Consider the following 72,089-nt stretch of genomic DNA (forward strand, 5'->3'; position numbering starts at 1 on the left):
CGTCATGTATGAGCATTTTTGTAGTAGTGAAGGATTTTTAAGTGGTTCGAAAACAACTTTCCTACTTCCACGACCAGATGATTAGTCTGTGGGCTTATGCTTAAAGGTGCACAACAAACCTACCAATCCACTCTGAATTGGGTTTAACACTTAGCACGCCCTGACACTATCAGCAAATGCTAAGGTCTTTGGAGATAGAGCCTTTAATCTGAACTTCCTCTTGGCTTAACTAGTGCTAAGGTAACCGTCTTGTTTAGTTTTCTGGTACTAAACAACAACCACTCGGCTTACCAGGTGCCAAAGGACTGAACTGTTTAGTTTTCTAGTACCAAACAACAACCACTTGACTTAACTGGTGCCAAGGAACCGAACAGTTTAGTTTTCTGGTACCAAACAACAACCACTTGACTTAACTGGTGCCAAGGAACCATCTATATAGTTTCTTGGTACTAAACAACCACTGAGTTTAGTATTAGTCTTGAACTCTATTACAAACACTCTTTTCTCAGAAAGAAAAAGGTTATGTAATAACCAACTAGGATTACTGAGAACATGCGCAAGTAATCATCAACCAGGCTACGAATATATCTATTGATTGCCTAGTAATTCTAAGAGAATTCTTGTAATCATTCATTCTGATTGTATGATCTTTATTTGCTCTCTTCTTCGATTCAGTGGTTGTGGAGATTAAGCTCGAACTGATCTTTCGATGTAGACATTGATGATTGAATCGGATTTTCTCTCTCTATTTCTCCTTCCCCCCCGCCTTTTCTTGGGGTATCCTCTTGAGCTATTTATAGACAACTCTAAAGAATAGATCTGTTGGTGGAGATCTCTTCTTCGAATCCTGCCGTTGTGAGATAACATCTTAATCTGCTCAGGTTCTCTGTCTTCATTTCTCTTTGATGGATGGAGAAATGGTCTTCTTGTCATTCGGTACGAATGCTGCAGGCTTTTACACAAGAGAGGAAATTCCATCCCTTAAAGTCACCGATTCTGACTTCTTCATTAGTTGCAGCATGTCTTGGAGGTTATCCACGTGGTCTTCCTTTCTTCAGTTGAGGCGAATGTCATGACTCGTAAATTCCTCAATTGATTCTGATGCAGTTTCCTTCAATTGGGAGCTCTCAGTTGAGTCTGCATCTCTTAGTGTGTTCTGGACTTGTGCATAGCCTTCAGTCGAGCAAGCCTTCAGTCATCATTGCATTCGATGTCCCATCAACTGTTCAAGAGACTTAAACAATTTAAGAGCGTTAACACAGCTTCTAACAAGAGTGTTCCTTTCAATAGTTTTGATATCATCGGACGGCGCAGTGTGACGAGGAGGTTGCTGGCACCGTGGAACGGTACAACAAAGCGGAGGCGGACGTGGCCGAGTTGCAGGCCAAACTTGCTCAGGCAGAGGTGGAGAAGGCCTCCTTGGCCTCTGAACTGGCGAGAGCCAAGAAGGAGGGCCATGGGAACCTCGCCAAATTCAAGGCGAGGTATGATGAGGAGTACAGGGAAGCCAAGCATGGCTGGAGAAAGGCCTGTGTTGGTGCCCAGAACCGTGGCTACGCTCTGGAAGCCCGGGACCAGCGCCTGGAGTTTTTCTTGTCTCCTCAGGGCCAGCATTTCCTGGGTATGATGCTGGAGGGTACATTGGCAGCCTTCCAGCGGACTCCGGATTACTTGGAGGGCCTTGGCTCCATCTTCGCCTACGTAATAAAGCAATCCGCGATAAAGGCGTTGGAGATGGCGGGTGCGTCTGCAGAGCAGATCGCGGCTCTAGACATGGCGGCCTTGATGGACAACATCAAGGATGAGGATCTAAATCGATTGCTGGGGATCACTGCCGAGTCTCAAAAGATGCCGGAGTGGTGGTATCCGGTTTTGGAGAAGGCCCTTCCCTATTTTGCTTTTGGGGTTGGCTCTGAATCGGTGCCTGCTGCTCCGGTATATAAGCCTCACTTCTGCGCCTCCCTGGTGAACTTTGTGAACCAGCTGCGGGGTCCGGCTGGTGACAGTTCCCTGGGGTTCTCTCAGTTCAGCATGGAGCCTCCCCTGCCCTCCGGTTTCCAGGCCTCAGCTTTTGAGGATCCTGCATCTTCCTCTATCGCGGTGGATCAACTCCTTGCCCTGTATAAAGATGAGACAAAATATGTGCAAGAGGCATTGCAGTTGCTAGATGTGGAAGCGCGTCTTTCCGTGGTGAAGGACTCCGGCGCGTTGCCCGTGCTTGAGGTAGGAGGGCCCTCTGGCCAGGCCCCTGAAGCTGTTGTCCCTGCTCCGGTCTCCTATGCCCCTGCCCCGGACTCCGCTGTGCCTGCTCCGGATTCTGCTGTCCCTGCGCCTCCCTCTTGACTGCTCTGCTATCCCCTCATTTGGCCTAAACGAAAATTTTTGTAATTTTGGACTTGTAAATATTTAGTATCTATTTTGATCTTGATGTACAATTATGCCATTTTGGCATTATAAATGGAATTTTCTCATGACTTGTCTCTTCTTTTAATTTCTGTGCTGGCTCTGCCTTCATTCATGTTTTTGTGTTGTCTTCTTATTTGTTGTGGTTGATGTGAGCTTTCATTCCAGGACCTCGAGTTGTGATGTATGTTTTTGTTGAAGTGCTTGTGGTTCCTCTGAATGGTTCCTCTGCCTCTGGCCAGGCTAGTAGTTTTGTTTTGCCGGAATGTTTATGACTTTTCTGACTTTCTCCTTGAGTGTTTTTCTAACTTCTCATTTGGAGATTTCTCTGATTTCTCCTTCGGGGTTTTCTCTGGTTTTTCCCTCGGAGTTTTTTATCTGATTTCCGCTTCGAAGATTTCTCTGGCTCCTACTTCGAGGATTTCTCTGACTCCTGCTTTGAGGATTTCTCTTACTCCTGCTTTGAGGATTTGAGGATTTCTCTGACTCTTCCCTCTGGATCATCCCTTCGCTGCTCCCTTTTGTTGCTTCCCTTTGTTGCTTCCCTTCGCTGCTTCCCCCCGCTGCTTCCCTTTAGAACACTCTGCGCGGAGCATGGAAGACCCGGAGGGTGCAACCAACTTTCGCGGCTTACGATTAGATAGTAACCCTCTGCGCGGAGCATGGAGGACCCAGGGGGTGCAACCAACTTTCGTGGCTTACGATTCAACAGTAACACCCTGCACGGAGCATGGAAGACCCGGGGGGTGCAACCAACTTTCGTGGCTTACGGTTTAATAGTAACCCCCTGCACGGAGCATGGAAGACCCTGGGGGTGCAACCAACTTTCGTGGCTTATGGTTCAATAGTAACCCCCTGCACGGAGCATGGGAGACCCTGGGGGTGCAACCAACTTTCGTGGCTTACGGTTAAAATGATTCCTCTGATCTGCCCTTGATGTTTGCTTTTCCCTTGACTTGCTAAGAAGCAATTTTGCCTTTGTTTTCCCTTGACTTGCTAAGCAGCAATTTTGAATTTGTAAATTGTGGACTATGGGTATACACCCTACTCCCCCCTCTGGTGACATGTGCAATGCTCTGCATGAACATGTTAAGTAGAATATGCAATTTGAAAAGCGATAATTAAAATAAATGAGTCAACACCAGGGAATTCCCTAAAACCACGTATCCGATTTTATTGATATCATGGCCCCGAACCTCATTAAAACCCCTGTGGGGAAAAAGAGTATTCGGTCTACAATTTATCGTGTCATTCTAAGCAACATTACACATAGAACTTTTTCAAAGTATTGATGTTCCACGGTCTGGGGAGAGCTCTGCCGTCTGGATCCGACAAAGTGTACGCTCCGCCGCCCAGGACCTCTGTGATGATGAAGGGACCCTCCCAATTGGGTTTGAATTTGCCCACTGGCTTCAGTGCGTCGGCTCTCTTGAGGACTAGGTCGTCCTTGGCTAACTTCCTTGCTCTGACCCTCTTGTCGTATCCCGCCTTGATGATGCTCTTGTACTTCGCTGCTCTGACTTGAGCTTCGTCCCTCTGCGCTTCAACGAGATCGAGCTCTGTTCTTTGGAGTTCCGAATTGTGCTCTGTGTCGTAGGTAGTGATACGATGTGATTCCAATCTGGCCTCTGCTGGTATGACTGCATTGGATCCATATACCAGAGTGAAAGGCGCCTCTCCGGTTGCTGTCTTTGGGCTAGTTCGGTAGGCCCAAAGGACGGTGTCCAACTCCTCGACCCATTTTTCTCTGCTCTGATTCAGCCGCTTTTTGATTCCCTCACAGATTGATCTGTTTGCTAGCTCCACTTGCCCATTTGCTTGAGGATGAGCCACGGACACAAAACGTTGAGTGATGTCCATTCGGTCACAGAAGTCAGCAATTCTCTGCCCGGTGAACTGGGTTCCGTTGTCTGAGACGATGATTCTGGGGACTCCGTATCGGCAACAGATGTTTCGCCAAATGAACCGTTTCACTGTGACCTCGTCGATTTTTGCAACAGCCTCAGCTTCCACCCACTTGGAGAAGTAGTCCACCGCTACAATGAGAGAGCACTTGCCCCCTAGTGCCGTGGGCAGTTTCCCGACTATGTCGATGCCCCATTTGTCGAATGGGCATGCAGCGTACATGACCCCCATGGTTTCCCCCGGGACATTGATTCTCCCAGCGTGTCTCTGGCAAGCCTCACATTTGCGAACGAATTCCCTGGCATCTTTGTTGATGTTAGGCCAATAGAACCCTGCCCGAATGATTTTTCGTACAAGGTCCCTGAATCTCGTATGTGCACCACAGCAACCTGCATGAATTTCTTTTAGAGCAAAGTCAGCTTCATCAGGAGATAAGCATTTTAATAAAGGGTGGGTAAAAGACCGCTTGTAGAGTTGATCATTGATCAAGCAATAATTCTCGTAGCGAGTCCTCTGATTGGATTCTTTGCCCAACCGTTCCCCTGTCTTGAGAAAATGCATAATTGGGGCCCGCCAGTCATCCCTGATTTCTACTGAAAAGACTTGTGAAGTCCCCATTTCTCTGGTATCGCAGAGCAGCGTTGACTCAACCTAGCACACCTCTAGTTTGACTTGCAATAGAACAAGGACATCCTAGTAGTGATAAGTTAACCCAGTGTCATCTCTCAAGGAAAGTCTTAAAGGGCTTCTAATTGTATCGCAGGAAAACAGTAAAGAAAGCAGTAAAGAGATTGATTATTAAACTAAAACTTTGGAATTAAAAACTTAATCAAAAACCGAATTGTAAAACTAAGCTAGGCGAATTGAACTATTAAACCCTAGACAAGATTTTAAAGAACTTAAATTAAACCTACTTATGAAAGTAAATACTTGTAAAAGTAAAGACTTCTAATCTAGGCGTGAAACTAAAATGCATAATTTAAATTGCATAATTGAAAAGAAAGCATAAACATAAATGAAAAACGTAAACATGATTAAACAGAAATAAATTGAATTGAATTACGAAATATCGTAAACGTCTTGAACGTGCAATTGTGTCACTCAATCACAATCCAAGAAACTAAACTAAAAACTGAATTGAAATCTAACTTAGAACAATAAAAGCTTGAAACTATGAAAAACTATGAAAGCAAGTAAATTCCTAAGCTTCGGATGCCAAAAGATTGCAAAGATGGCGTCTAAAACTAGGGCAAAAGATTGATTGGTACAATGGAAAGTATGGCCCTATTTATAGACTTCAATTCCCTAAGGATCACCATGGAAGTTGCCATGCAAAGTAGAACTCGAAAAGGCAATAGAATCGTGCATGATAAGGCAACTTTGCAACTGTGACGCGCGCTCTGGGAACACTCTAACTTTGGCCGAATTCGGGGCTCTCGCCAACGGAATGGCTTTCGCTCTGGCATTCGCCAGAGGAACGGTGAATTCTCTGCTATCGCCAGAGGAACTGCGATTTCTCTTGCTAGCGACTTCTCTGACTGGTGATTCCTCTGACTAGCGACTTCTCTGACGTGTGATTCCGCTGGCGCCTTCGATTTCTCTGGTATTTCCGCACTCGCCGTGATTCCTCTGGCGCCTTGATTCCTCTGGCGCCTTGACTCCTCTGGCGCGGGCCTTCTCGGCTCTGGCACGGGGTTTCGCTTCTCTGACGTGCCAGAGTGGACACAAACATACGATTTTTAGCCCAAACTCTCCAAGATTTGCACTCTTCATCTCGAAAACCTAAATCTCCTGCAAAGCATAAAATAGACCATAAAACGCACCAATTTCCAGAAGATTAATCTTAAAATAAGCACATGCAAACCCCTAAAATTAGAACAATTAAGCATAAATCAACCCCCCCCACACTTAGCCTTTTGCTTGTCCTCAAGCAAAATCCATATGAATCCTAGGAAGATAATGATTTCAACAATGCTAATTTCCATCCAAACATTCTCAAAGTCAATTCAAAATTTTACAATCAATACACATCTCTCGATCATGCAAGTAACTCAAAGTTTAAGAAGCAACAAAAGAGTAATGTAAGCAATTCGATCAGACCCAATTCTCCACTAGAAGTGAATTCCCTAATGTGATCACCTTTATAATCAATATCACCATTTTTCACACTTTGTGTGCTTAAGATTTTCGACAGTTGAGCCATAATTCGTGAAATAAAAACCATTTGAATGTAATCCAAAGTCTTTTCACGTGGTTTCCCATGCTCATAGTTAGACTAGAGGAGCAGAGACTCAGAGCTATCACATTTTAGAACAGGCAATTTTAAAGTTGGCAATTCGTCCAACATTTTTCACATTTCACAGATAAGATACGATCGTAGGCAATCACAATGACAACACTCCTTCTAGCATCTACCGGACAAATAACGTTTTACTAACTTACAATAGTGTTGCAACAAAACTCATAATTCTTTGCATAATCAAGAGACGCATATTAAAAATAAAACAAGAATAACCACCATTCATTCACATACCCGAAATGCACATCGAAAACCATCTTCTCTTCCACAAATTCATAAAAATTCGCATGAGACAAAGACCAAAAACTAAGCATAGAAAGACTAATCTCGCCCAATTGAAAATATAAGCACAATAAAACACCCCCCACACTTAAAGCATGCCATGTCCTCAGGGCACAAAAGAAATAAGAATAGAGAATACGTCCCTGATTATCGGCATGGAGACATTGAAGCAACGTGCGAGGTGATGACGAGGGGAATTCGCTGGCTGTGGCAGAGTAGAGAAGGGCAGCGCGGAGAAGTGCAGCGGTAGTGGCAGCAGCGCTGGTGGTAGTATGAGAATTGCAGCGCTGAAAATAAGATATGCTCACCAAGCATCATAGTATCCGCAAAGCATCCAAAACTTAGGAAAGACACGAGACACACAACTAAAAGCAAAGAAAAATAGAAACTAAAACAAACCAACGGTGGGTTGCCTCCCACCCAGCGCTAGATTTAGAGTCTCCAGCCCGACTTCAGAGCTGAACTTCAGCTAGGGTTGTGCAGAGCTTGAGACTCCACCTCCAACGGCGAGCTCTGGTGCTCGTAGTACGGCTTCACTCGATGGCCATTCACTCGAAAACTCTCCTTTGTGTGCTCGTTCAATAGCTCGACCGCACCATGCTCGAACACTTCTTTGAGTAAAAATGGACCACTCCACCTAGATTTCAGCTTTCCCGGAAATAACTTAAGTCGAGAGTTGAACAAGAGCACCTTCATTCCAGGGCAAAGCTTCTTGTGACAAATGCGGCGATCGTGGAGTCGCTTCACTTTGTCCTTGTAAATTCTTGCATTCTCATACGCCTCATTGCGTAGCTCATCTAACTCCTCCATTTGCAATATGCGCTGCTTCACGGCAGAGCCCAAGTCATAGTTGGTAGCCTTGATTGCCCAATAAGCTTTGTGCTCAATCTCCACCGGCAGATGGCAAGCCTTGCCGTATACTAGACGGTATGGACTCATCCCAAGCACGCCCTTGAAGGCAGTTCGGTACGCCCAGAGAGCATCATTCAACTTTGCGGACCAGTCCTTGCGCGAGGGCTGTACCGTTTTCTCCAAAATTCCTTTGATTTGCCGATTGCTCGTCTCGGCTTGTCCAGAGGTCTGTGGATGGTATGGTGTTGCAACCTTGTGCGTGATCCCATTCTTCTTCATGAGCTTTGCAAACAACTTATTGCAGAAGTGCTTGCCTCCATCGCTAATGATAGTCCTAGGAAATCCGAATCTAGAAAGAATGTTCTCTTGCACAAACTTAAGCACCACATTAGCATCACATGTCCGCGTGGGGATAGCCTCAACCCACTTGGACACGTAATCTACATCAAGTAAAATATATTGAAACCCATGCGAAGTAGGAAATGGCCCCATGAAATCAATGCCCCATACATCAAAAATTTCAACAATTAAAATGCTTTGGAGGGGCATCTCATTCCTGCGGCCGATGTTTCCTACTCTCTGACATCTATCGCAAGCAAGAGTGAAAATGTGTGCATCTTTGAAAATGGAAGGCCAAAACAAACCTGATTGAAGAATTTTATGTGCTGTTTTCTGCCCCCCAAAGTGTCCACCACAATGATCTTCATGGCACATTTTCAACACTTGTTGTTGCTCCTCTGCCGGCATACATCGTCGAATGACATCATCCTTTCCAAGCTTGAAAAGGTGAGGAATCTCCCAATAATAGTGCCTGCATTGAGCTAAAAATCTCTTTCTTTCCTGCGATGTTAGCTCAGGCCGTAGAATACCACAAACTAAGTAATTGATAATATCTGCATACCAGGGCTCGGCGCTAGCAGGGCTGCTCTGAGCAGCGCTGAGTTCGGCAAGGCTGGTAGAGGTGATCTCGGCAGAACTGGCCAGAGCGGAGCTGGCTTTGATTCTATGCTGGAGATGTCTACTCCTCTGCTCTGGTACCGACTCCCATGCTCTGGTATTCGACTCCTCTGCTTTGGTACCGTAGTTGGTTTCGGCAGAGCGGAATTCGGCAGCTCTGGCTTGGGCAGAGTGGATCTCGGCAGTGCTGCTCTTATCAAAGGTTAATGCATATGTATGCTCAAAAGAAAAAGATTCAGGGATGCAATTGAGACTCGACTCTAGCAGATTTTTATCCAAGCGGGAAAGGTGGTCAGCTACGTGATTCTCACTCCCTTTCCTATCCCTGATTTCTACATCAAACTCTTGCAACAGTAAGACCCAACGGATTAGACGAGCTTTAGCATGAGGTTTAGTCATCAAATATCGAAGTGCAGCATGGTCACTATGGACAATGACCTTAGACCCAATTATGTATGCTCGAAATTTATCTAAGGCAAAGACTACAACAAGCATCTCTTTTTCAGTAGTGGTGTAATTTACTTGTGCGCTATTCAGAGTTAAACTAGCATAGTAAATCACATGTAACATCCTATCCACACGCTGACCTAGCACCGCTCCTACAGCAGCGTTAGACGCATCACACATGATCTCAAAGGGAATCAGGTGCAATCACAACCGGGGCAGAGCTCAACTTAAGTTTTAATGTTTCAAAGGCATTCATACAAGAGTCATCAAAATTGAAAGGAACGTCTTGAGCTAGCAGTTTGCATAGAGGTTGGCTAATTTTAGAGAAATCTTTAATGAAACGTCGATAAAAACCGGCGTGACCTAAGAAACTCCTAATCCCTTTGATATCAATAGGGGGTGGCAACTTTTGGATTACCTCCACCTTGGCTCTGTCAACCTCTAGTCCATGCTTAGACACCACATGACCCAAGACAATCCCGCGAGTAACCATGAAATGACTCTTTTCCCAACTTAAGGTTAGGCCACTTTCAATACACCTTTTCAACACTACATCAATCTTAGTCAAACAATCATGAAAGGACTGCCCAAAAACTGAAAAATCATCCATAAAAACCTCCACGAATTTACCAATCATATCAGAGAATATGGACATCATGCATCGTTGAAACGTCCCGGGTGCATTACACAATCCGAACGGCATCCTCTTCCATGCAAATGTCCCAAAAGGCGTGGTGAAGGCAGTCTTGACTTGATCTTCCGGTGCGATTGCGATTTGGTAGTATCCTGACAAACCATCTAGAAAACAATAAAAATCATGTCCTGCTAAACGGTCTAACATTTGATCAACAAAAGGAAGGGGAAAGTGATCCTTTTTGGTGACGGCATTGAGTTTCCTGTAGTCGACGCACATCCGCCATCCCGTGGTAGGACGCGTCGGTACTAACTCCATCTTGTCATTGCGCATAACCGTCATTCCTCCTTTCTTTGGCACGACATGCACCGGGCTCACCCACTCGCTATCGGCGACTGAATAGATAATCCCTTCGGCAAGAAGCTTAAGGATTTCCTTGCGCACAACCTCCATCAGCATAGGGTTCAAGCGTCGTTGGGCATCTCGCTTGGGTGTAGTTCCTTCCTCTAGGTTGATCCTGTGCATGCATGTGGCTGGACTAATGCCACGTATGTCACCTATGCTCCATCCCAGCGCTGCTTTGTTTCTCTTCAACACCTCGAGCAGTGCCGCTTCTTGCTCTAGAGTCAGAGTCGACGAGATGATGACTGGCTTCTCATTTCCGTCTTCTAAAAAGGCGTACTTGAGATTGGTTGGGAGCTCCTTCAATTCGAGTGCTGGTTTCTTTGCCCCCACCCGTTCCTCCTCTAAGCTGGGCAATGCAGGGCTGCTGGGCAGGTCAGTGCTGCCAGGGCCGAAGTCAGAGCAGCGAAGCCCCCGTGTCAGAGCAGCGCCGAACTCTTCAGCTTCCCGAGCTAGTTCTTCCATGTCTGCTGATCCAGCGCAAACTTCCTCGCATTCCTGCTCCTGTAAAAATACCTTCTCAACCAAGCCATTAATAGCATCTATATATGAGCACTCATTCATAAGGTTAGCCGAAGGCATAGCCCGATTTTCATGCACTGAGAAAGACACCGACTCCCCCAACACTGACATTTTAATAGTTCCATTTTTGACATCAATCAACGTGTTAGTGGTCGCCATAAAGGGCCTTCCTAATAGCAAAGTGTGATCTCGACCATTCTCGTGCACATCCCCAATCTCTAGTACGACAAAATCAACGGGTACTATCAAACCCCCGACTCTAACTAGGATATCTTCTACTATACCACGAGGATATCTGACGGACCTATCAGCAAGTTGGAGGCACATGCGAGTAGATTTTAAATTACCTAACTCTAATTGTTGAAAAATAGAGTAAGGCATCAAGTTAATCCCAGCCCCCAGATCCAACATACCCGTGGCTTCCTTACCATTTTCCAAAGCAATATTAATCACAAAACTACATGGATCACGTTGCTTGGGTGGCAAAGATTGCTGCATGATTGCGTTTGCAACTTCGGAGACCAACACCTTCTCATTGTCACCGAACCTTCTTTTGTTGGATGCCAATTCCTTGAAGAATTTCACGTATGCAGGCACATTTCGGATCACATCAAGTAGAGGCAAATTCACATTTACCTTGGCCAACATATTGTAGAATTCTTCAAACTGCCGGTCCTACTTCTCATTTCTCAGTCTGTTTGGAAAAGGAACCGGTGGTCGATAAGGTGTAGTAGCTTTGTGGAGCTTGACCTCCGTCGCCTTTTCTCCTTCATGTTGCTGGTCTACCTTCTCTCCATCAGTTGGGCTGGCCAGAGCAGAACTCGGCAGCTCTGGTCTGGACTGGGTCAAGCTCGGCATCTCTGGCGAAGTGATTCCGCTGGCGAAGTGATTCTTCTGCTCTGGAGATTGACTTCGCTGCACTGGAGATTGACTTCGCTGGTCTGACTTGGCTCCGCTGGCCTGGCTTGGCTGCTCTGGCGAAGTAAAGGTGGAGCTTGGCTGTTCTGCTCTGGTCAAATTAGGAACCTCCACTTTGTTATCCACCATCTTACCATTGCGAAGAACAGTAACAGCTAGAGCTTGATGCGTCTGAGCAGGTTGACCATGAAACTTCCCGGGTTGCTGTTGTTGTTGGATTTGATTCAAGGCACCGGAAAGTTGTCCAACCGTAGTTTCGAGCCTTTTGATCGTAGAAGCTTGGGACTCCATACTTTGTTTGCTCATTTCCATAAAGGCTTGCAGTGTTTCTTCGAGCGTGGATTTTTGTGGTGGAATCGGCGGTGCATTCTGTTGTGGAATGGATTGCTGCTGTTGGTATTGTGGTCTGTATGGTTGAGAAGACCCCTGCGGTGGTGGGAAATACTGTTGTTGTTGATAGCCCATCTGGGGTGGTCGACGGAATTGATTTCCCCATCCTCCATTCGGCTGACTCCTCCATCCTCCAACGATATTCTGATTGTAGGTTTGGAATCCTTATGCTGCATAGACCTCAGCTTGTCCTTCCGGGGTGAACTCTCCTATTCTATGGCACTCATTAGCTCCATGGCTGAAATCTCCACAGATGCCACACGGCTCAACATATTGCATGACTGGATTTGGCGGGGCTGGCATTGGCGAAGCAGGATTTGGCTGAGTTGGCATCGGTGGTGCTGAACTCTGAATTGGATGATTTTCCATTTTTTCCATCTTCAACTGTTGTACCTCCCGAATGATCGAGGCTAACTGCTGCTGCATCTCGAATTGATTTGTCACCGCGCTGGCTTCAACTCTTCTTCCACGGACGGACTTCTGTTGGGAGCTTTCGGCCAAGGTCTTGAAAATCTCTTTCAGATCTGCCGCAGTCTTCCGAGCTATGTTTCCTCCCGCCGTGCTGTCCACCATAAATTGGGCAGTTTGCACTAACCCATCATAGAAGAACTGCATCAACATCACATTGGTGAATTGATGTTGTGGGCATTGACGGAGGAGTTCTTCATATCTCTCCCAAGCTTCGTGCAAAGGCTCGTCCGCTCCTTGGGTGAACTCCATTATTTTTGTTCTCAGCTCCCGTGTCTTGTGACTTGGGTAGTATTTCAGCATGAACTTTTCACAAGCATCTCCCCACGTAGTGATAGAGTTGGGCGGCAGAGATAGCATCCACGTCCTCGCCCGGTCTTTAAGTGCATAGGGGAAGCACTTGAGCTTGAGTTGGTCCTCCGTGAGAGTAAGTAGAGGAATCGTTTGCACTTGTGTGCAAAAATCTCGGATGAATTGCAGCGCATCCTCGCTTGGCATCCCGTGGAACACGGGCATCAGATTCGAATCATTTGGTTTGAGATTGTAGTTTCTCACAGCAGTGGGGAGCACAATTGCCGACGTGTTGGTATCTCCAATTACCGGCCTGGTGAAGTCTTCCATGTATTCCATATGCTGGGCCATCTCCTTCTTTTCCTTGTTTAATTTCTGCCTAGGGCTGAAATTGGCGGAGCTGGCCTCTTCCTCCTTAGCTTGTTTTGCCGTTTCTGTCGTGTGCTCTGTATCGGCAGAGCTGGCGTCCCCTTTTGTTGGCTGCTCTGAAGGTTCCGAGTCAGAGCTGGCTGGCGAATCTAGTTCCTCCTCTCCTGCGCTCTGCTCTAGCAGTTCAGAATCAGAGTAGGAATCGTCAGTTCTATCACGTGTTTCTCCGTCAGAGTTGGAGTTAGAACTGTCTGTTCCGTCGTCACCGAACACTCCCTTGCATCTATTCTTCCTGAAAATCCCTTCACTCGTACTATGCAAAGGAGACACCAGTTTGGCTTTAAGACTACGGCGTCCCTGCATGCACAACACCGAACAAACGGATTAAACGCACCGAGTGGAAGAAACGTAAAAACAAAAATTAAATAAAGCAAGTAAAAACGACACAACTAAAACGCCTAAGACTTTCCCCGGCAACGGCGCCAAAATTTGACTCAACCTAGCACACCTCTAGTTTGACTTGCAATAGAACAAGGACATCTTAGTAGTGATAAGTTCACCCAGTGTCATCTCTCAAGGAAAGTCTTAAAGGGCTTCTAATTGTATCGCAGGAAAACAGTAAAGAAAGCAATAAAGAGATTGATTATTAAACTAAAACTTTGGAATTAAAAACTTAATCAAAAACCGAATTGTAAAACTAAGCTAGGCGAATTGAACTATTAAACCCTAGACAAGATTTTAAAGAACTTAAATTAAACCTACTTATGAAAGTAAATACTTGTAAAAGTAAAGACTTCTAATCTAGGCGTGAAACTAAAATGTATAATTTAAATTGCATAATTGAAAAGAAAGCATAAACATAAATGAAAAACGTAAACATGATTAAACAGAAATAAATTGAATTGAATTACGAAATATCGTAAACGTCTTGAACGTGCAATTGTGTCACTCAATCATAATCCAAGAAACTAAACTAAAAACTGAATTGAAATCTAACTTAGAACAATAAAAGCTTGAAACTATGAAAAACTATGAAAGCAAGTAAATTCCTAAGCTTCGGATGCCAACAGATTGCAAAGATGGCGTCTAAAACTAGGGCAAAAGATTGATTGGTACAATGAAAAGTATGGCCCTATTTATAGACTTCAATTCCCTAAGGATCACCATGGAAGTTGCCATGCAAAGTAGAACTCGAAAAGGCAATAGAATCGTGCATGATAAGGCAACTTTCCAACTGTGACGCGCGCTCTGGGAACACTCTAACTTTGGCCGAATTCGGGGCTCTCGCCAACGGAATGGCTTCCGCTCTGGCATTCGCCAGAGGAACGGTGAATTCTCTGCTATCGCCAGAGGAACTGCGATTTCTCTTGCTAGCGACTTCTCTGACTGGTGATTCCTCTGACTAGCGACTTCTCTGACGTGTGATTCCGCTGGCGCCTTCGATTTCTCTGGCATTTCCGCACTCGCCGCGATTCCTCTGGCGCCTTGATTCCTCTGGCGCCTTGACTCCTCTGGCGCGGGCCTTCTCGGCTCTGGCACGGGGTTTCGCTTCTCTGACGTGCCAGAGTGGACACAAACATACGATTTTTAGCCCAAACTCTCCAAGATTTGCACTCTTCATCTCGAAAACCTAAATCTCCTGCAAAGCATAAAATAGACCATAAAACGCACCAATTTCCAGAAGATTAATCTTAAAATAATCACATGCAAACCCCTAAAATTAGAACAATTAAACATAAATCAAGCGTAATCTCATCACTCTACGTTTGCTCCACTGCGCTGGCAACTCGAGCCAATAAATCTGCTTTGGTATTCTCGTCCCGAGAAATCTGCTTGATTTTGAATTCCATGAACTTTGCTTTCATTTCGTTGATCTTATTGTAATATGCCCGCATCCGATCTTCTTTGATATGGTATTCTCCTGAGAATTGTTGAGCCACCAACTGGGAGTCGGTTCTGATGATAACACACTCGGCCCGCAACTCTGACAAAATATGTGCTCCTCTGACCACGGCCTCATACTCGGCCTCATTGTTGGACATCCTGCAAGTGAACTTGATAGCAAACTGATATATTCCTGAGCTTGGAAAGATGATGTGTACCCCAATTCCGCACCCTTCTTTGGTGACTTATCCATCCACAAAAGTAATCCAGAACTCCTGCACAGGGCGGTGAGTAGTCTCCTGGATAAAATCTGCCAGAGCTTGTACCTTGATAGCCGTTCTTGGCTCATACTCCACGTCATATTCTCCCAATTCCACGGCCCACTTGACCATCATCCCCGACAAATTCGGTCGCCCTAGTACTTGCCTGAAGGGTAAAGCAGTTCGCACTACTACCCGATGTGATAAGAAGTAAGGCCTTAGTTTCCGAGCCGTGACCATGACCGCCAGAGCAGCCTTTTCGATCTCTGAATAATTCAATTCGGGGCCCTGAATGATCTTGCTGATAAAGTAGATTGGCCTCTGATGATTTCCCTCTTCTCTGATGAGCACCGGGCTGACTGGTTCTTCCCCCACCGCTATGTACAAGTATAACACCTCCCCCTGGACTGGCTTGGTCAGGGTTGGGAGTTCTGCTAGGTAGGTCTTGAGGTCTTCAAATGTCATTCGGCATTCCGCCGTCCACTGAAATTTGGTCCCTATTCTCAGAATTTTGAAGAATGGCATGCTGCGTTTCGCCGATCGGGAGATGAACCTGCTCAGAGCAGTGATACGTCCGTTCAGAGTCTGCACTTCTTTGATTCCTCTGGGTGGGGTCATATCCATAATGGCCTTGACCTTATCTGTATTAACCTCGATTCCTGCTGGAGTAACTTTGTAGCCCAAGAATTTTCCCGTGGTGACCTCAAAGGTGCATTTCGCTGGGTTGAGCATAAGTCGGTGGTTTCTTATGACTGTAAAAATTTCCTCCAGGTCAGAGACGTGATCCTCTGCTCTGACATTGCGTACCAACATGTCGTCAACATAAACCGATATGTTCTTTGAAAGTTGTTCTTTAAAGATTTTTTCCATCATCCTTTGGTATGTAGCCCCAGCATTCTTCAACCCAAATGGCATACTCCTCCAGCCATACACCCCACAACCGACGGCGAAGGCCGTTTTAGCGATGTCCCCTTTATTCATTTTGACTTGATGATACCCCTGGTATGCGTCCATCATAAATAACAACGCACAACCCGATGTAGAGTCCACGAGTTGATCGATCCTCTGCAGAGGATAATGGTCCTTGGGGCAAGCAGCATTTAAATCCCTGTAGTCCACACACATACGCCAGGTGTTTGTTTTCTTTGCCACCATCACGGCGTTCGATATCCCCTCTGGGTATTGTACTTCTTCAATATGGCCCGCATCCAGCAGCCCCTGGACTTGTTCCCTGATCGTGGCATCCTTCTCAGCGCCGAAATGCCTTGTTCTTTGCTTCACTGGTTTGATCTTGGGATCCACATTAAGGCAATGCTCTGCCAATTCTCTGTCTATCCCTTTTAAGTCGGCTGTGCTGAAGGCGAACACATCCGCATTTCTCTGAAGGCAGCTGATTAACTCCTTTCTGACCTGTTCACTCATTGAGGACCCGATCTTGGTCTGAAAACTCTCCTTCCGTGGAAACAATTCAATCATATTACACACATCATTAGTGGATATTAAAGCGGATTTTTTTGTACTATCCTGGTCTTTCAGCAACTTTGTCAGTTCCTGTCGTTCCTCTGCCAGAGCGGCAACATCGCCCACTTTCCCCCTCTTGTGGGTATCTGATCCCTCTGCTGCCCTTTCTCTCTTCTGTCCTGACGAATGCGTGAGCATCCGCACATGGCATTCCTTAGACATTGTCTGATCACCCCATTCTTCTCCCACCCTTCCCCCCTCGACGGGGAATTTCATCTTGAGATGGAACATTGAAATGACTGCTCTGAATGCGGTCAGAGCTGGGCGTCCCAGTATTACATTATAAGATGGCTTTGGCATATCCACCACCAAGAACCGGATCATCCTGGTTTTGCACGCGTCTGACTTGCCCAACGTTATTGGCAATTCTACATACCCTACCGGCATAACCATTTCCCCTCCAAACCTGAACAAAGGAGCATTCGTAGGCTCTATATTGACCCCGATGCCCATATTCTGAAGACATTCTAGATATAAAATGTTCACTGCACTGCCCGAGTCCACAAACACGCGATGTACCATGCAACTGGCTATGTCAGCCTTAATTACTAACGCATCATCATGTGGATACATAAGCGTTCTCAAATCCTCTGACCCGAAAGTGATGGACGGCTCTTCTATCGTGTCCGTGATCCCCATGACTTGTTTAAGATAGTATCCTGATTTCACTGCCCGCAAAACTTGTTTCTTAGCTCTGTTAGATGTCAGTGTTCCATTTTCCCCTAAAATCATATGGACTTCCCTTCTGGGTGGGTCAGGAAGGGCCTGGTCCTCTACCGCGCCTCTGCGATTATCGCGATTGTCCTCTCGCCTGCGATCCCGGTTATTCCCCTGGTCCTGCCTTCGCTCACCTCTATGCTCCGGCCTCTCACCCTGACCCTCGTTGCCTCGGGCTATGAACTGGTCCAGATTGCCCTGTCGTACTAAAAGCTCCAATTGGTACTTAAGGTGTCCACAATGCTTGGTGTAATGCCCGTAAGAATTATGGTATTCACATAGCTTATTGTTGGGGCCCTGTTGAGGCAGCCCGTCCCTGTAACTCCCGGGCGCCCTGAAGAACGGCTGATTTTTTACTAAATGGAAAATTTCCTCTTGGGGTTTGTTCAGTGGAGTGTACTCGTCAAAACGAGTGACCTCATTCACGGTGCGCTGTTGGCGAGGTGGGACCTCTGCTTGGGGAGGAGGAACCCTCGGGGGGCAACCCTCTGAAAGGTGCCCGATCTTGATGTCTATTGTTTCTTTCTGATGCGTCCTCAGCTTTCTTAGCTTTATTCTTGTCATTTTCGGCTTTCCGCGCCATCCTGGCGTTCTCCAACTGTAAATAACCTGGCAGTCTGGCCATGATGTCATCAAAGTCCTTGGCCGGTCTGATTTGTAACTCATCAAAGAAGATCCCCGGCTTCAATCCCCTGACGTACGCGCAGTTCTTAATATGCGACTCTGCCTCTGGCACCTCAAGAGCGGCGAGGTTAAATCTGGCAGTGTATTGCCGGAGTGTTTCGTTCTGGTCTTGCTTGACGTCCATCAATGAAAGGGCCGACTTCCCAACCCTCCGCGAACTTGCAAACTGTCTCAAGAATCGTGTTCGTAAATCATCAAATGAATGAATAGAATTTGGGGCGAGCGTCCCAAACCACAACTGGGCAGGTCCAGTTAGCGTGGTAGAGAAAATTCAGCACTTGATGCCTTCGGTGTACATATGGAGTGTGACTAGTCCTTCAAACCGATTGAGGTGTATCTCCGGATCGGTGGTGCCATCGTAATCCAAAGAAATGGGCTTGTAGCTTCGCGGGAAAGTGTCTGCCAGGATATCATCGGAGAAAGGACTGCGGTTGTTGATGGGGTGGAACCTTGTCGTCTTGGCCCTCTTGTCCTCCTTGTATCTCCCATGTTTCCTTCTTTCCTTCGGCGCGTCACGGGCATGATGACGCTTGTGGGCTCTGTGTTCCAGCCTTCCAGAGGAGTACTCCTGGTCTCGTCCCTCTGACCCTCAAACCTGATGCGACTTCTCTGACTGGTGCGATTTCTCTGCCCGGTATGACTTCCCTGATCTATGAGATCTCTCTCACCTCTGCACCCGCTCATCCCTCTGAGATTTTTCCCTCAGGCTGTCTTCCAGATCTCTGAGTTGATGTTTTAGCTGTGATACTTGATTCTTCAGTTTAGCGGTCTCCCTTGGTCTTTCTTCTTCAAATATAGGGGTGATAGAGTGGCTATCAGATTCGTCCACCCCCTCCCTTCTGACAATGCTCCCTAGACGGGCGCGGCTCCCTTCTGGGCGTCTCTCCAGTTCCCTCTCAGCAGGGAGTCTTGGTATCTCCTTAAGCAGCGGGGCCTGCTTAATTGTGAGTTGATTGTTCACCTCCAGAGCAGCGGGAGGCGGGGCTTCAGTGCCCTGTTGGTTGAGCCCTCCTAGCAGGGGAGCCGTGGCGGGGACGGTGGACAACAGAGGAGTCCCCAAGGCCTGGCGCACACTAGCGTAGTTGAACAGAGCCATCATTTGCTCTGCCAGTCCAAAGTTTAGCGATCCACCACCAGATGTGGGGACCAAGCTTGGCATGTCGGAACCCGATGTCACCAGAGCAGATCTCTGGATGTTAACATTTTGCCCTGTCAGTGGGGTAGCTGAGATAGCGTGGAAGCCTGGCGGCGTGGTGAAGACGGTGCTAGCCTGCACACCGTTGAACAGCGAAGTAGGAACCTCCGTAGTGTGAGCAGCGGAGTTAAGCCCTGCGTTGTCAAACTCCTTCTCAAGAGTACGGCGAGCATCGGAAGAGTCCATAGTACCTAGATAGGGAAAATGTAAGAAACTATTTCAAGTAAAAAAAATAGATTAGACCGTCCGTTATCAGAGAAATACGCAACGTAGAGCGTCCCGAACAGTGGCACGAAGGCCATTAAGAGATCCCCAGAGAAACACCCCCGTGCCCTAGGAAATAAACCCAGGACACAGTTTAAAATATGAGCCGAGAGGACAATGGATATTTCCCATAGATTCAGAGTTAAACTCACGAGAGAGAACGTATAATCCGGCGAAATAATCATGAAAACCCCAAAAAACACAAAGACAGAACACCAATCAACAGATCGTTAGTGAAATACGTTAGATCCGTAAGAAAAATGTAGATTAGACCAGAAAACATTATAACCACACACAACTATCAAAATTACGTAAACATAAACACAGATTAAGGCCCGATCCTCCGCGCCCATTCCCTTCCCGACATGCACATGCAGGGGAAAACATGAAAATCACAGATCTCAGAGGCTCGTAGCTAGATCAGCAAAAACAACATGAATATCAGTGTAAATTCGCTTGGATAATCGGATCGACGGCTCAATCGGTGCCTGCGCACGCAAATCCGACCGTAATTACGGATCTGCATGCGTCGGCGACTAAAACTCACGTCCTAGCCCAGATTTTCCCACAGACGGCGCCAGCTGGTAAAGCATAAATGAACGGTGACCGTTTGTTTGGTGAATTATCGGTGAATCATGGATTTCACCTAGAGATTGATCGTAAAAGTGAGAGAAGATTGCTAGATTGCTGATAGCACGAGGAAAGATTGTTGCAGTAATAAAAGTATTGAAAGCGTCCCATTACAAAGTGTGTATGTGCGACTATTTATAGATTACACGTTGAGGGTAGAATAGTAAATTCAGTGCTTGAAACATGCGCCTCGCGTGGTCAAGGGCATAATAGTAAATTTGTCCTTAGGCGGGAGATTTTCCCGCTCCTCTGGTGATTTCCCGGGCGAAGGTCATTTCTCTGGCGAGAATGGCTTCTCTGGTGCAGACCGTTCCTCTGGTAAGGCCCATTTCTCTGACTTTTCTACGAGACTCTATTTCTTTGATGAATCCCGCTCCTCTGACGAGCCCATTCCTCTGGCTAAGACCACTTCTCTGCTCTGCACGTATTACTCCTCATCACCAAGTCCTTGAGTTCGATAATCGCCTTCAAATGTTCCTCGTGAATTTTCGACTTCCCAACTATCGCACCATCTAGCCACTCGTGTTCCTCGGGATTGGGTATGAATTTTCCACCCGCGGCTTCAAATGGATTGATATTGCGCCGCATCCATTACCAGATTCTTCCCCGTTTCTTTATCAGCCTGGGTAGTAGGACGGTTCGCCAAAATACTTTTCTTCGTTATTTCTGCATAACTAATATTTTCCATAACGAGAGCTGATCTGGTTATGTTCTGTACCCTTTTATGAAGTTTTCTCTATACCCTTCTCTTTGTTTTCCAATCACTTGTATTTCGATACATTTGCTCGGATTTTTTGTAGCTTCCTATCCAGGTACTGTCGAGCTTCCTTTCAATCTACAACACATCATTGCATTATTTAAAATGCACAAATGCAAATCTCCATCCCAACTTATTTCTTTTGTTTGGAATCATCACATCCAACACTTTGCCATACCTCTTGAATATCTCAACAAAGTCGTTTACCTTCCAATTTTCAGGAAAGTTGGTGATATAAAAATTGCAGATATCGTTGTTCTTTAGACTCTTCGATTTAGAGATCTCTTCTAAATGTTGATTGCCTCTGGAAAATTTCGGATACTCTATCTCTTTTTGGTGTGATAATATTATCCCTCATTGGAGTGAAAATGAAGAACGAGTAAAGGTCAAATTCTATTTTGTAAGAAATGAGGAAAAATAAATGAGGAATTTAAAGACTGAAATTTTTATTATCCCTCATTTTCTCTTGATAAATTTATAACTAAAGAAAACACACCACAAAAAATAATTATGTATGTTTAATGTTTATAACTTACAAGTGAATAGTTCTAATTAATTAATTAAAGAGTGGATTATAAAATGGCCACTTTCATATTGTAAAATAAAAAATTGTCCACTAAGATAAAAATATTAAAAACTGGCCAGTGTTACCAAAATACCCTTCACATTAAAAATTAAAAAATGTCCACTTCATTTTACCCTTTAAACATCACCCCTTTAAAAAATCCCGCAATTCACAACCAGTGTGAATTCACAATTCACAACCAGTCGAATTCACAACCAAATTTTTTTGTTTGTGAATTCACAATCAGTCGAATTCACAGTCAAAATTTAATTTACAACCAAAAATTTTTGGTTGTGAATTCACAATTAGTCGAATTCACAGTCAAAATTTAATTTACAACCAAAAATTTTTGGTTGTGTATTCACAACCAGTCGAATTCACAACCAGAATTTTTTGGTTGTGAATTCACAACCAGTCGAATTCACAACCATAATTTATTTTGGTTGTGAAATCAAGTAGTTGTGAATTTAAGTTTTTAAAGCTTGAATTCACAATTAAAACTATAATTTATTTTGGTTGTGAATTTATAAATTTGGTTGTAAATTCAAAAATATTAAGTTGTGAATTCATCGAGCTAGTTGTGAATTCAAGAACATTAAGTTGTGAATTCATCGAACTGATTGTGAATTTAAAAACAATAAGTTGTGAATTCATTAATCTAGTTGTGATTTCAAGAAAATTACGTTGTGAATTCATAAATCTAATTGTGAATTCAAGAAAATTACGTTGTGAATTCAAGAAAATTACGTTGTGAATTCATAAATCTAATTGTGAATTCAAGAAAATTACGTTGTGAATTCAAGAACATTAAATCTTCAGCGAAGCTCCTAATAGCCAATTCAAGATCTTCTAGCATCACAACTGAATATTAACAAATCTCTCTAGTGGCACTCAATATTCTCATTATATATCATACTGCTACAAACCAAGAAATGATTTTACCGACATGAAAGCCATTTTTCTTCATCAATTTATACTCCCATCTACCTACTAAAATTAACCTCTGCAATTGCTAAAATAAACAGCCAACTCTGAACATTAACAATAGAAGCAAATTCTGTAGTAGCACTAAATTTTCTCATTACATATCACACTGCAACAAACCAATAAATTATTTCATTGGCATGAAAACCATTTTCCATCAACATATACTCCCATCTACATACCAAATTTACCTCTGCAATTGCAAAAACACACAGCCATTATATTCATTCTCTCAAGATAACCAGCATCGTCTAGCTCTGTCGTTTCGACTTCTCCGCCACTCAGCCCTAAATCGAAAATTGTCGCCTCCAATTTTGATTCCCGACGTCGGCAGTCACAGACCGCCACCGCCGTTGCTCCCCCTCACCTCTGAACCCCAGCGGTGGCACGGCCACAAGCCGACCTGTCGAATTTGAACCAGCGACACTGGAGGGGAGGTCGAAGGTGATGTTGACGTTGCTGGAGTTGGCGGCGGCACTGCCGGTGGTCTGGAAGAGAGTGGTGACGAGCTTGCCGGAGGGAGGAATGCGGCGGAGGTCGGAGAGGGAGAGGAACTCGAGGATTCATTATCCGAAGAGGTTGGTGATTCATTATCCATTCTCCCCTATGGACTGCTCGGCCTCAAGCGACAGGGCGGCAGAAAGCTGAGAGAGTGGAGAGAGAGAGAGAGAGAGAGAGAGAGAGAGAGAGAGAATTCGCAGATTTAGAGAGAGATGGAGAAGAAAAGAGAGAGAGCAGCGGATAGATTGAGAGAAATTTTTATTTTTAAGGGAAGGGTATTTCCGTCTTTTTGTTCAAAAACTGGCCACTTATTATTATTTTTTATCTTAGTGGACAATTTTTAATTTTACAATATGAAAGTGGATAGTTTATATATTAGCTCTTAATTAAATACTCCCTCCGTCCCAATAATGAAGTCCCCTTTCTTTTGGGCACGGGTATTTAGGAGAGTTAAAGTAGATGTAAAAACAGTAGGGACCACATAATTAGTGTTTTAATTAGTATTATTTTATTTCTTAATTAACACCCACACACATACACTCAATCGCTAAATCGCTAAGGAGAGAGCCGCCTCCTCCGGCAACTCCGCCGCCAGCCTCCCTCTGAAATTCGGCAGCCGCAGCGGTTAGCAAGGCCAACACAACAAGCTTCGATTTCCGGCAGCCGCAGCGGTTAGCAAAGCCGCCAATCGCCTCCCCCTTTCTCCTAACCTTCATCTCTCTAAATCACACTGAAACTCTAGATCTCTAAATCTGCCCCTCAAGCTTCGATTTCCGGCGTCCGCACTGACGCTCCTCAAGCTTCGATTCACCTCTCTCCCGAAGCTTCGATTCACGCTCCTCCGCACCTCAAGCTTCGATTCACCTCTCTCCCCCGACTGACGCTCACACATCAACACCAACTGCACAAGCCAACACAACAACACCTCTCTCCGCGAACCGCCGCTGCTGTGCTCGATTTCCGGCGAGGCAGCAGGAGCTCCACCTTCGTCGCTCCATCTGGAATTCGCCGCCGCCGCTGCTGAGGGGCCGGCGAGTCGCCGCCGTTATTCCTGCTGAGAGGCGGTGGAGGCAGTGGAGCCGTCGCCAGGAGAGGGCAGAGCCCTGGTCACCGAAAAATGGGCGGCGAGGCAGGGGAGGAAGAGGGCGGAGAGAAATCTAGGGTTTGCAGTGGTGGCGTTGGAGGCGGTGCAAGAGGATGGCGGCAGAGGCGCGAGGCGGTGGAAGGTGGAGGCGGTGGAAGGTGGAAGGTGGTGGAGGCGGTGGAAGGTGGAGGTGGTGAAAGAAGAAGATGAGAGAGGGGAGAGATGATAGACGATTTGAGAGAGAAGTGAGAAGTGAGGAGAGAGAGAGAGAGGGGCAGGTGGGTTTGGTTTGTGAGAGGAGAGAGAGAGACCTAATTAAATCTATTAATTGTATTCTAATTAATGCTAAAAAAGGAAATGAGACTTGAATATTGGGACGGCCCAAAAAGGAATACGGGAGTTGAATATTGGGACGGAGGGAGTATGTATTGATATAGAACAAATTTTTGTATATGAAAAAATTATTTCTTTAAAGAAAAATGGGTTTTGGCAAATTAAATTACGAAATATTTCAGAATTGTAATTTTAACGTGACTCTTGAAGTGTAGCGAATTAAATCACCATCTTCCAATTTTTGTAATTTCATCCCCCCAATTTTTTTTTCTCGTCGCGTCGAAGTGTTGAATTAGAGCTTATATGAATTAGTAAACACGATGTCGTTTTTATGAACCATAAACAACGTCATTTCGTACAATTTCAATTAAAAAGATTTTTTTATAGTAGATAATATTTTTATTATTAATTAATTTGACTCCTAAGTCCTAAATGATACCAACATTATAAATTTTTGTATAATTTAAAAATTACTATTAAAAAGGTCATGTGGTTCGATGTACGGAAAGACGTAACAATTAACGATAGGAAAATTAAGTTTTGCCAAATTGGGCAAATTTCAGTTACAAAACCCACTATTAAATACTTGAACGATCTGGGAAATGGGAAATCAGCATGGGCGTCACTCAATCTCGGGCCACCGCAAGAACAATCATCCTCCGCCGCTTAATTACGGCCCAAATCCCGCAAATTCTGCCCCGTCAACATTCGGGAATCCGAATATGGGTCTGCGTTTGCCGTACGGCCACGTCGATTCCAGTCTGCGGGCGGTGGCTGGACAGGCCGAGGGCTTCGGCCGTTTCGCCGTCGGCGGCCTAAACGGAGCCGTTTACCGCGTCACCACCCTCGCTGGTAAGAAATGATCACAAGTTTGGTTTTTTCTTTTCCCCTAGTATTTAGTTTCGATGAAAATGGTTTATGAGGGATGAGTTGATCAGGAAATTTGAGTGCCGCAGTTTGCTCTTTGCTGCTTTTCATCGTGTTTTCAAGTCCTCTTTTTATCCATTGAACTGGGATTCTTTCAACTAGTAGTTTTGTGGCGAATTTCCAATGCTTAGTTTCAAATTTGAATGTTGCGAACTACTATATGATTGGTATCATAACATTGATAAATCTGTCGCTTTTTTGTCTGTAAAGCATTTGTTGATGCCATTGTTGTTGAAAGTTTGAGGATAGTAAATATTAGGTGAAGGATCAAATTCAAACAGTCTTTTTTATTCTGTTAAGTAGAAACCAATCTATTCCATGGTCAAGATTGATTTATCAAACAGGATTGTGCTTTTTTAGGCATAAAATAAGTTGATAAAAGTGTCACGTATCACCCAGACTTCCACTTTGTGTGTTAGAAACTTAGAAGCATTGTTTGTCTACATATCCTTGTTTTCCAGTGAGCTAAAATAATATCTACTCTTATAAACCTTAGCTTTTGTACATAAAGACAGACATGGATACGGCTAAGGAAGTCAGAGAAGAGCATGATTTTGATGAAACAAAAGTAAACTACCTTCCTGGAAATCACCTAAATATCAATGAACGGGATAGTTTCTGCTTTAGTTCCCGATGGATTCGTTGAGTCCATTGCGCCTTATTCTCACCATTAGCTGGTAATAACTCGGTGCCTTGTCGTATAGTTTCATTTTCTATGGATTTCTTCTTTGGAGAATTGATGTTATGTCCTCGTTGAGAATTAATACTGGTACTTGCACTTGCACGGAAAGCATTACTATTGTACCATTATCATAGTTATGTTATACGCTGAAAAGTGAGCAAGCTAAAAACTGATTCATTTTTCATTATCTGCTGGTATGCATTTTATCAATCCTCTTTGATGCATGTTGCAGATGATGGGCCAGGCTCACTACGTGATGGATGCCGTAAAAAAGAGCCTTTATGGATCATCTTTGAAGTTTCGGGAACCATTGAACTCTCGTCTTATTGTAATGTGTCCTCGTATAAAACTGTTGATGGGCGTGGTCAAAGAGTTAAACTCACTGGGAAAGGCTTGAGGTTGAAGGACTGTGAACATGTAATCATTTGCAATCTCCTATTTGAAGGGGGTAGAGGGCATGATGTTGATGGGATTCAGATAAAACCTAATTCAAAGCATATCTGGATAGATCGTTGCAGTCTCAGTGATTATGATGATGGACTGATTGATATCACTCGACAAAGCACAGATATTACTGTTTCTAGGTCTGCTATGGCTTTCAAATAAATGTTTTTGGTTATCTCTTGTGTCTGGATATCCTTGACCTTCTTAAAATTATGTGCAGGTGTTACTTTGCAAATCATGACAAAACCATGCTCATTGGTGCCGATCCATCCCACACGGACGACAGATGCATACGAGTTACCATTCATCATTGCTTCTTCGATGGGACACGACAGCGGCAGCCGCGTGTCAGATTTGGGAAAGTACATTTGTATAATAATTATACCAGAAACTGGGGCATTTATGCTGTGTGTGCCAGTGTAGAGTCACAGGTAATATGTCGGGGCTTTTGGTTGTGTGGAATGTGCATTGCTCCAAAGATAGATTTGTTTTCTATGCACTTGTCTCAGATGGTCTCTTTCTCCACACATAGGTCTATTCCCAATGCAACTTTTATGAAGCTGGCCAACAGAAGAAGGTGGCCTTTAAATATTACACGGAGAAGGTATAATGTGTTTTCTATTTACTCACACTTGATTTTTGCATTGTTTGCTTTTTGTTACGGTGCAACAATTTATGATACATCACCTAAATTCACAATATTATATACTATTATACTGGCAATCCTGAGTTCCATGTGTTTGTGGGATAAATGAGTTAAACCTTGCCCATTTTTGTGGTTTATTCAAAAATATGTGGGAGAATGACTTATAGCTGTGAGATGATCATTTTGTTATTGTTATTTTCCTTTACTTCCTCTCATCTACGTCGATCTTATAGTAATTTCCGAAGATTTTTGTGCTTATTTTTTAAGCTAATGCAAGGAAATTCTAAAATTTTATTTTTCCTTTGTTAATCATCTTACTAAATCAAATAGCTTTGTTATTATGATTTTTGACAAAGTTGTTTCTGTTTCGGCTTTTCCTACTTCTTAGCTATCACACATTATGAAACAAACCACAAATATGAATCTTAAACCTTCTAAATAATGTCATTTGGAACAAACCAGACTATCAGAGTTTACCTTCTTCCAGACCATATAACGGCATGCCTTTTGCCTTCAATTCTTTATTTGCGTAGATATTGTATTCCATCTTACTGGTGATTTGGAAAATATACATTGTTCTATTGTAAACGGATGAACTTTACATGATTAATTTGGCAAAAGTAGCTCTCGCAGATGATGACAAAGGCCGGGTTTCAACATTTTCACTATCTTGTTTGTGCAACTTAGGTTTACTAAACTTGCTATATCTTTTTTTGGCTATGGCTACAAGATTGGGGTGCCGACTTTAACCCTTTTTTTGTCTTGGATACTGGTTTAATTTAATTCTGCAATAGCTATCTTTCTCTAAATTCCGCTTTTCTATTAGATGAAATGCATTGGGATCAATATAATATGGCTTGTTTCAGTATTATTTTGGCAGAAAAAATACTTCATTTGTTAGTGCAATTGGAACGCTACCTATATCTGGTATGAAATAAACTAATGAGTATACTTCTTGGATAGATGTGACTCCATATCTCATCACTACGCTTGAGAGCTTTCTAAATGTGGAATATGACTGATGAATGATGATGATAAGTTTTGGGGTAATTACGACTTGATAGCCCAAAGTATGCACCTCTTTTAGAAATGTCCTACACTTGCAAGAATGACACATTAGTACCCGATAAGTTGTCTTTGTTTTCAAATCTATGACGGACCCACTTTTCCTGTACCAAAAGGTCGTGCAGAAATGTGCAAAACAATTTCCACACAGCTTTCTGGTTTCCGACATGACTTTTTGGTACCGAAAAAATGGGCTCATCCTAGATTTGTAACCGAAGCTAATTTATTGGGTACTGATCTGTCATTATAAAGTATGGGATATTTTTGAAGTGCTGTGCATGCTTTGGGTTAGAAAGTGACATTTACGCTTGAAAATTACACAACATAAGTATTGCTTGTTGTCAATTAACTTAATAGAACTCTTGGACACTGTAGGCAGCTGACAAGAGCGAGGAATGCAGTGGCTGCATCAGATCCGATGGTGATATATTCCTTGGCGGAACTAAGTCGGGTTTGACGCCCCTCCCAAGTGAAACATGCGTTTTTCATCCTTCCGGGTTCTATGATGCATGGACAGTGGAACCACCAACAGATGAACTGAAACATTTTCTTCAACACTGCACGGGATGGCAAGGTATCCCCCGCCCTGCTGATCTTCCGATTTCTTGATTCCACTTACTACTTGTTTGTTGCACTTTCTCGTGGCGTGCCATCATCTACTAGACGGCCCTACTCATTACTAGACTCAATCTGCCATGTCGAGACTTCTTTTCGTGCGCACCTTGAATATCTCCTTCTCATTAAGGCAGTACTAATGTGAACACGGATCTCACTATCTCATTGTTGCTTTCTTGGTTATTATTGACTTGTGAGGTAAACTGAGTAGCTGGATTATATAAATAATGTATTCTGACTGGAAAATGACTTCTCCAGAAATAAATTTAATGAAGCAATTATTTCTGACTTAGAAAATTCAATTTTGATGGACTTTCCAAGATAATTATAGTTAGTAGTGCAGGGAGTAACTGAGGGAGATTTAGTAATGCCAATTTTGTTGAAATATTCACAAACGGTCACTTCTGTTCATTCAGATTTAGATTTGCTGATTAATTCTTTCAGATTGTGAATTGCAAGTTGATATGACCATGCATTTAAAACTCATGTCTTTGATTGACCCTCTTTCTCAAATTAGACTAAATGAAAAAAGTGATTCAGCTGTATGGAAATGGATGGTATTTTGATTTATTTGGAAAGACGAATTTAGAGGGGGAAAAATTGTCGTTTAGATAGAGAATTGTCATTTAAATTGTGATCATTGATGTAATTTGCAGTATCAATTTGATTTTTAAAACGTAGAAAACAAGTACCTAACTTGACCCAAACCTTAAAAAATTTTGTCGTTCGAGCCTTGATATGAGAAATTAAAGACAAGTTTTTTTGTTTTGTTCGGGTATTGGACATTAACCTCCTACCGTTAGGTCAACACAGTTCGTGAATGAATGAAGGGTAAACTAGGGCCCTCATATTTGAAGGGTTCCAAATTTACTCTCATGAATGAATGAAGGGGCAAACTAGGGCCCTCCCTCAGATTTGAAGGGTTCCAAATTTAAAAATTAGTTTCATTTTTAGAACATAATATTTATTAATTTTATTTTTTTTAGAAAAAATGTTATTTGACACATTTTGAAGATTTATTTTTTGGATTGCAAGTGTTACAAATGTGTTACCATAAGAATAATCGACTGAGAATAAAGTCGATTGGTGAAGTTTTTGAGTTTGTTAAAACTTCGTATTGTTTTTATTACATGTATGATATTGTTAATTATACTAGTTATTATAGTTTCAAAAAAATAATTTTATTTATTGAAATTTTGTATTCAAAATCTAAATTATTGCACTTTATAGACTAAAGTTATTGATGATTTTGTTTCTCAAAAATATTAGAAAATTTAAATTATTCAATAATTACTTAATTATTTATTTTTGTTTATTGCACTTTATAGACTAATGTTATGGAAAACACTTACGGCCCGTTTGGTAGGTTAGTTTGCCAGATTGTTTATTTATCTAGCGTCTTTCGTGTATTGGGGCCCGAGGTTGAGGCCAGGCCCGCCGTAAATCACTGCTCAATGACAATTTTGTGCCTCCCTAAATTGGTGAGTTTACGCTAAACTTGGTTTTGAAAAAAACTTGGGTTTCAAATTTACCCTTGGTGCTACAGTCTATTTCATCGACGGATATTTTTTCTGCCACGCTATTTCTGCTAAGCGGCAGATGGCGGCGTCCCTTATCTGCCTCCACTTCCACGACTGCTTCGTTCAGGGTTGCGACGCCTTCATCCTACAAGACGAAACCGATACTATTCAGAGCGAGAAGTCGGCTTTCCTTAACGCTAACTCCGTTAGACAATTCAACGTCATCAAGACCGCCAAGCACGACATTGAGCGCGCCTGTCCTGGCATCATCTCATGTGCCGATGTGGTCCGTCATGCAATGTGAGACTGGGAAGAAGGGATTCTACGACTACTAACTGCAGTGCCGCCAACACCGATCTCCCAAGTCCGTTTGTCGGCCTCGACGTTTTTATTGATGCTTTGGACAAGAAAGGATCTTACTGCAAGAGACATGGTTGCTCTATCCGGTAATTAAACATGAATTTTTTTGATAGGAGTATTATATATTCTCTTTGTTTCTTCTCACTTGGCCTAGTTCTTTTCAACACGCTTGTTAAGGAGAGTAAAATTATGGCGTAAAGTATGTGGGCCACATATCTATTGTAGTGAAAATTTGTTACTAAAAAAGGAAACAGACCAAGTCAGATGGGATGGCCCAAAAAAGAAAGTAGGCAAAGTGAAGTGAGACGGATGAAGTAATTAAGAAGACTTAGGTGAATGATTGGACTATTTATATATACTAGTAGAAAGAACGTACGTTGTACGTGTAATTAATGCTATTTTATTTGATAATTTATTACTTTAAAAAATCTATTAATTCATTACTTCTATTGGATGGATATATTTATTTATAAGCCTTATCAATAACTATAGTCTATAGAAATATATCACATAGATTTAGTGTAATATCTAATGAATTAATATATTCTTATAAATATATAATATGTAAAATAATTTTAAAATAAAATATATAATAAGAGTAAAATAGGCAATCCACAAGTTGTGCCTTAATCTGCCTTAGGCTTTTTCTATTAATATACAGATGTGCAGGAGCACACACATTAGGTGAATCGCAATGCTTCTTGTTTCGTGGAAGGATATACAACAACGGCACCGACATTGAGGCTGGCTTTGCGAGCACCAGAAGGCGTGGCTGCCCCATAGCGGCGGCGCCGGTGCTGAATTTGGTGACGCCCAATTCCTTCAACAATCGTCCAAGTGTATCTGGTATTTTGGCTAATAATTTTTCAATTTTTGTTCCCAAATTTGAAAGGACATGTTTGTCTTTTGTAAATTTAGTAAATGATAAAAATGTAATTTCATAAGTTAATCTAGTCCGGTGCAATGGCGGGATCGAACCCGGCCTATCGCACCCGTCGGCGTTGCTGCACCCGGGTGCAATGGGGGTGGGGCGATGGAACGCACCAGCAGCGTGTGGGAGCGAAGGAGGGGGCGTGTTTACACGCGCCCCTTTTCAAACCAAAAAAAAAGGAAAATTGGAAAAAAAAATTGCAATTTAAATAAATCGGCAGCCGTTTTTTTGTTACCGTTTTTTTCTATCCGTTGCCTTTTTTTTTTAATTCTTAACACCTATATATATATCAACAAAGGATTAAAACATTCATCATTCTCCTCATTTTCTTCTTCATCTTCTACTTACATTATTTCAACAAATAGCAATGGAAGGCGATTGGAGCAACTATTGGCGTGAACACCCTCAAAATCCATCCCCCGGCGAATCAAATGCTTCCAGGCAAGGATTCTCGCCGTTCACGCAAGAATCGAATGCCTTTCAAGCAGCGGCCACCAATTTGAACCCCCGCTTTACCGCCGTTGCCGACCCCGAGCCCGACGTGGAGGAGATTGCTTCTATGCCGGCGGCCACCAAACGTAGCAACTATTATCCGCCAGAAACGGTGCTAATTTGCCGTTTGTATCTCGAGCACACCCACGACTCTGTGGTGGGTGTCGACCAAAAATGGGGAAAGTTTTGGGGCTCCCTCTGCACCCAATACAACGCTGAAAAGCCCCGAGGATCTATTTCACGCGACGTCACGCAAATCAAATCTCACTTTCAACGGGTGGCGAAGGATTCGAAGAGGTTTGAGGCCATGCACAAAAAATGTCACGATCAATGGAAATCAGGCATGAGTGATGCTCAAATCGTGGAGCAAGCAGAGGCAATGTGGCTAGCCGAGTGCCGTGTTCCGTTCCGGTATCCGCATGCATGGAAGATCTTGCGCGAGTCCAAGAAATTTGCAAGTCTCGGCGAGGATGTCCACTCCGATGTCCATTCGGACAAACGATCCAAGGGCTCCGACGGTCTTCCCACAACGACTTCTAGCGACGCGAGTATCTCCACCCGGCCCCAAGGGCAAAAGGCGGCCAAGATAGGCAAACGGAAAGGCAAGAAAAAGGCCGAAGAGACGTCGGAGGATAACCAAAAAGCTCACGGGTACATGGCGAATATGGTGACTGCAATGGAAACGTTCTCCCAAGTTCAACGTGACCTCGCCGATAGCATGTTGATGAGCCGGGACACCTCTCAAATGAATCCGGACGAATTGGCGTTTCACATGTGCAAGGTGGCAGAGATCAAGCAACGAAACAACATCCGCTAGATTTTTAGGATTTTTTATTTTATGTTTGTTTTAATTTAAGTAATTTAGGATTTTAATTTCTTGTATTGCAACTTTAATTCAATCAATGTAGGATTTGAATTTGAATTCAATGAAATTTTAATTTATCAATTATTGTAAATTTAAAATGAAAACTAGAATAAAACTATATCAAAAATAAAATAAAATTCATTGCACCCAAGTGGGTGCAATATCATTGCTGGAGTGGGTGCAATAAAAGTGGGACCACTTCTATTGCACCCACTATGGGTGCAATGGTTGTTGATGCTCTAACCATTGCTACCACAAATCAATTTATCGAACACACGATTATATTACCCCACCAAATTTTACCCGCAATGTGTCCTCTTATTTTAAACTAATAAATTTTATTTTACCTTGACTATCAATGTGTCCTCTTATTTTAAACTAATAAATTTTATTTTACCTTGACTATCAAACGGGCCTCTTATTTTTTTTTTTTTTTTTTTTTTTGTTTATGCTAATGGCCCCGGAAATATCAAGGATGAATCGACATCCAATAATTGTTGATGATGACGCATTTCATCGAAGCAATTTGAAGTAGTTGCTTTAGATTCGACGTCCAAAGTTGTTCTAAAAAAGATTCGACTTTTTTCCAACGTTTAATTAAGAAGTGGAATGTAGTAAGTGCTATAAATGAGTATTTCCCAAATCCCAATAATATTGATGGGGTGAAGTATAGACATTTGAATTCCTCATGTCTGTGAGTTGAGAACCGCGTTTTTGACTTGTCACTCTTTTCAAATTCCTCCATCTTACTCCCTTCCTATATTTTCTTTTTTGAAACTTGATTTATTTCCTTTTTAATTAATAAATATAAACCCACATATTTTATAAGTATTATTTTACGCTATAATTTTATTCTTTTTAATAACCATACTAAAAAGAACTAGGTAAAATAAGGTGGAACATAATTCTTTTCGTAAACTTTTCTCCTATTTAATTTAATTTATAACTTAATATTACGAATAAAATGGGAAAAATAATAATTCTAATTCCTCAATAAGAAAGAAAACTTATCAACTTTCTCTTGTTCTAGAATTTATTTTTGGAGCGCAGTTATTTCTATCCATTTGAAATATCAAAATATGTTTTATCGACTGCTACCATGCTAAATTTATTCAACTTATATACTTGGAAAGCATATCTTCAAATGTGACAACTAACAAGTTCGAATCCCACTGGGTACTAAAATGCATGTTGCATGGAGAAAGGAAGGTTTTTTTTTTTTTTTTTTTTTTTTGATCGGGCAAAGTCATGTTAGATGTTAGTAGTTAGTTCCTCATCCACTCCAAGAACCACCTTATCTCTCCATTCACCAAAATCCACCTTATATCTCCCCATTCTCCAATTCGCTCCCAAGAGGGATCGAACCCGGGTCACTTCACTTAAGTGAGGACCCGGTGGCCAGTGGGCTAAGCCCCCTGGTTTGGAGAAAGGAAGGGTTAATTATAGTTTATAGTTTAAACTTTTAATAAATTTCGGTTTATAGTCTCAACTTTAATTTATTTTTTTGTATAGTTTGAATTTTAAGAAATTATTTAATTATAGCAATAATTGCACCAAATTTATGTTAGTAGCCTATAATTATCGTAATTACAGCTAAAATGATGATCAATTGTCACAAAACTAGAGTCTAATGTATTCTACACAAAGTTAGTGCAACGATGCTGACTTTGAGATGCGATTTCGGCTTCATCGGTGGTCCGATGACGACGGGGTACCTGTCGTTGAAAATCTCATTTAATGCAGGATACATTATGATTTGCTTTTGTGGCAATCGACCATCATTCGGGAATTTATTTTGATCAGAATCATTCACACATAAAATCGATAAATGAGTTCAAAATCATATAAAATTAACTACGAATAAGAAAAAAAAAATTAATGCGAAAATTACAGATTTCAAATTCACTCTCATTTATATTCATTCAACCACAAAAATGAGAGTCTCGTGTGAGGCAGTGAAAGAATAAAAGAGTTATTCTCACGTAAAATAAGATTGAAATATAACTTTAGACTCAGATCATAACCGGTCTCATTAGGAGAGTCTCACATAAATTTTTGTAAATATCTATCTATAAGGGCAAGTCAAAAGGTATGAATAATTCAAAATCTACATAAGAAACAAATAAATGGAATAAAATTATAAAATAAAAATAGAAAAATAGAATATAAGTGGATGTTGGCAACCGTTGTTTGAGGTAGACCGGCAACCAATTGAAGCATGTGAAGAAGGAAAAGAACCTTCACGTGTATTATTCCAACATTCGTTAACCATTTTTCAATATTCTGACCATTATACCAAATCTCTGCCGCAATAGTATTTTTTTCAAACTTACCAATTTTATAATACAAAACATATTTTACCCATTCTCCGTTTTATTTTCACTTGGTATCTCCCCATTTTTGTTTCCTCTCTCTCTATCACTAGAAAGGAACTTTTCTGTTTTTCATTCTTCTTTTGTTTCTTGTTTTCACACTCGAGTGAGTGAGTCGCGACAAAATATAGCTTTCGAGAAGCAGCTATTTTGTGACCTTCTCTTGTTGAAAATGATAAACAGTTTCGATTATTATTTGCATTTAAATTTAAGTTCATTAGTTTGAAAGTGGCATTCACATGTTTCTTGTATAAATTTGATATGGCTTTTATCTTTACGCGCCTATATTTGTTCTATCAAATGAATCGATGATAGGTTGAACCAAACTGATCAAACATAGCTCTCATTTGTCGAGAAACCCTTCCATTCAAATTATATACATATATATATATATATAATGATAATAATAATAATAATAATAATAATAATAATAATAATAATAATAATAATAATAATAATAATAATAATAATAATAATAATGTATATTAGGTTTGGAAACATTTCTCAATTCTCACGTAAAATAACATTCTCATTATAACCTAACCATATATATTAGGTATTTAGGTTCCAGTAAAATTGTTATTTTTCGTGAGATCGTAAGACTAATGAATAAAACAGTATATACTGTTGAATAAGGCAGTATATAGTATTGAATAACGATATTCAAAAAATTAGTAAAATTTTCGCTTGGATTTGTACACAGGTAAAAGTTTTTCCTCTCCAGATAAATATCAACCATAGGATACACTTAAATCAACGCCTAAGATCTCACCGTATATAAGTGATCTCATTTGAATGCTACATATATAATAATAATAATAATAATAATAATAATAATAATAATAATAATAATAATAATAATAATAATAATAATAATAATAATAATAATAATAATAATAATAAAAATAATAATAATTTGAGAATTACTCCATCCGTCCACAAAAAATAATCTTAGTAAGGGACGACACGAGTTTTAATAAAAATAGTTATTCTATTGTGAGTGGAGGATAAGACCCACCATGTGATAAATAGTTTTCAAGAATAAAAAAAAAGACTAATTTTTATGAATATCCCAAAATGGACTATTTTTTTTGTGGACGAAAGGAATATTCAAATTATTGCATCTACTGTCAAAATTAATATATCCACTGCTAAATTTACTGCACTCGTCAAAAAAAAATCGCTTCTTTAGGATTCGAACTCAGGTACTACATTCATCCACTAAAATGATACATCTCTCATAGATCTTAATGATCGAAGAACTGAAAATGATACTTCGTTCTTATTTTATTTAGTGATATTTACATGAACCTCTCCATATATTCTTATATATATATATATATATACACACACAACTCATATACTTTGAGAACTATGTTTGATTTGAAAAAGATGGATTCGTCATATTATTCACTTGAAATGCCGCTATGAGTATCATCTAATCAATTCTAAAAATAGTAATGAAACAATCACTTCAAAAATATTTGAGCTTCATTTATCAACACAAATATCAATGTCTATATACTCGTATACATATTTTAATGGCCGAGAGGTATGTATTCATCTCTACGGCTAATACTTGACAAAATAATTATCTATAAAATCCAATTTCTCTTCTCTCAACGAGATCTCGGGCGCCGAGAATCAGCAGGCGACGACTCAAATGACGACGAACTCCCTGACCCAACGTGCCCAAAGAATAAATCCGACAGATGATGCCCGACATCCTCAGGGGCATATCTGACCACCGCCGCCGAATTTCTCTCCCCCGCCATTTTCTCGCGGTTCGCGTTGTAAAACTCACGATACAACCTCACTATCTTTCTCGCGATCGAGACTTTTATGTGATCGCGGAGTTTCTGATCGAGTACGACGCAGTGCGCCTGTTTCCTGTGCGCCTGATCGAACGCCGAATTGAACTTCTTGAAGATCTCGGCGATCTTCTCCGGAGCTACGGCGGCCGTCGGGAGCGAGTCGATGACGTGGCCCCATCCCAGCCGTTCATAATTTGCCGCGAACTGCTTCACCTTTCCTTCGTGCTTGCTTAGCCATTCGTCGCCGAGGAGATATTTGAGATTGGAGGTCTGCACCTTTACGACGACGTATTGGAGGTTGTTGGCGAGGAATAGGTACGCTAGCGAGACGTCTTTGTAGTACTTCGCTTTGGTGTCGAGCTTGCAGAGAAGCACTAGGATCAGCCACGCCATTTTCAAAGATATCGCCGGCGCCGGCGACTCCTCGGTGTCGGAGAAGCCGAAGTAGGTTTCCGGCAGATTTTTCTTCGCCGAAGGCGGCGAATCGGCTACGATGTCGGCTAGGACGTTGCTGTAATCGGCGAGGTTCGAGAGGTAATCCATCGCCTCCATCGTCAGGAAGTGAGTTCCGGCGCCGGCGACCGGAGATTTCGAGGAGTCCTTCTGGATCGCCGACTCGAACTCGTCCAGTGCGGCGCGGACGAACTCCCCGAGTTTGACGAGCGACGTCAGCGCCTGCGATTTGATGGCTGCGGTCGATTCGAACGAGAAGATCGAATCGATTTCCGGCCAGTGGTTGGCGATTGCGGTGTACATGTCGAGCACTCGGAAGACTTTCTCCGGCGATTTTTTGCTGTGCTTCGCCACGTTTTCCGGAAATGAGAATAGGAGCATGGCGCCTTCCTTGGCGATCTCGGTGAAGCACGATTCTCTGATGGAATCCGAGGCGGCGAAGACCTCATCGCAGAGAACTCTCTCGCCGTTGAAGAGTGTCTGCACGGCGGTGCGCACCGCGCTCAGCCACTTCTTAATCCTTAGATCGAGAACCTCCCAATCCATTTTATGAATCTGCGACGAACTCAATTTCTCGACGCCGAGCTTGTAGATGCCTTCGTCGACGATGGATTTCCGAATAATTTTGTAAATTTTCAAGCACTCCTTGCCGTAGCCGGACGAGATCATGCATTCGGCGATCAATCTCAAATCTGCCATGACCGCCATGGAAGCATCTTCGACCTCAGAAATGGAGTCATCGGCCGCTGCGGCGTCGTCATCATCGTCGTCGTCGTTGTAGGAAGAGGTGGAGGCGAGGGAGGTGCGCGAGGACCTAGTGGAGACGGACTCGGGGTCGAGGTGAGCCCGGTTCATGGAGAGAATCTGGTAGAACTCCTTCTGCAGGCGCTTCATAGCGATCTGCATCAAATGCTGAGCGCGGACCAATTTGTCGGAGCTGGAATTCTCCATGACGAGGAAATGCATGGCCTTCTGCAAATTGTTGACGGTTTTGATGAAATCCTTGGCCTCGCGGCGATTCTCGTAGAAGAGAGAGGTGACGCGGGCGAGGGTAGTGGTTTCGGGGTTCCATTTCATGATGATCGGGTCGGCCAGCTCCAGCGTCCGGTCCATCACCGAGTCGGAGAAACTCGGCCGCGACGGCGAGAAGCCGAACCGCGACGGAGACGCCGTAGAGAATGTGGGGGAAGACGAATGTTTGGGGGAAAAGCACAAGCTTCTCATTCCTTTTCGAGGCATCTTGAAAAATATTGTATTTGCGTTGAACTAAAAATTGGAAGTGAAGAGTTGCAGCTTCACACAAGACATATATATAAGCAGAGAGGGTTGAAAAATGTGTGGACTTTTCAAGTAACAAACAATAGAGACACGTTTGTGTTGACGTGGGAGGAGACACGTGGCGCACCGATTTTACGTATATGGAAATTTGGGTAAATGCAGACGCCCGTCCGGTTTCTTGCACCGCAACCTTTTTACAGTTAATTTCCTAGAAATTAGGGTTTTAATTCATTAGAAAATCACTACAATTTTAACTTAATTGTGACTGGAGCTATCATTATCAAGTCTGTAAGCTGCTCAAAATTATGTTTAATTAGTTATTAGTTTCATAAAAAAACCGAGTCGGCCCGAAGATTGTGTTGAATTTAAAATTTTTGCTTTTGTTTGCACTATTTTTTGTAAATTAAGTATTGGTCCGTGAGAGTCCGTGCATGTGAATATAAACAAGTTTGTGACACTGAATTGGACTTTCAAAGTTTCAATACATGAAAGAAAAATAAAAATATCTTTTATCGTTTATTTGGATATTAAATGGATTAGGGGTGATTAAAGTACCCAAAATTCGTATATTCGATTCGAATCAAATCAAAAGTTATAAATTGGTTCAGATTTTTCGAATTTTCAAATCGAATCATATCGATATATATAATATTAAAAAAAATTGAATTTTATTTATAATATGTATATATATATATATATATAATATTATGTATATAATTTATAATTGGTAGTTTTCTTGGTTGATTGTAATGAATGATTTGTCATTTAGAATTTTAATTCGAATATAATTGTCTAATTGGTTCGTTAGGTTGGTATATATTTTGAACGCATTTCAGATTTTTTTGATTCGGATTGAATTTGATCCAAAAATTTCTAAATCTTTTGGATTAAATTTTTTAGAAATATGGTTCGAATCGAATTTCATTTTCTTCAAAATTTAAAATTTTGAATCAGATTGGATTATGCAAAAATACAATCCAAAATCCTAATCCTAATCCTCATCCTAAAGTGGAGTGTCATAACATAAAATTTGTGATCGGATTTCTTGTAGCCAAGCTATAGGCGTGTTGTTATTATACCCCGAAAGTGGAGAGTTATAAACTATACGAATTCGTTAAAATTTACTAGATGCTTTCAGTCAGTCTTCTCAATGCTATAAATTTTATTGGATTTCATCTCATTATCTATTAGATATAACTAAACACATACTTGAGTTTCCAACCCATTTGAGGTGGTGATATTAGTGTAACTGAGAATTAATACAAATACCAACATCTTTAAATCGCACAAATTGTCCAGCTAGCTAGCTATCGCGCGCATAAAATCGAATGGTCTTTGTCGTTCCTTCTCTTCGATAAGAACAGGGATTTGAAATGATACAAATTCCTCACTAATTTGAGCTGACGTCACTCATCCAAATTTAACTAAAGTGTTTAATTAGTTACTTGTGAATGTATTCTACAGCGTGTGTTGAAAAAATACATTAATTTGTGTGTGTAAATCAATGAACGTGTGTTGAAAAATAAAAGAAATTGTGCTTGCAAATAATCGTTTGAAATGTAAAATTTCCTTCCGACTGAAGCCATATATATATATGAATTCTTCTCTTGAAAAGTATTATTAATTACGTCAATTACTACTTTTCAGAAAAATATACTTGGCCGATAAGATATATGAACCGTTAATTAAGTTTGTGGTTTAAAAAATTTATTTCCGGTCTAGTCAAATACCTAAGGTCCTCCTCAATTGGAGTTGGAAGAAATAATAAATTAACAAATTGTGATAATATGCATGACATATAATTTAGATGATACGTAAGCATATCTATTTAGATAAAACTTTTCCTCAACAACTGCGATCGGCTGATTCAGCTGTGACGATCACTTTTAATTCATCTCCAATCTCACCCGCCAAATATGACCCATTTTTGTTATTTTGCGATTAAAAAAAGTGCATGTTATACGTTCGTTGATTTATTTCGAGTTAACATATCAATGATATGTAATCTACGCTTTTATAGAGTGGATTTGCTTTTTAACTTTTTTAAATATATGGATAATATAATGAGATATAAATTTATCATTTAAAGTTATAATCATATTTTTTAGTATAGCTATATTTGTTTTGAGTTATACTTTTTTTTGTAAGGTGGTATAAAGTTATAACATTCTCCCTTATATATCTTGTCCAAGGAAAAATATGTTGCCTGAATGATTTATTACGTCAAAATAAATGAAGTATAAAATGATAAATATAGTTTATCATTTCCTTATACATTAGATGACAATTTTTTTGCGTAGACATCTGCATTCGAGTGGAGAAGAGAGAGAGACAGAGAGAGAGAGAGAGAGAGAGAGAGAGAGAGAGAGGCGGTGGCACTACTACAAAAGTTTACATACATAACAGTGCATAGATAACGGTTTTTTTCAAAAACCGTTATGTATGAGCGCACTTTTAGGAATAGATAACGGTTTTGCGAAAATCCGTTATCTATGTAGTGTTGTCTAAATGCATAGATAACGGTTTGAACAAATGCGTTATGTTTTTGCGTTATCTATTAGTTACATACATAACGGTACTACAAAACCGTTATGCCGACCGTTATCTATGAACATCTTTTTATAACGGTTATTTTAACCGTTATATATGAGCGCCTCAAAACTGTTATGTATTATTTTTTATATTTATTTTAAAATTTAATAATATTATAAAAAATTAAAACCCTAGCCTCCCCCACCAAATTTCCCCAAATCAGACCTGCCTCTTTCTCTCTTCACCATCGTCGTGCCAGCCACCGCCGTCGCGACTCGCCGCCACGACCAGCGCCGCCTGGCACTCGTTGTGCCCCTTATCTCGCCGTCCTCTGTCTGTTTACCTGTAGCAGTAGCTGCGGAGATATCTCTCCATCTCAAACCCGCGTCGCCTGCCACCAGCCATGTCGACTCGCCGCCACGTCTCGCGTCTCTGCCACACTGGCCGTCTGTTCACCGCCCCGTTAACCCTAGGCGCCGCGATTTAATTTGAATCCAAGGTCAGTACATATGACACACACATCTTCGCTTACGCATCTTTTCCCCCTGACTCCGCCATTGTTTCCTCTGAATCGGTTCCCGACCTCAGGGTTAGGGTTCCGCCGAGCAGGATTTTGAAGAAGACGTCGGACGGCGCGGTCGTTTACGGCAGGTATCTGCCGGAGAACAGCGGGTGGAATTGCTTTAGCAAGGTTTTTGAACATCTCATAATCATTATCTTTGATTGATTATTGCTGGTCTCTGAGCTAAAATAAGTCACGGAATTAACGGTCTCTAATCTAATATTTTTTAATGCAAAAGCTTGATTTATTTGAAAATAGGGGATTATAATGATAAGGTAATTTCGAAATCTGCATTTGATTCATATAGAGATTCTTGGGAATTCTTATTTACAAAGGTAATGTGCAGGAAAAGCCTAGTTCAATTGTTTGTAAGTATTGTTTTTCCTGCTAATGTTAACTACATTTCTTCTCTTATCCTACATATGGTAGTCATTATGTTGCTGAATCTAGAAGTATATACAGTATTAGTTTTGTTAAATAGCGGTCATACCAATATCATACCATTATGTCTCTTAATTCCATGAATTTCTTGCTGTTTTCAACTGGTGTTATTGGTTGATCATTTGATGTGGAAGTTTGGCATGCTGGATCTTTTTCATGTTCTTATCTTATATCATTTTTTGTTGTTAATCTTGTAATGTAACCACTACTTACCTATGTGCGCTTTTTACTTGTGATTTCCTGTAAAAATAGTGACCCTACCGTCTAAAGCAGTCATTACTAACAGCAATAGAGACTCCATTTCATCGACTCATGTATTTCTTTTGGGAGCTCCAGTCTAGGAGTTGATACATCAGACCTGTGAGGTTTGATCTTTTCATGATTTGACTTCGTCTATATGATCTTTTGATTAGGTATGTGTGTATTATCATGTTCTCTATGTTTAGAATTGCCTATCCGGAAGGGTGGGATTTATTTTATTTTTAATTTTCTATGTTGATTGCATAGTATCTTTCCTTGTTTTCTGTATTATAAGAAGCTATTATACCACAAAATCATTACCACATATAGAAAAAGAAGAAAATCTAATAAATCAAGTGAGCTTTTCTACACTTGAGAGTTTTAGCCTGGTGATGTTTCTCTGATTGATATTTATATCAACTGTATAAATTGATTCCATCCTTATAGCTTGTTCAGTTATGACATGTCATCAGGGCTGCTGAAACAAAGGCCACTAGAGAATAGAGATAGAATTTTAATTTCTTACAAATCTAGCGCTAGTGAAGAAAATATCTTGCCTTTCTTTCTGTATAATTATGTTTGTGGTGAAAAGTGCATTGGTGAATGGTGATATTTAGAGATTTAACAGACTATTCTCTTTCAGGATGCTAATTTTTTATGTTACATCTCTTTTTCAAATATATATATATATATATATATATATATATATATATATATATATAAGCCTATTCTGTAATCAATTATTCAATTGCTGTTATGGATTTTGTGCTCTCAATTTTAGTTTACATCTGCTCTGCTGCAGGACTGGTATCCAAAAGAAATTATTATTTTACCCAAGAAAACAGCATGTAAGAGCTTGTCCAGTTCCTTCCAACTTAGATCTTGTCCAGAAATATCAGTATGTTTAAGGTTTCCATTATATTTGTTTAGGTCTCAGTAGAACAAGATGGCTGCCAAGCTCCAATTGCTCCGTTTTCTGGTCGATTGGGACTATATATTGAAGGATCAGTTTCACCCCCTCTTACAGATGTTAACATACGAGTTGTTGCCGAGGGTGACAGCCAGGTTTCTCCCCTCAAGCGAGGGGATACATCACTTGAAACTACCACTGGAACAGATGGTTTATTTGGTGCAGGACCTCTCTATGATGATATAAGTTACAGTGTGGAGGCATCAAAGGTTTGAGTCTTTTGTACATTCAGTTCAGATTGTGCTTATTATCAATAATTAAAATGGAATAGGGAGAGAATTATGGCTCTCGATCTAGTAAAATTTGGCAAGTCAGAATCTATTATACTGGAATGAACACTTTTCTTTTTTTGTATAGATTTGCAAAATTAAAACCAAGCTCATGGTTTGATACGCTGAAGAAATGTTTGGCTGAATCTCAACGTGTTCTTAAAGCATTGGGGATGGATTATTTAGAGAAGGCTGCTGATTATGATGCTTTAAAATGCTTCAGAAAAGCTTAGGGCCTTAAATCTGCTATGCATTCATGTTCTTGGAACGAAGTAAGGACCTTTTCCATTTTAAGTTATACATGCCACTCCTTTTTATTCCTCACCTAGCTAGATTCTCTTCTGCTTCTTATGTACAGAAAGCTAAGAAATTGGATAGAAGACCAAAACAAACAATTTGAGCAGCTGAAAAAAAGGCAGATAGAAAGAGGAGAAGGGCAAAGAAAAAAATACAGTTTAAAGGTGAAATATTGATTTGAGTGTTATTATACTGTTTGTTCTCCATCTGTACAAAAAACAATAAGGCAGAGTTTTCTTTCGTGTGATTAATGCTATTTCAAGCTGTGGATAAAGGAGTATTGTTTTTGTTATTCTTCTGTACTTTTATATCTTGATGGTCAGATTCTTGCTGTGTAAACTAGCCATAAGGAGGAGCATCCTTTCCACATCAATTGCATGCTGGTGTCTGGATTTTCGTTGTTATATATTAGTGTAGCACTCTCTGCACTATATGTCGTCTCTAATTTTATTTTCCTCTGAAATGTTGAATCAATTACAGCTGAGTCTGTCAAACGGATGGCAGTAAAGACACAGCTAAGCACATTGAAGAAACCCGAAGATGGTAATTTTGTCATATGCATTTCATTTTGGCTCTTGAGGTTTTGATTGCTAATTCACTAGACCCTTAGTTTTTTTCAGTTTTATGAAGCCCCTGAACTTTTACATTTTGTTTTAGCAACATAAACTTTAAAATTCAGGGCAAGAAACTGATTTTGCCTTGGTTTTGCTGTTGCAATTTTGGATCTTGTAAAGGAAATCTAATTGCTGCTGCTGCTTGAAGTTGCAGGGAACGGGGAGTCATGAATGACACTTTGAAAGAAATGTTTTCTTGCCTTTGCCGTCTAATGTGATTCATGATGTAGTGTGAAACAAAAGTCAACATATTGTTTGTTATCTTTTTCTTGTCCAGTTTTATTTTATTTCACATATTTTATTTGGATTATTTTTCTATTGACAGGTTGAGCTTGTGTGTCGGGTTCTCTCCTAAGTTAGTTGCTGCAAATTCATCATAGCAGGTCAACTAGTTCATGAGGACTTGGTGCTAGAACACATAATATGATAGATTTTTGTTTTAGCTATAAGATAGTTGGTACTTTCAATTTTGAATCGAAATATGCAATGATCATATGTACTTGATACTTGGTTCATTTGGATGGTAATGTATGAATATTTTGGATGATATATAATATTGTTATTGGTGATTTTATCATTTTGTTGTTTTAAAGTTATTTATTTATTTCTTGAGATAAATAACATAAAAATCGAGAAAAAATATTAAATATGCTAGTTGTAGTTGAAATACATAACAGTATAAAAAGTACAAAAAAATCGTTATGTATTTCTATCAAAGATAACGGTAAAAACCGTTATAAAAAGTAAAAAAAAACTGTTAACTATGATAGAAAAAAAACAAAAAAAATACAAAACATAACGGAAAAATCCTCATACATAACGGTAATAAATCGTTATGTATAAGCATTATAGATAACGGTTTCATACCGTTATGTATAGAAAAAAAAATGTTAACTATGATAGGAAAAAAAACAAAAAAATACAAAACATAACGGAAAAATCCTCATACATAACGGTATAAACCGTTATGTATAATCATTATAGATAACGGTTTCATACCGTTATGTATAGAAAAAAAACTGTTAACTATGATAGGAAAAAAAACAAAAAAAATACAAAACATAACGGAAAAATCCTCATACATAACGGTATAAACCGTTATGTATAATAATTATAGATAACGGTTTCATACCGTTATGTATGAGCGTCTCGTACCGTTATCTATTCTCACATACATAACGGTTTTTAAATCGTTGTCTATGATACGTATCATAGATAACACCACTATACACAACGGTTTTTTTGCTCATAGATAACGGATAAAATCCGTTATCTATGAGCGTTTTTCTAGTAGTGTGGGGGATCATGGGGGAAGGGGAAGCGTCCGACGGAGGTGGAGAAAGGGGGAGAGCCGACGGAGCTCCCAAAAAACATCTGGGTGGTTGTGGCGGCGGTGGAGGAAGTGAGAGAGAGGGGGAGAGCCGATGGGGAGAGGGGGAAGGGGGATGGGGGAGAGAGAGAGAGAGAGAGAGAGAGAGAGAGAGAGATGTGGGAGGGGGAGGGTGACGTGGGAGGGTGTGTGTGGGTGTGATTTGGCATTTCTGATGCCACGTTTGCATTCTGGCTGCCAATTTAGATTTAATTTGGCCGAAAAATTACTGCAGACGGTCATTGCTATCAATTGAAAGTTCGTTGAAATTTTTGCCACAATTAAAAAGATAGTTAAAAAAATTAGATTTTGGTATAAAATGGGGTATTTTCATGCAATTTGGCCATTTATTTATTTATAATTAGAGTTTATTGATTTACAATTAAAATTTAGAATCTACCATTCAGATAATTTTAAAATTCATTAATAACAGCTAAAATATATTAATCACAACCAAGCTCTTATATATGCAATTGGGATCAATGTGGATGTTTGTTTGTTTGTTTTTAATTATTGGCATTTTCTTTTATTGTAATTTGCGTGAAATTAAGATACTCTGATTTATTACATCTATTGCTAAATATTTCATCTATCCGGTCCTCAATTTCATACACATTTTTAACATATTAGTTAATAAAATTATTTTATACAATTCGATAAAGCAGTGATTCTTATTCCACTTTAATCACTTTAACACTATCTTAAATATGAGACCTTTAGGGGGGTTTACTTTGAAGGATTAGTTTTGATAATAATACTAATCTTTTATTTACTTTGGGGTAAATATCATATTAAACCTTGAACTATACCCACTTTATCAAAAATACCCTGGAACTTTCAAAATGCTCTTTAAACTCTCAAAGTATTATGATTTTATCAAATATATCCCACATCTTTTTTTCGGCCACCGGAAATATGACGTGGCTCGTCGGATGCCACAGTGTAATTTAAAATCTTTTTTTTAAATGATGTCATTTAATAATCTTTTTTTAAAAATTCATGTCATTCTATAGATCAAAATTTATCGTGGAAATTAAAACCCAAACCTTTCTGCCCGATCTCTATTTTTCAAATGAAAACCCATCTGGAAATTTAACAAAGGAGGGATAATATTTTTTTCTGTGATAGAATCCTGATTCCTGAACTCAATTTTGCTTCCAACTAAACAGCACTGGTCCACAGTAGTCATCACCTCTCAATGAGAAATTGACGTCAAATCCATCAACCATTTTCTCAATTATGCTAAAGCAGTTTCAAGTTTTTGGAGTGGAGGAAAATATCTGCTTCTCGAGCTCACAATTCGAAGCCTTGCAATATTCCCATGGCCCAGAATGCTTCTTCACCGCTTCCGCCATTGAAATGCGAAGCCAAGCCCCAAAACCCCGTGTTTGGTCCTCACGGTTTAGACCCCAATCTGCTGGCTACTGCAGAGAATCGCGCGCGTATGATGCTCTGGTTTGGAGCTCTCTTCGCGGGCTTCTTGTTCGAGACAGGGCTTCACAGGTTTGTTCCGATCTCTAATATTACCCAAATGAAAATCCTCCTGGAAATTTAATCTCTATTTTCCTTCATTGCACAATCCGCCTCCTCTTCTTCCACCTCCTATCTCGGACGCCACCGACCACAATTATCCCAGAAACGCCGAGAACATGTCGAATTTGCAAGTAATTCCGAATGGTTTCCGACGAATTTGACGAGCGAATCGGCAGGAGGGTTTTCATTTGGGTTTTAATTTTCAGGATGGATTTTGATCTAGACATGAATTAAAAAAAAAGATTATTAAATGATGTCATTTAAAAAAAATAGATTATAAATTACACTGTGGCATCCGGCAAGCCACGTCACATTTTTGGTGGCCGGAAAAGAGATGCGGGATATATTTGATAAAACTATGATACTTTGAGAGTTTAGAGAGCATTTCGAAAGTTTCAGGATATTTTTGATAAAATTGGTATAGTTCAAGGTTTAATATGATATTTACCCTTTACTTTGATGGATTGAAATTTTGAAATATTACATTATCCTTGATTATTTCTATCATTTAATCTAATTTTGTTTGATTATTTCCGTGAGGCTTTTGCTTATGCTAGGGAGTTTTGTGTGGTATATTTCCGTCACGTTCGTATAAAGACTAATTGTGTAGCTCATTCTTTAGCGAATCTCGCTATTTCTTTTGTCGATGTAAAATTTGGGAGTCGGCTTTTTGGGGCCGACTCCTGGACTTAATTCATCAGGATCATAGTTAACAACATATTTCATCGTCTTTCCCTTTAAAAAAGATGGAAATATGAAATTAGAAAATTTTTACTCTTAAGAACAAAAATATTTAATCATATAAAATAAACATTCTCTTATTTTATTTAAAATACATTTAATTATTTTATTAAAATTTATGTTTTTATGCATGAATTTGGGGGGCGGAACAGAGGGCAGTAACAACGTGGAAGTTCAACTTAAAGAGAGAAAAATCGTTACTGCTGCGGCAGCCAAATTATATGATATGTCTGCCCTGACGTAATCTGATTTGAACTATTCTCTTTCTTTCCACACTATAAAAATAGGAGTATATGAAAATGATGGCCCAAATCATAGTGATACGAACTCAATTATGGTTGCTAAATTGGCGCTTCCTACTGACTTTTTACTTTACAAATTATTATCTTCCTCCTCAAACAAGTACCGTGTTATATTTTTTTTTATCTTTTTAAATATCATGATATTGTGAAATTTTAAAATAAAAGTAAACAAAATTTCTAATTTTACTCGTGTCTTAATATTAAATTAAATGCATTCTCTCCACTTTATTTATAAAGAGAGAGAGAGTATTGGAATATAAAGTTAAAATTTAGGTACGTAAAATTATACTCATTCTTGATATGTACTCACTACTCCCACCATCACACTCTAATAGACACATAGATTAAGAAACATACTTTTTAGTAAGAAAGTGGTATGACCAACTAAATACTCCCTCCGTCCCACGAATCTTGACACGTTTGGTTTCGGCACGGGAATTAAGGAGTTGTAGATTAGTGTTTTAAGTGTGTAGTTAATAAAATATAAAAGTCATAAAATAGGAAAGAAAAGGTAATAAAAGTGATAAAGTATTAGAGAGAAGATAATAATTATTACCTTATTTGAAAATGTGTCAAGATTCGTGGGACGGCCTAAACAGAAAAACGTGTCAAGATTCGTGGGTCGGAGAGAGTATATTTTTTTATTTAAAATGAAAAACAAGCCTATATATTCTAGTGGGACGTCCCAAAAAAAAAAAAATCGAACCTATTAGATATGGAGGGAGTATATAACACACTTATTTAGTCCATTCTTAAATTTCTTTTTCATTTACGTAGTTTATTTTTAATTATTGTATAAATTAGTTGTTAATCTAGTAAAGTTCAACCACGTAGAAGTGGCGGGAATCAACCAGATGGGTTATTGTTTTTGGTTGATGCAAAAACTTGTGTATTCAACAATACTTCACCAACTCAACCTAATGAAATTTGAATATTGTTTTCTTTTTCTTTTCATCATATCGAATAAGGGTAAACGCACGTACAAATTTCTCATGCCTTCAATAATGCCAAAAATATTAAATAAATACATAAATAAAATCTTCAAAGTCCCCTTTCTTAAAGTCCAAACCCGAGCACGTACGGATTCTATGAAGTTAACAAAGTTCAACTATTTTTTTTTTCTTTCATTTAATTGGTCGCATAGAATAACCATTGTGCCAATATCATTATATATACCCTCTTTATTTAGGGCTTGTTTGATAGAGGAAATAAAGTTTAGACAAAAAAATGTGCACATATTTTTGGGGGGAGAGGGAATTGCTGGAGTTTTGAGGGCAGGGTGTGTTTGGTGAGAGGGAAGATAAATATATTAATTATTTTTTTTAATGCATAAAATTAAATTTATTTTTCTTAAAAGTTTCTTTTTAAAAAAATAAAATAAAATTTTAATTTATCTTTTTTAAAAAAAGGGTTGTTGAAAGAAGGGCTTGTCGATGGCCGGCCTGCGCCTCTAGTCGAACCCTGCTATACATGCTTTAAAAGATCCCTGACTGAACGAAATTGATAAAATTATAATATTTGAGTTATAGATTGTACAAAAATATGACAAAATTAATATTCTTTCGCAACTTATTTAGAAAATCTTATACTACTAAATATAGAGTTGAGAAAACTATCTATTTGTATCTTGATATTCCTATATTTAACAAAAATGTCTCAGACATTAAATGTTTGTATCTAATTAACGATATCAACATTAGCGAACAAACTACACGGGGCTTTTGCAGGATGCATTAACAAGAAAATTTGCGTTTGTTTAGCTGACTATGTCAATTTAAAAATTATTAATGGATAATCACAAAAACATAAACAAGATATATATATATATATATATAGGGGATATATATATATATATATATATATAATACTCCCTCCGTCCCACGAAGCATGACCCAGTTTCCTTTTTAGTTTGTTCCACGAAGCTTGACCTGTTTCTAAAAATGATAAAAAAATTTATTATTTATTCACTTTTTCACCTACCACATTTAACACACAAAATTTCAATTTCTTAATTTCCGTGCCGAAAAGAAATGGGTCATGTTTAATGGGACCGAGGGAGTATTTGGGAATAATTTAATTATTTGGTATTGTCTTTTTTATATATTCCCTATATACGACTAGAAAGATACGTGATAATTCACTTAAATTATTTTAGTCAAAATTGTTGTACGGTCTAAAGAAAATATTGTACGGAAAAAATTTCTTCATTTGAGAAGCCAAAAGTACTTTTATCATCCTAATCGGTAAGAATGCCAATCGAATCGATTCGTTGGAGATCGAGTTAGCATTGTTGAGTTATCGAACTATTTGATTACAAATCATTTGATAATGAAATTTTTCGAGCTAGCTCGCTGGACGACTCAAACTTATAAACTTAGGACTTGTTTGATACGAGTGATTATGGTGTATAATATATCTATGATATCCTAATATCTTGTCTGGTAAAAAGTAATATGAAACATGCGGCCCTTTATAAATTAAAAGTACGAAAATATTATATTGATTTGAGGGATTTTGTATACCATCTACACGAAGGTGATTTATGTAATACAAATTCTTAATTATAACTATTATTAACTTTATATAATATTAATACATCGTATCAAATATTATATTTTAAAGATATTTTAATACATTTTACCAAATATAATATTAATATGACATATAATAAAAATATCTCAGTCAAACATATCACACCTTATTCCATATTGTGTACCAAACGGGCCCATAAATTTATGTATTACACTTTCTCTGTCAACGATATTGTTTCCACTTTGTGAATGACACGAGTTTTAAAAAAGTGGTGAACAGTAATTGATAATAGTGATATTGTTGTGGGTAGAGTTTGAGTCCCACTACTATTGTTGTGAGTAGAAATTTGTGGACTCTACTATTATAAATAAAAATGGAAACGATTGTGGATGGACCAAAAAAAAAGTGAAAATAATATTGTGAGTGAAGGGAGTAATTAATTTTACTGAGGTGTTAAAATCAAGCTTTTATATGCATAGTCATAGTAATTAGAATACGTACGTTTCTAAGAAGACATTCAAAAAGTGTAAATTTTTATTGATAAATGATTAAATTTAGGGTTCAAATTCCACCCCTTCTCCCTTTTTCAATTAAAAAAAAAGACTTAGAATGTGAACATTCATAATGATGAAGTTGAGTATATTGGTACTTGGTTAAAGTGAAGAATGTATGTTTTGAGGTGAGCTATCATGGAGTAATTACGAACAAAGCTAGATTGCCCTTAATTTTTTTTTTTTAAAATTAAAAAATATTTAAAATGACATTTTTTGGAAAGTAAAATGACATTTATTTTGAATAGAAGGAATAATAAATTATTAAAAAGATAATTAAAAATGAGAGAAATTCCCAAGGAATTTACACCCGTCTAACTTTTCTTCTATTTATATTAGCATTAAATCCATGAAACTTCATTTAAGTTTCATATAATCCCATTCAAATTAAATAACGGAAACCTAAAGCAATGAAGACCAAATTCATTTCTCATTCACAAAAACTTGGGTACAATGAAGTGTATGGTATAATCAGATTGATTAGCATCCAAAACTCTGACCCGCATCTTAATTCAAACTCATATTCTGATAAAAAATCGTGTAAATGTGATTATTTGATTATACAAATAACACTGCCTATAATTGATACTATTCAAATATATAAATGACACTGTAACATTTTCAATCTTATAGTGTCATTTAAAATTTTATAGCGTGAACTATAGTGTCATTTATATTTTTGAATAATGTCAATTATATACAATGTCATTTATAATGTTATAATGTCATTTATACGTAATGTCATTTGTATAATATAATATTGTCAATTACATATAATGTCATTTGTATTATCGAATAGTGTCATTTATACGAATTAAATTAATATACGAGTTTGGATTAGAATGTAAATTAAATTGAGTGTGAATCAACTCGATTATAAAATACACCCGATTATGCTCGAATTCACCTCTTTCAATTTTGATTTGGAATAGGACACAAAATCTCCTCGTCCACTTATTATCACTAATATAATAAAATAGTTTCGATATCAATGAACTCAAGTGCAATTTCGAAATCCTTACCCACCTCACGCGTGGCATGTCGCATCATGACTTTGGTTGCCTTTGTTTTTTTTGAAATATTATTTAATATTTATGCATTATTAATATTGTACATTGTACAAATGTATTATTTACACATTATGAATATTGCACATTGTATAAATGGTATAAATATTTTAAAATCTCAATCTCAACTAATTAAATTGGTACAATAACGAGGCCTAGCTTAAGTGATAAAATTGAGATATTTAAAGACTCTTTTTTATAAAAGATATTAGTTTTAATCTCGTCTGCATGCATGTAACTTTTCCACCTTTATGTGATGTAGAGGTGCCGTCTGTGTGCATGTTATTTATTTGATTATGTAATAGATATTTTTTGTAATTTGAAAAAAGGAAAAATTAAATTGCTCCATTGTGCCTCGAAACAAAAATATAAACTATGGACAGAAGGATTTAATCTCGTACACGAAATGAAAAGAGATCACTTTAATACTTGAAATGTATCTCATTGGGTAAAGGGATACTTCAAATGATGCATCAATCATCATAGATCTTTAAAGCTAATTTACAAATTGAATACGATTTTTTCTAAAACATTTTAATTAAGACTGCACCTTTTAATTTGTTTTAGTTACCAACAATTGAAAAATGGCATGGCAGATTTTTTAGTTAGTCACGTGTTCATATGCATCTACGTGAAGCATCCCTCCTACATAATTAAAATGAAACATGTCAAATTATTATTCGGTCGAAATTATTTGAGGACTACAAATTTACTATAAACCAATAAAGATGTGATCTTTATCAAAATGTTTAAGGAATTATCTAAATTGTAAATTGCCCTAAAGATGTGTGCATTGATGTAGTGGTAGGTAACGTGGATAAATTTTGAATTATTATTATTATTATTATTATTATTATTATTATTATTATTATTATTATTATTATTATTATTATTATTATTATTATTATTATTATTATTATTATTATAACTACTAGAGACATCTAATATATAATCAAATCAGCAACTTACGGACAGACGGAATACTATCCGTCCAAAGGTGAAAATACTATTCGTATGCAGGCGAGATTGAACTCAAGACCTTTCATAAAAAAGAGTCTTTGGATGCCTCATCTTTGCCACTTGAGGTATGCCTCATCGTCAATAAATTTTGAGTTAATAGGTATGAATTTCAAGTTTATCATCGCACAAACTTTTAAATGTACTTATTTATTTATAAATCAAAATGAAAAACCTTGATTATAGAGATAAATTTGCGTTCGTTTCTAACAAAATTCTATGATTTTCTATCATCCTCACACATTCGAATTAGTATCAATCGAGTGCAACGTCTCAACGACTCTCCTAACTATTTCTTTGCATCTTTATCAATTGTTTTCTTGTATAATTAATTCAGCAATTTTTTCTTGTATAAGTATTAGTACCACACGATTAAGTCTATAGTTTTAAGTTGTGTGGTACAATTTGTTGAAATTAAAAATCAATGATTGCGGTGAATACCACACACCTAATTAAGTTAATTAATGTTGTAGAATATTCATTTAATAATATCATGGATCTGTGTGATTTTTGATCGAAAGAAATCTTAAATAAATGGGAGTTCAACACGAAACACACACCTGGCATACATACATTCTAAATCTATAACCTCATATTTTGAGAGATATTATTTCGTTGGTTTATGGTCCCTAAATGAAATTGAAAATTTTGGATTTCAACTTTCAAATTATTTCGATTGACTAATTGAGGTTGCTTCTGTTTTTGTTCCTCGTTGTTGATGACGATGTAAACTAAATATAATACTAATATATACTTGAAAATATCAATATGCTTGTGATTTGTGAATTGTTTGTCGCCATAAATTTATTCGATAAATATATGAATTAATAAAGCAGTGCATATATATACTGACAAAATTACACACGCAAACACACATTTGCAGAATTTGTTTAAATTTCATTTAACAAAAAAAAAAGTACACAAATATGCCACACATACAAAATTTTTGGCTTAACATGATAATCAACTTCTATCTCAAACAAATTCATTGTTACTCAATATCATCTTGGCAAGGTCTAGTTCAAGTGATTAAACTGAAACATTAAAAGTTATTTTTTTAATAGAGTAAATTTATTTGGATCAAATTGATCCTGATCAATAAAGATTAAAGACAACACGGTCACAATTTTAAAAATGAAATTATGTTTACCTTAAGTATCCCTAGTAAAAATTTAGGATTTTAAAAATAATAAATTTTCTCCCTTCCAATTTGGTGTTTTTATATTTATTAAATTAAGTTCAAAATTTGAATTATACATATAAATTATAATTTTATTTAAATAATACATATTTCTAAAAAGGGAATGAAAAATTATATATTTTAATTAAAATAATTTACCAATTTTTTTTAAAATAAAAATATTCACTTAATAATGATTTTTAAGAAAATTTAATGATGAATTATTATTCAATTAATAAATATATAGAGATATAAATAAATATTTAATGGAATTCACACCATAAAATCAGTCAAAAATTCTTATTGAAAATACAAATATTCAATGAAATTTTTAATCCCAATATATATATATATATATATATATATATATATATATATATATATATATATAGGGTTAGGTTCAATGAAAAAGGCTTAAATATAAGAAAGAAGAGAGAAGTAATCTCATCCATTGATCTTATCTAATCTAACGGACATGATTTATTCACGCCATGTTCAACGAATTTTTTCGTTGAACATTCTATATATATAATTATCCCTCGCTTTCATACCTAAAGCGGTGATTAAGGAACTTAATTCACTGTTCACCAAATTTTTGTGGGGAGGAGGCACACAGATGGGGGGTATCACTTGGTTCAAGTGGAATGCCTTGTGCCTAAACAAGGATTCAGGAGGTCTGGGGTTTCGGAATATCGATTGGTTTAATCAGGTCCTGTTAAGTAAGTGGCTCTGGAGATTTTTAGGGGAGGGGAAAGCTCTGTGGGTAAGGGTGATCAAATCGATTTATGGGGGGCTAGTGTGGGGGGAAGGGGGTGAATGTTCGGTGGCGGGAAGAGGTGGACAGAAAGGGTGGTGGCAGAAAATTGTGGATAAGGTAGGAGGAAGGAGAGATCGGTGGTTCATCAATAATTTGAGGCGAAGAATTGGGGATGGGCTTGATACCAGCTTTTGGGAGGATGTGTGGGCGGTTGACAAACCCCTTAAGTTTGTGTTTCCGAGACTGTATAATTTGAGCCTGAACAAGAAAAGGCTGGTTGGTGAAAGTGGATTTTGGGAAGGAGGGTCGTGGGTGTGGAGGGTGGAGTGGAGGAGGGAGTTAAGGGAGAGGGAGAAAGGGTTTGCGGAGGATCTCCAGTTGGTTATAGCTGATTTTGTTCCTTGTGTAGATGTAATAGACGGATGGAACTGGAAGGCGACACCAGATGGATGCTTCACAATCAAGTCGGCATATGAAATTGTGGCAAAAACAAGAGAGGAGCAACAAGTTTTACCTTTGGAGATGGCAAAGGTTTGGAAGGCCCCAACACCAAATAAAGCCAAGGTGACGGCATGGAGATGTCTTAGAAACAGATTGGCAACATGTGATAATCTGAGTAGAAGAAATGTCCAGATCAGCGTGGAGGAGAGATGGTGCAATGCCTGTGTTTCTAGTGAGGAAACGACGGAACACCTGTTCCTCTATTGTCCTAAAGCAGCGGCGGTGTGGGACCAGATCTTTCAATGGCTTGACATCAAAACGGCAAATCCGAGAGGTATTTTTCAACACTTCATTTCTTTCATTGCGGCTGGAAAAAAGAAGAGAGAAAGAAGACTGCTTAAAGCTTTGTGGGTGGGAACAGTGTGGTTGCTCTGGGAAAGCAGGAATGATAGTCGTTTCCGGGACAAGGCTTGGGATATTGATAGACTTGTTTTACAGATTAAGGGGAGACTTTGGAGTTGGAACGAGGCCTACAAAATCGTGGAGTTAGGAATTACTTTTACTTCTTGGTGTTCCAAAGACTTCAAACTTGTTTTGTTGTTTTGATTGGCATTCCTGATGCCTTGATCCCTTTTCTTTTAATAAAATTTTTACTTTACTGATCAAAAAAAAAAAAAAAAAAAATATATATATATATATATATATATATATATATATGGTCAAGTTAAACAGAGAATTAGTATATATTTCATTTTGAACAAGTCTATACATTTTACGAACAGATCAACATAACTAACGAACAGACATATTTAGTAAAAAAAGAGAAAAACTCGCCACCAGCAGGATTCGAACCTGGGGCAAATTGTTGTTCATGCGATACAATGATTTGTTCGTAAAAATTGTAGATCTGTTCGTTTTTATTTCACGAATTCTCTATTCTCTAAATATTTAGCATTCTCTGTTTAACTTTTTTTTTTCTCTCTCTCTCTCTCTATATATATATACTCCCTCCGTCCCCAAAATAAGTTCCTCTTTGGGGACGGCACGCGTTTTAAGAAAAAGTGGTAAAGAGTATTGATAGTAGAGAAAAATATGATATAATCAGTATTGGGAGTGGTGAAAAGGTGAAAAAGTGTTATAATTAGTATTGGGAGTACTGAAAAAGTGAAAAGTAAGAATAAATAAAGTATTATTAGTGGTGGGGTAGTTGTCCAAAAATGGAAAAAAAGAAAGAGGAACTTATTTGGGGGGCGTCCCAAAAAGGAAAAAGATGAACTTATTTCAGGGACGGAGGGAGTATATTATATATATATATATATATATATATATATATATGTGTGTGTGTGTGTGTGTGTGTGTGTATTTGATTATTATATTAAAATTATGGAATAAAATGTTTTTTATGTTGAAAATTGAATATTTGTTGTATTTAATCCGAATCAGATTGATCCAAATAGCATCACCCTACTAATAATATGTGAATTGTATTTTCATTTAATTGATATATAGTTTATCCATAAGAAGACATTCAATTTCTGCTTACTTTAATCTGCAAGTAGCATAGTCTAGAGTTCAAACTTCATCGCTCTACTCTTCTCCTAAATAAAAAAAATATTTGATATTTAGCTAACAAAATATTAATCTTTTAAATCTAAACAAATTACTCTATATCACAAATAAATTCATCATCTTGAAAACATTCCTGTAGAGTTAGTTGGACTTCCTTCAATTAATAAAATAAACATATTTCTAGTAGAATTTCTTGTCCCACAACATTTGAAGTTCTTGAAAGAGTTAGAATTTCTTGTCCCACAACATTTGAAGTTCTTGAAAGAGTTACTATGTGTTTTGTACTTTATGTACTTTTTTTAGGGAATGTGCTATGTACACTTGAGTAATTTAGTGACAGCTAACTTTATTATGTAGACTGTGAACAATATATATATATAAATTGTATATAATTTCATTCAATAAATAATTCTCGTCATCCACTCACCAAAACTTATTACTAGATTGGTTTCTATTTAACAACATAATAATAATAATAATAATAATAATAATAATAATAATAATAATAATATTATTATTATTATTATTATTATTATTATTATTATTATTATTATTATTATTATTATAAGGTCAAGTTCAACAGAGAATTATTATATATTTCGTTCTGAACAAATCTAAACATTTTACGAACAGATCAACATAACTATCGAACAAACGTATTTAGTAAAAATAGTGAAAATCTCGCCCCCATCAGGATTCGAAACCAGGTCAAAATATTTGTTCATACGGTACATTGATTTGTTCGTCAAAATTGTAGATTTGTTAGTTTTTATTTTCACGAATTCTCTATTCTCTTAATATTTAGCATTCTCTGTTGAACATTTCTCTCACTCTCTATATATATGTTCGTTTTTGTTTTCACGAATTCTTTATTCTCAAAATATTTAGCATTCTCTGTTGAGCCTTTCTCTCTCTCTATATATATATGAATGTATAAATTGTAATAATTAATACTCGTTGGAATTCTTTCTAATTTATTTCAAGTAGTCATAATATTAACTCAAACTTCGATTATGATGCATTTGTTAAAAGTTGAATCTATATTAACAAAATAGTGTGTTTCACTCCACTTAAACATGATCCTCTCATACCCTTGTGATTCAGTGACATTTTTTTTTAATAATAAATGATCAATAGTAGTTTCCCATTATAATTTTTGTACATGTATATGTTAAAACATGGTATCGACATAGCTAAAGAAATAAAGAACAGAGAAGGTTTTGATGGCTGTAAAATTGTATTGTATTTCTTGCCTTTGATTGTGAATTACAAAGAATTATACAAGGTAAGTAAATAAAAGGAAACATCCATTAAGGATCTTTGATTGATTAAATGATCTTCAATCCCCCAAATTGCTTTCTTTCCTTTCAACACTCCCCCTCAAGTTGAGTGGCGGGATTTTCGATACTCAACTTGCCAAGAACTTCTGCAAAGCTTTTGGAGTTCACGGCTTTGGTTAGGATATCTGCGAGTTGGTCTTCAGATCGTACAAATGGTAAAGCCACAATACCACCTTCAATCTTCTCTTTGATAAAGTGTCTATCAACCTCAACATGTTTTGTTCTGTCGTGCTGTACAGGATTTTTAGATATACTGATGGCAGCTTTGTTGTCGCAGAACATTTGGCATGTCTTTGTTGGATGAAGGCCCAGTTCCATTAATAGTCTTCTCAACCAAAGGACTTCAGTTAGACCACTCTTGATTCCTCTAAACTCTGCTTCAGCACTTGAGAGAGCCACCACCTTTTGTTTTTTACTTCTCCATGAGACAAGATTACCTCCAATAAAAGCAAAGTATCCTGCTGTTGATTTCCTGTCAACTGGCTTTCCAGCCCAGTTAGCATCAGTATAGGCTTGTATCTCTAGATGTCCAGTCTTTTTGAACAACACTCTGTAGTTAAAGTTCTCTTCAAATATCTCACAATTCTGAGCGCAGCTTCCAAGTGGTCAGCTTGTGGTTGGTGCATAAATTGACTCACAACACCAACAACATAGGCAATATCAGGTCGTGTATGAGAAAGATAGATGAGTTTCCCTACCAGACGCTGATATTATCCTCGATCAGCTAACTCGGCTCCCTTCACAATTTGTAGCCCACAATTTACAGCAATAGGCGTTTCTGCTGGCTTGCAATCTAACATCCCTATTTTTGCTAGAAGATCTAGAGTATACTTCTTCTGATTGATGAAAATCCCTTTCTTTGATCTGAGTACTTCAATTCTGAGGAAGTACTTTAGTTTCCCCAAATCCTTCATTTCAAACTTTTTGAACAGATTTTATTTCAACTTCTGGATTTCTTTTGAGTCATCTCCTATTATGATCATGTCATCAACATAAATAACCAAACAGGAAATAAGGTCACCTCGTTTCTTTAGGAATAAGGTATGATCTGAATTGCTCTGCTGGTGTCCAAACTTCTTCATAGCTATGGTAAATCTCCCAAACCAAGCTTTGGGAGACTGTTTGAGCCCATATAAAGTTTTCTTTAATTTGCAAACCTCACCATCATCGAATTCATCTGAAAACCCTTGGGGTGCTTCCATGTACACCTCCCTTTCTTCTTCTAGATCCCCATGAAGGAAGGTATTTGTAACATCAAACTGATGAAGATCTCAATCCTTGTTTGCAGCAATAGAGAGGAGAGCTCTGACAGTGTTCATCTTTGCCACAGGTGAGAAGGCTTCTGCATAGTCGATCCCATACGTTTGTGTGTAGCCTTTAGCAACCAACCGAGCTTTGTATCGCTCAATGGATCCATCAGGTTTATGTTTGATTGTGAAAACCCATCTGCATCCTACAGTCTTCTTCTCCTTCGGCAACCTGCACTTCTCCCATGTGTGGTTCCGATCCAGTGCACTCATCTCTTTCTTCATAGCGTTTCTCCAATGTGCGATTTTGAGAGCCCGTTCGGCTGTTTGCGGGATTTCTTCATCATACAAAGCGGTTTCATAGGCTGTGGCACTTTTGGACAAATTTTCCTTGGCAAAATTTCCAACAGAGTACCGAGAATTCTGCACCGACTTCTCTGAGGTATATCGTTTAGGAGAAATGCCCCGATTGCTCCTAGGTGGTAGCACATATCTCCCAGTATCACCATTCACTGTATTCTCCTCCTGTTTTTCTTCAATGACTTGAGAAATATGATCTGTTGAATCAGAAGCCACAGTAATAGGTTCAGAAGCCCTTACCTCAGATATCAGTGGCGGAGAAAGTATAGACTTATGCAGCGGACTAGATTGTTCTCAAGTGGATGAAGCATGCTCGGTTGCAAGGTTAACTTTTTCTGTTGGATCTGCTTCCGGGCTTGGCATTGGTAACCAACTTAACAGGTCGATCTCACTCTCTTTCTCACTCTCCCCCTGACTGTTAAGGTGGTTACTGTAAAAATACTCAGTTTTGAGAAAGTCGCAGTTCATGGTGGTTATGATTTGACGGGTAAGGATTGTAACACCTATACCCTTTTCTGTTAACACCATACCCGAAAAACACACACTTAATAGCACAAGGAGAGAGTTTAGTCCATTCATTCTTGGGAATATGAACGAATACGGAACAACCAAAAATCCGAGGTTGAAGAATAAGAGCGAGATGTATATCGGCAAGAGTGGATAATTTCTGTAATGGGGTTTGAAGCTGAAGAGTTCTAGTAGGAAGACGGTTTATAAGATAAACAGAGGTTGCAACAGCTTCAGGCCAAAAAGAGGTGGGTACACGAGACTCAATCATCATAGCACGAGTCATTTCAAGTAGAATACGATTTTTCCGCTCAGCAACACCATTTTGTTCAGGGGTGTGAGGGCAAGTAGTTTGATGGATTATTCCTTTTTGTTGGCAAAGATTTTTCATGGAGTTATTAACAAACTCCCCCCCCCCCCTCATTATCAGTTCTAAGAGTTTGAATATTTTTCTGAAATTGAGTTTGGACCATAGTATAGAAATGAGTAAATTTTTCAACAATTTGAGATTTATGTTTCAGAAAATATACCCATGTCATCCTAGTGCAATCGTCAATAAAGAGCAGAAAATATTTAAAACCTTGACCCCCCACAACAGGTAAAGGACCCCAAACATCAGAATGTACAAGAGAAAAAATGGAGTTCAATTGTGTATCATTTGGCTTAAAAGATTATCTGTGGCTTTTAGCTAAAACACACATCTCACAAGATAAAGTCCCATTTTGCATTAATTTAGGAAATAAAAGCTTAAGATCACCCGTTGAAGTAGGCCTGCTTATTCGGATACCGGGTATTGGTTATATCCGAACCGAATCGAAATCCGTCGGTTATCGGGTAATCGATACCCGGTGTTTAGTTTAATGGTACGATTATCGGTTATAGGTTTCGAGATTTTTTGGTTATCGGGTATGCCCGATCGATTAACCGATTAAATTAATTTAAAAATTACAAATTATAATTTTATTGATATGAATATTAACTTAAAACTAATAAAATATTGATCAATAAATATAAACCCTATTAAAATATTAAGCATTAACTTAATCAAATCAATAAGTGTATTACGTGAAGTATATTTATACCACAATCTTCAATTTTTGTCTTGAAATATGATGCTTTTTTGTCTTGAAATATTTGAAACTTCTTGCAGATCTTCTAATCTTTTAGTAATTATATTTATATTTTTCATTATAATGGTCTTTTACATATTTTTATCATTGAGGTTTGTTGTGGTGGTGATCATAATTCATAGGTTTGGAATTTGTTCGTGAATGCTTGATACAAATAAACAATTTATACCAATTATATATCACATGCATGCACCCAACTAAACAATTATTATAATCTAAAATACGATTATGCATATTTAATGAATGCTTTGCAATTTTTTTTCTAGAGAAATATTTTAATGCGGTTTTTTTTGGTTACCCGTATAACCGATCCGTATAACCGTCCCGTTTAACCAGTAACCGAATACCGTTCGGGTTTGGGTACGGCTAACATATTTGTTGTATATTCGGGTATGGGTACCCGCACTTTGAGTACGGTTATCCCGTACCCGACCCGTTCATCACCCCTACGTGGAAGGATGTCGTAATCCCTAATCGTCGATGCCAAAGCCAGGATTCCTGATCTGCAGTTCCGTGAGCCAGCATCACCTTGCCTTGTTGAGCTATCTCATCCACATAGTACAATCCATTCCGCTCAGTGCCACGCCCAATAATCTTCTCCGTCCTGATATCCTGAAGAAAATAGAAGTGGGGATGCATTAGCATGGTACAATTGAGTTCTTTTGTAACATGGCTGATTAACAGTAATTTGTGAGAGAGAGACAGAACATATAGATAATTGGATAGCCATAAAGTTGGAGAAATTTCTATAGTTCCGGCTCCTTCAACCTGAGTCAAATCACCACTTGCAGTTTGAACATGTGTTCTAAAATATTTTGATGACGCGAGAATATCAAATTTATCAAAAAATCATCATGTCTGTGGCCCCACAATCGAAAATCCATCCTCTATCCCTATCATTTTTATCACTCAATAATTGGTAAGCAATAGAGGTATCTATGGAATTTCTACATAATTCAGGGTCAAATTTAGAATTATTTAAGGCTTGGGGGCGGTTTTGAATAAAATGGGGTTCCCTCTGCAATTCATCCAAACTTAAGGGTTTAAAATGAATAGAATGGGGTTCCTTATGCAATTTATCCAAACTAAGGGATTTAAAGTTTAAATGGGCAGAAGTGGATGGGTTTAGTGAAACCCTATACCTGAACCTCCTTTGCTCCTAGCCATTTCCGCCGCCTTCCCCTTTTCTGCTGCTCCCATCTTCTCGTCCGTCTGTTGGTGGCCACTCACTGCCACCGCCGATCCGGCCACCTCCTGGCCATCCACCCCAATCGCCGTTCTCCCCTTCGTGGTCTTGTGGTTGTCTTCCTTCCAATCGGGATACCCGACGAGTTGGAAGCACATCTTCTTAGTATGCTTCTGCATTCCACAGCGACTGCAGTGGAGTTTTGATTTATCCATCTTCTTCCGCGATGATGGATTTCTGGAGCGATTTTGAGGTGGTCCTTTGGTTTGTTGTTGGAATCCTTCTGGCCGAGAGAAGGTGGGTTGAGCGGTGGCAAGGCCAGTATCGATTCCTCCCGATGATGTAGTGTCGGAGTCGGCGGGGTTGGTTGCTGGTTGTAGAATCTGCAGTCGGGCGGCCTCCCTTCTCATTTTTGAAAAAGCCGACTCGACTGAGGAAGCGGGAGTTTCCTTGAGGATATCTCGTCGAATACTGTCGTACTTCGCATCTAATCCAGAGATGAATTGGTATAGTCGCCAGTTCCCGATCAGTTTCCGGTACTTATTGATTCCCTCTTCACAACAGCCGAGGGGATTAGGCTCTCTTCGATCAATGGTGAGCCATATGGCCTGTAATTCGTTCCAGTAGTCTTCTAAAGTAAGTTGCCCTTGATTTACCTTTTTAGCTTTTACCTCCAGATCGTAGATTTGGATCGGGTCTGCTCCACTCCCGTAAATGATCGCCAAGCTATCCCAAAGGGTTTAGTTGTTTGAGGTTGGGCGAAATTGATTACCAATTTCCCTTCCATGTTTTATATTAGCCAAGAAAAAACGGACAGATCCGTTTCTTCCCACTTGTAGTATTATGGATCTATTGCCTTTGGTGGTGGTGGTTGTCCTGTAATGTGGTTGGACTTGCCCCTACTTCCTATGGCTACCTTCATGAGACGAGCCCATAGGAAATAGTTGTTCCATCTAGCTTGAACCCAAGTGTAATGTTGTCTGAATTTCGCACAAGATTTGCGATTTATAGAGTCAATTCATTTGAGGCAGAATTGGTGGTTTGAATCTCTACTGACATATTGTTTTTTTTTTTTTTTCAGGAACGGTGAGAAAAGGTTTAGAAACGGTGATGAAAAAATTTATCAGTTCCCAGTATCAAACCTGTTCTGATACCATGTTAAAACATGGTATCAACATAGCAAAAAAAATAAAGAACATAGAAGTTTTGATGGCTGTAAAATTGTATTGTATTTCTTGCCTTTGATTGTGAATTACAGACACCCTTTTATAGGGTTACAAAGAATCATCTGATACCATGTTAAAACATGGTATCAACATAGCAAAAAAAATAAAGAACATAGAAGTTTTGATGGCTGTAAAATTGTATTGTATTTCTTGCCTTTGATTGTGAATTACAGACACCCTTTTATAGGGTTACAAAGAATCATACATGGTAAGTAAATAAAAGGAAACATCCATTAAGGATCTTTGATTGATTGAATGATCTCCAATCCCCCAAATTGCTTTCTTTCCTTTCAACAGTATAAATTCAAGATTTAAGGGACATCTCAAATTCTCAATTCAAACTAGAAGTGGAATGTGTGTTGAGGATTTTTTTTATATACTTATTTATTTCTTTTTATTTTTCAATTCTATCTAACAACGTATATGTTGCATTTTTCTTCAAAGAAAAAGTTATTTCTAGAAATTCGAAAAATATTTCAATCCTCTGATTTTTTTCTATTTAGTAATGGCAATTAGCACTATTTTGTTGATTAATTTGAGGGCTTAATCACCACATATTATAAAGAAGATGGGCGTTTTCAAAGTTATCAAGCCGAAAATCGTTATTTTAAGTAAAAAGAGTAAATTTAATACTAGCTACCTCTCTGCTTACGATGTCATGATTTAATTTTTCAACCTTAATTTCCATGATACATCAAAAAATCATAAAACGTGAAACCAAAAAAACGGGGGGGGGGGGGGGGGGATGGAGTTAGGATTTTTTTTCTTCTCTTTCTCCTATATATTCGATTCAGTCCTTATAAAAAGACAGTATAATCAACTTTCTTAATTCTAATTATGATTATCGCGTGGTTCGAATTTGACATAGGTTGATGTAATCGTAACAATCAAATCGAAGGTGATTGATTGACTATTAAACCAATTCTTTGTGTTTCAATATTCATTGCATTTGTCCCCTTGGGATGGCCTAGTGGATGGGATGGTTGCCTGTTGTTTAAGAGGTCACAGGTTCGAGTACTCTCTGTCACTATTACCACCATAGGTGGGGTGTGTGAGTGGTTTGTATTATTTATTTAGAAATTTCATCAAAATATATATATATATATATATATATATATATATATATATATTCATTGCATTCATAAGTATAATAGTTAACATTTATTTTGTGTATATAAATATACACTAATAAATAAGTTGATTATAAATATATATATACACACAAAATTGCTTTAGGGTGCAAAGCGATAAAGAAAGGATCCCCAAAATGTTTTTCTTCTCTAGAGAGATGGGATTGATCTCCCAAATTTATTAGTTTATTACTTACCTTTTTTTTTAATCAAAAAGCAAGATGGGAGTTGAGATTCAAATGGTGGTCATTTACCTTTAGGAGTAGAGGAAAATCTGCCGCTGAAATAGAAATTTTATTAAAGAAAAGCAAAGAGAACTTAGAACCCTTGAAAACACAAGACGCCAACTAAGGATCAAGCATCGTTAAAATTTCTATAAGAAAAACCTCATGGGACGAGTAGGAGGAAAATCACTAAGCTACAAGTTAAAGCTCGGACCATAATAAGTAGTAGTAGATGATAGAGTGGATATATATTACCAAAAAAATAGAAACAATATACTCACATAACCATTTTAAAGAAGATAACACAATATATGGTCATTAATGAAAAAAACATAAAATCTCATAATTTTTTACGTTTTAGTACTGTTTTGCCCTTAACTAGGGCGGACCAAATTCGGGTCGGAATTTGTGTTTGCGCGCGCGTTAGGCACACATGACACTATTAGTGCCATATACTCAGTGTTGCATGAATGATATTATGGCCATATTAGTGTCATTAATGCCATATGCCTGTGTGCTGATATTATTTAGATGAGTACATTTATATTACCATTTTGAACACTTCTCTGTAGGGTTTAGATTCTCCATTTAGGGTTTAGATTCCCAATTTAGAGTTTAGATTCTCCATTTAGTGTGTTGCACGAATGGTACTTATAGCCATATTAGTGCCATTAGTGCCATATACTCTCTTATATAGTGTTGCACGAATAGTACTTATGGCCATATTAGTGCAATTAGTGTCATATACTTAGATATATATATATATATATATATATATATATATATTTTTCAGTTTAACCCGCACGCAACAATCTTTACACATAATAAATGGTCAAATTTTATGTTTTTTCAATTAGTGGCCAAATATTGTGTTTCCTTCTTCAAAATGACTATTTCAAAATCGCTCTAAAAAAATAATGGCAATAATAGTTATATAGTTTGTAAATATGATTTTGGTTTTAATATCGATATTTGAATGTACTATTATCTCATCTTAACTATATCAATATTCGGTTCAGATATTTTGTCCTTAATTAATTAAGTTTTTGTGTCTCATCATTAATTTCACTATTTGTATTAAGATTTTTTTATAAAATAAAAGTTTTTGTTATATAATTAATCTTAATTAGTATTTATAGCAAATTAAAAAATTAAAAGTTAAAAAAAATATTTACTCTAATTATGGATTAATCAATCCTATTAATTAATTATTAGTTGAAAATTTGTAAACTAATTGTTAGAAATAATTATAAACCTCAAATAGATGAACTTGTGAGTCTTAATTAATAATTTGAAAACCAAACTAAAACATAAAAAAATGAAATTCGAGAAAAAAAATGATAATCCCTCGCTACAAAAAAAAATCACTATTTATATTTAGGGTTATTATTGCTTAAATACACGAATTTTGGGGGTAGTTTGATTTTGCACATGCACTTTAAAAGTTGTAAAAAAATACATAAACTTTAATGTTGTAGCAATTTTATCAGAAATTCAAATATTAGATATTCGAACTCCATAAAAATCTTACGATTTACGGGTTTAGAGATGTTTTATACGATATCTTTTAGAGATGTGAGATGTCTTATACGATATCATAAATTCAATTTTTGCTTAAACTAAAGCTGACGTGGCAAGTTGAAATATCGACGTGTATTCATCGAACGTTTTAAAAAATGACATCGTATAGGACATCTGTAAAAGATATCGTATAAGACATCTCTAAACCCGTAAATCATAAGATTTTAACGGAGTTTGAATATCCAATATTCGAATTTATGATAAAATTGCTACAACACTAAAGTTCATGTATTTTTTTACACATTTCAAAGTTCATGTGCAAAACCAAACTACGCTCAAAGTTTGTGTATTTATAGGCGCAAATAACCCTTATATTTATAAACCTCACTGATTTGTTAGCTCAAACTAAAAGTAAACTAGTATTAATTTTTTAGGCCCAACCCAACTAAAAGCACAAATATAACTCACGAAAAATGAGTTCGTTAAAAAAATTATGACGAAGAAATTTTGGGAAAAGTGAGTAACAATCTCACACTCCAATGTTGATCCATTGTCGATTGTTGTTGCGCCGCCCATCCGAATCCGTCAACTCTGAACAGTGTTTGAATGAATTGAAGTTGAGATTGTGTTGGGGATTGAAGTTGCGGTTGTCTTTGAAATTTAATTTACTTGTTCAAGCTGAATCAATTTTGTTTGCTCGTATTCAAATTCTTACAAAGTTGTGGAATCAATGCTTACAGCTGCTCGACTCAAGTCTGATACTGCTTTAGCCCATGTTTGGTTGAGTGTTTTTAGAGGTTGGAAAGGGATTCAATTAATTGAATCTATTACTTGTTGTTTGGTTTGTGTAATGAGTTAACCATTACCCTTACTTGAGGGTAACACAATCACCCAATTTGTTACCCCTCAAAATAGAGGGGAAACAAAAGAAAGGGAATCCCTTACTAATGACTCATCTCCATTGTTTAACCAAACACTCAATAAAAGTAATGGTTATTGTTACCATTCCACTCCTTTATTTGATTCCATTCTCTTTCCATTCCTCTACTTGAACCAAACGAGCACTTAATAGTTTTATTGAGCCTAGCTATAATTTCTTACCGATAATATAAATATTTGGATATTTTCACGGCCGTTTCTGACCGAAAATGCGCCCAAAACGAAACGATAAAAATGGGCCCCTAACCACTATCATAAAAAACACAACATAATATTTTTTTAAAGTCACATTATAATACTCCCTTCGTCCCAAACGAAATGTCCTGTTTTCCTTTCTAGGCTGTCCTAAACGAAATGTCATGTTTCCTTTTTAGGCAATACACTCTCTCTCTATACTTAATATTTAAATAATTTCCACCCACTCACTTTATCTACTTTATACATATTTTTTAATCTCCGTGCCGAAAAGAAATAGGACATTTCGTTTGGGACGGAGGGAGTATTTCGGTAGACAAAAAATATTAGTAATTATAAAAAATGACTTCTTCTCGCCTTTCTAAAGATTTCGACAGAATCATAGTCGCGCGTGCATTGCTATATAAAGAAGGTGTGAAATCATGTCAAGAAATCGAAATAGACCTCTACTGATTTTTTACTGCAAATTAAACCATACTTAATTACTAAATTTGAATATGTAGGCGAAACATAAAACCTGATGTGACCAACTCGTGGCTCTTGTGAAACAAATAAATCATGTATAAACAGATTTTTGAATTTTGTACTTTTTCAGTTAAGTCTTCCAATTGTACATTATATTCGAATAAAGTTTAATTATGAGTAGTCATTTAGTAATATGGTAATTGCATGCCAAAATTCCGACATTTGTTTTTTCAGAATCCAACAATTTGCACTGAACCACATTGAATATAAGAAATTCAATTACAATATATGTATTGTATTTACCAAAATTTAGGGTTGGCAAATTGTTCGGTTTACAGTAAAAAATCAGTAAAGGTCTATTTCGATTTTTTGACATGATTTCACATCTTCTTTGTATAGTAATGCACACGCGACTATGATTCTATCGAAGAGTCGCAATAATAAAAATTAAAGATTTTCACGCAATCACACTATTACCCAAAAATATTGAAAGATGTAATTTTTTGGGCCCCAATTTTTTTTAATACTAGTAGTATGCATAAAAAAAATTGGACCAATAATAATAATACTCCCTCCATCCACGAAAAAGAGTCATGTTTCCCCTCTTTTTTTTTTCCACAAAAAAAAGTCCTGTTTCACTTTTTTGACAAAATTACCCTTATTTTACTTCACTATTTACTTTAGTTGCGATAGATGGCCCCACCATTAATATTTTTAAACACCTCAATTATGGAGACAATTATTCCTTAATTAAACCATTTTTCAGATTAATTAATCCTGCCACCTACCTAATTATATTTGCTGAACTTTATCTTCCATTTCATCAAAACCCTAGAAATTTCCTAAGGTTGCGCCGCTCTTTGCGTCTCCTATCTCGGCCCACTTTTCTCCGGCGATTACCACTCCTGCCTCCGATTACTCACCGTCGCTCACTCCTACACGATGGATGATGTGCCATTTCTCAGTTCTCTCTGTAAATCCGGTGCTTCTACCGAAGAATCACCGGATCTGTTGCCATCTCCGATGAATCTCTGTAAATCCGGTGATTCTTCGTCTGAAAGCGCCGTCTCGCCCCTTCTTCTTCACCCTAAAGCGTCACCTCCCTCAAAGCAAACCTCCCTCAAATCGCAGCCTCCTGCATCCCTCTGAGCCCGAAACCCCAAATCGTTGCTTCCCTCTGAGCCTGAAACCCAAAATCGCCGCTTGCCTTAAATCGGCGCCTCCTTCTTCAAGGTGAGGAGCCACATGCCGGCGAAGGTGACAGCAGCGAGGGCTGCGGCCGCCGCGGTTCCCTCTCCGGCGAAGCCGCGCCTGAGCGCCGCTCCCCTGGCTTCATCTCTCTCTCTCCCCCGGCGCGATTCCCTGCCTCCACTGCCTCTGAGTTCAGCGTCATCGTCCCCTCCACCTCCACCATAGAGCCATCGACCACCCCCTCGAGTTCTGGATTCTCTCTGGGTTTGGGATCTGATTAATTTTGGGTTTGTGAGAAATTTTAATTTTTGTTTTGTTAATTTGATTTTAGAAATTTTGAATTTCGATCTTGCTTGGAATTTGGTTGTGGAATCTTATTTAGTGAATTTAGTTCTTGAATTTGTTGATTTTGGTCTTGAATTTTGTTCTTGGATATCTGAATTTGGTTCTTGAATTTGTTGATTTTAATGAATTTGTTCTTGAATTTTGTTCTGAAATTTGTTGATTTTTGTTGAATTGTGGTTCTGTAATTTTCGTTGAATTTGGTTCTGGAATGTTGGTTTTAAATTATGAATTGTCATCAAAAGTTAATTGAGAATTAGGGACTTTAAAAGTCATATTAACACTACCCCTATAAATTTATTTCTCTCCCCACTTACACCTACTTTAACAACTTTCTTAAAACCCGTGCCGAGTCCCAAATGAGACTCTTTTTCATGGACGGAGGGAGTAACATATATAAGGATATAAAATTTTTTGAGCCCCCGAAAATTGTGGACCCTGGGCGATTGCCCATGCTCGCCCGCCCTCAGAGACGGCCCTGGATATTTTATGTGTAGCTTGATTTATTTGGTTCGAAATGTTTTACTGTTGATGGATTGAGGGTTTAGATAGCTTATTTATTGCTATCCAAAGTATTTATATGGCTGCCCTAATAATTTAGGAGAACCATTTATCCGATGAAATAGGTGTAGATAACCATCTATTTCATTATGATTAATTAGGTAATGCTAATTCTAGGATTGACACAAGTTCTGAATTAAAGGAGAATTTTTGGATCATCTTTTTCTCAAGCGCAATCACCAATGACAGATTCAGATATAAACTTGAGAAGGCTCCTGGTAATTAAGACAGATCATCCCATGCTCATTTAATCGTATTGGTTTCAAACATTTGTTATACCAGACTTTTTATAAGTATACTAATTATTGTTATTAAGAAACTCTCATTTATGTGAATCTGAAAATATTTTGAAGCCACTTATTGTTGTCTTGTTTTTCTTTAAACAAGCGAATGAATGTTTCTTATGCCAGAAAATCCTAGTTCCTCATGTTGCGATGATAGAAGAGAGTGAAGTAATTTCAATTGCCAAAGCATATACATACATTTTGCTGGTTTTTTAAGAGGGTGTTTGACTAAGCTTATTTTAAAGAGCTTATAAGATGTGGTTTCTTAATATCGT

General features: G+C 38.4%; 4 protein-coding genes and 1 long non-coding RNA gene across 5 annotated transcripts; 2 read left to right on the forward strand and 3 right to left on the reverse strand.

The window, feature by feature from the left end:
- Positions 1-11,378: 11,378 nt before the first annotated feature.
- Positions 11,379-12,086, reverse strand: LOC131018808 (uncharacterized). Its single transcript, XM_057947516.1, has 2 exons — positions 11,636-12,086; positions 11,379-11,563 (listed from the first exon to the last, which is right to left on the reverse strand). The coding sequence occupies exons 1-2, from the start codon at positions 12,084-12,086 to the stop codon at positions 11,379-11,381; spliced, it is 636 nt and encodes a 211-aa protein (XP_057803499.1).
- Positions 12,087-15,268: 3,182 nt separating this feature from the next.
- On the reverse strand, positions 15,269-18,085 carry LOC131018810 (uncharacterized). The gene is made up of 2 exons (XM_057947517.1): positions 15,875-18,085; positions 15,269-15,766 (listed from the first exon to the last, which is right to left on the reverse strand). The coding sequence occupies exons 1-2, from the start codon at positions 18,083-18,085 to the stop codon at positions 15,269-15,271; spliced, it is 2,709 nt and encodes a 902-aa protein (XP_057803500.1).
- Positions 18,086-25,022: 6,937 nt separating this feature from the next.
- On the forward strand, positions 25,023-29,194 carry LOC131016728 (probable pectate lyase 4). Its single transcript, XM_057945434.1, has 5 exons — positions 25,023-25,370; positions 26,360-26,711; positions 26,792-27,002; positions 27,104-27,175; positions 28,658-29,194. The coding sequence occupies exons 1-5, from the start codon at positions 25,121-25,123 to the stop codon at positions 28,889-28,891; spliced, it is 1,119 nt and encodes a 372-aa protein (XP_057801417.1). The 5' UTR covers positions 25,023-25,120; the 3' UTR covers positions 28,892-29,194.
- Positions 29,195-36,910: 7,716 nt separating this feature from the next.
- LOC131016729 (exocyst complex component EXO70H1-like) lies at positions 36,911-38,983 on the reverse strand. Its single transcript, XM_057945435.1, has one exon. It carries the CDS (start codon positions 38,941-38,943, stop codon positions 37,057-37,059), a length of 1,887 nt encoding a protein of 628 aa, XP_057801418.1. The 5' UTR covers positions 38,944-38,983; the 3' UTR covers positions 36,911-37,056.
- A 5,469-nt stretch (positions 38,984-44,452) lies between these two features.
- Positions 44,453-45,658, forward strand: LOC131016730 (uncharacterized). The gene is made up of 3 exons (XR_009099199.1): positions 44,453-44,836; positions 45,056-45,133; positions 45,233-45,658. It is a non-coding gene; the product is annotated as an uncharacterized LOC131016730 (long non-coding RNA).
- Positions 45,659-72,089: the final 26,431 nt, after the last annotated feature.

The sequence above is a fragment of the Salvia miltiorrhiza genome, chromosome 3, assembly GCF_028751815.1.
Source record: "Salvia miltiorrhiza cultivar Shanhuang (shh) chromosome 3, IMPLAD_Smil_shh, whole genome shotgun sequence".
Classification (NCBI taxonomy): Eukaryota; Viridiplantae; Streptophyta; class Magnoliopsida; order Lamiales; family Lamiaceae; genus Salvia; species Salvia miltiorrhiza.

Excerpts from the sequence above, each read along its gene's own strand:
- LOC131016728 (XM_057945434.1), top strand. The coding sequence starts at position 25,121 with ATGGGAAATCAGCATGGGCGTCACTCAATCTCGGGCCACCGCAAGAAC. Across the intron at positions 26,712-26,791 it reads ACAGATATTACTGTTTCTAG|GTGTTACTTTGCAAATCATG; the intron begins GTCTGCTATGGC and ends AATTATGTGCAG. Across the intron at positions 27,003-27,103 it reads GTGCCAGTGTAGAGTCACAG|GTCTATTCCCAATGCAACTT; the intron begins GTAATATGTCGG and ends CTCCACACATAG.
- LOC131018808 (XM_057947516.1), bottom strand. The coding sequence starts at position 12,086 with ATGGGCTATCAACAACAACAGTATTTCCCACCACCGCAGGGGTCTTCT. Across the intron at positions 11,564-11,635 it reads AGCCAAGTCAGACCAGCGAA|AGATGCCGAGCTTGACCCAG; the intron begins GTCAATCTCCAG and ends TCACTTCGCCAG.
- LOC131016729 (XM_057945435.1), bottom strand. The coding sequence starts at position 38,943 with ATGCCTCGAAAAGGAATGAGAAGCTTGTGCTTTTCCCCCAAACATTCG.
- LOC131018810 (XM_057947517.1), bottom strand. The coding sequence starts at position 18,085 with ATGACAAGAATAAAGCTAAGAAAGCTGAGGACGCATCAGAAAGAAACA. Across the intron at positions 15,767-15,874 it reads CACCCAGAGGAATCAAAGAA|TGGACGGCGGAATGCCGAAT; the intron begins GTGCAGACTCTG and ends ACCAAATTTCAG.